Source organism: Lethenteron reissneri, chromosome 21 (assembly GCF_015708825.2).
Source record: "Lethenteron reissneri isolate LAM-NWPU_2019-01 chromosome 21, ASM1570882v1, whole genome shotgun sequence".
Lineage (NCBI taxonomy): Eukaryota > Metazoa > Chordata > Hyperoartia > Petromyzontiformes > Petromyzontidae > Lethenteron > Lethenteron reissneri.
Window position 1 is genome coordinate 21,617,832 of NC_083799.1, and position 72,089 is coordinate 21,689,920.

The 72,089-nt window shown below is 42.0% G+C and overlaps 1 protein-coding gene across 1 annotated transcript; it reads left to right on the forward strand.

Moving 5' to 3' along the window:
- Positions 1-5,132: 5,132 nt before the first annotated feature.
- Positions 5,133-48,592, forward strand: LOC133345395 (tumor necrosis factor receptor superfamily member 16-like). Its single transcript, XM_061556104.1, has 7 exons — positions 5,133-5,391; positions 13,472-13,610; positions 20,010-20,360; positions 28,108-28,116; positions 36,899-37,268; positions 40,282-40,427; positions 42,888-48,592. The coding sequence occupies exons 1-7, from the start codon at positions 5,356-5,358 to the stop codon at positions 43,211-43,213; spliced, it is 1,377 nt and encodes a 458-aa protein (XP_061412088.1). The 5' UTR covers positions 5,133-5,355; the 3' UTR covers positions 43,214-48,592.
- The last annotated feature ends 23,497 nt before the right edge of the window (positions 48,593-72,089 follow it).

Consider the following 72,089-nt stretch of genomic DNA (forward strand, 5'->3'; position numbering starts at 1 on the left):
CCAGCTTGTAGACGTGGAGCTTCCAGCTTGTAGACGTGGAGCTTCCAGCTTGTAGAATGCAGCGACCCCGGTCCCTCTCAGGGACCCACCTTATATCCTCCCGGTTCGGTCCGCTCCGCCCTAGGCCCCGCCCGCCTTCTCGAGCGTTCTAGCTTCCTCTCGATCCCCCTCGAGAGCTCTCCTTGGACACGTGATCATCCCCCTAGCCCCCCCCACCTGGGGCCTTCTCTGTGGACACTCCAGATCACGTGTCTACGGGGTCAACCAGAGTGCCATGGCCCGGGGCAGCCCTGCTCCTGGGCCGACACTCTCCCACTCCCCCTTGTGGGAGCCCGCACTGCACGCTATGTGTGGTGCTCGCGCTATCCCAGCGCTCGCCAAGCCCCGCTAGGGCTGGTACTACACCCGCCTACGGGGTGTACGCGGTGACGGTGCATCGCACGCCGTGCTGTGCTCGAGCCGGCCTCACACAGCAACCCAGTGCTGTCCACGACGTAGGAACATCACACTAGACATGTACAACACTGGAATTGAGTAAACTTTATTTGTGTATATTCCCTATCCCTGTTGGAGATATAGAGCCACCAGGATTTGTGTAACTTTCAGAAAAATATGAATGGTGAAAATTCCTAAACATGGCATGTTGGGGAAGTTCTGTGCTTGCCACCGAAATATGACATGCCCTGCAGACAAAAATGCATATACATTACATCCCCACAAATGCTTATAATATTAATGTATCAACTGCCATCTTTGTGTAATTTAATATGCTTCATTCAATTAAGTGTCCCATATTTAACCTGGTGAAACCCTAACAAGATTATGCATCCATATCGCCATGGAGTGCTCCAACATAAAAACAATCGGGATGCAGTCTCATTTTAAGTAGAAAATTATAAGTCTGGTTGATGCTCATAATTTATCATCAATAATGTTTGATTTAATTATTAAGAGTTTAGAAATGTTTTATCAACTTATGCGTTTTGTTAATATTTGCTTCTCAGTGGCATTTAATTGTAAACGATGCAAGCATGGACTGTAAACTACCAGTTTGAGTATGCACAAGCAGATCACAGTAATCATTTGGCTAATTATGCTACAATTGCTTGGGCAGTGAGCAACTACAGTAAATATGGTGCATATGCTCATGCGGTACACTTCCATGCACATGTTGTATACACAGCTGCAGCAGTGGAAAATCAAGATGATAGCCTTAACCCTTTCAGCAAGAATACAGGTGTTCAGATGTTCAAACACCAAATATATACCTATCACAAGGATTCAAATTTGTATTAACCACACATGCTTATGATAAAACATGCAAACAAGAATGCTTTGATAACACTGGTCAACAAAAAAAAAATTCTGGCCTGGACTTTTGCAGCTGGTTTAGAATAATTTCAGGGTGCTGATTCCAAATCTGATCTCAGATTTGCTCTATCACATCTCATTTTATGCTATCGGCATACCCCATTTTCATTGATTTTACCCGAAATTAACTGTCACTTATGATTGAAAGTTGTTGCGAATCAGTGACTGCTTTAGTGTTAAATATGGTGCTGTATTTTTAGGATAGTGTGTTTATAATATCATTTTATGTAGATATCCACATTTATTTAATATTTTTCTTCTGCAGTTTTTATTGAAAATGCAATATTTGATATCTCAAAAACCTGATGTGATAGACAAAAACTGATTCCAGATTTGGAATCAGCACCCCAAAATTACCTTAAAACCGTTGGAATACCTTATGCCAGAAAAAGTGTGTTGACCAGTGTAATATAATGTATGCATTGTCCTTCAAACTGAGTGGCCTACACCAGACAGAGCTCGACCTGAGCTCTTAATGCTTGATTTTTCCATTGTTTTTGTGCTCTTCAATTTTTGGTATTCTTTGTTCTAACACTTGTGAGACAAGGCCTAAAGGAGGCTCTCTCTGGTATAGGACACTCAGTTTCCAGGACAATGCATACATAATTATTCAAGCATGTTTGATTGCATGTTTTACCACCATATTGAATGCCTTGTGATAGGTGTCTAAAGGGTCCCACTGAAAATTAAAGTTCGTGTCAAAGTGTCTATCTGCACAAGCGAGCAATTAGATGGTGTTCATCGCCGTTGATGGCATTGAGCCAATGGTGAAAATGTCACTCATCTCAAGGTGGGTGCCAATCACCCCGAGGGAAACCCCAAATATTGCAACCTATTTCATCAAACCCAATGGAATAATGGGCTGAGTCATACCCAGTATGGCATTTTAATTCAAAGTCTCCCAATTGAACGGAACATCAACCACAATGCAGGCTGAATCTTTATGTATTCTTAGGCCTTGTGGACGTGTTGCACGTCTGCCCATTGTGTTCTGGCCTCAGTGTTAAAGTGGGTGCATTATATCCTTTAAGACTATTTTGTGTGTGTGTTCACGCAATCAATCAGCCTTTAGTGATGAAGCGATAAATGTCACCCACCAGCTCCCCAATGATGGATTTCCCTGTCGATCCTGCTGAGTGGGGCTAGTCAAGACTGCGCCGTCTGTGGACGTCTTCACCTGCAGAGTGCCATGATGGATCAGTGCGATCCTTAGAACCCCCACTGAAGCAGCCTGCTCAAGGCACCTCCTCCCAGGCCCTGTGTCAGCTCTAGAATCACGTAATGCGTGGACAATACTTGAGTAGCGTGCCCTGTCTGTAAGGCAGAGACGGGTGGGTGGGTCAAGGGGGGCTGGTGGCAGCAGATGCCACCCACCCTCGTAAAACACTGCCCGGGTCAGTACGTGGACAAAGAAATCTCACGGGGGGGGGAAAGGCAGAGTAGTGCGTTCCTCTTATGTGCAGCGGTGCAATGTCACACTGCATTACGTGGCTTGCCTGTGCCGATGGGTTTCGCCAAGAGATGGACCAAAACGCCGTATAATTAAGCACGACACAAACAAAATGTCTCGGATGTTTTGTTAAAATGCGACATTTTTGCGGTTTTCTAAAGTGAAGATGCGTGCCTCTACAAAAGGGAATGAATGGGTGGTGTGGTTGTGTCGTGCATTGTTGTATTGGTTAGCTCACTGCGCTATAAATCCAGCGACCTGCGTAAAATTCCCAGTGACGGCTAAATTGAGTGGTGAGTGGCGTCTGATCTCTGGTGCTGAGCTTCCCCCCCCCGTTGCCATCCCACTCTGACCAGCGTGGTGAAGTTTGTCAAAAAGGCCCTGGTGACTGACATAGCATGCTGAGGCCTTGATCTAGTTGGAGATTAACAAAGGGCCGTGAATGATTAAATTAGATGAAAGAGAAAATGTTGTGCTTTAATTTGGTGCGAAAATACTTTGAGGGTAGAAATCACAGATTAATATTTTTTTTTTCTGAGAAAATGTGGTTTATGTTTTCAAAAAGTTAACAATTAAAGCATGCATTATTTCTACCCAAATAACTAATATGCTTGGAAACTATGACTGTTGTTTAGGCAAGTTTATGTTTCATGAGCCACATGGCATCATGACTTAAAACTTTCGTGACTGCAGGAATTAATATTCTTTGGGTCTTTCGGTAAAGACCCAAAGAATATTTGGCTTTACCGAAAGACCCAAAGCATATATATGGCATCATATTTAGATAAAAGCTACAATTTTGCTGTTTTGTTGCCAGAAAAAAGGGGAAAACCTATTCTCATGGAAATATCAGTTTAGCTTAAGATGTGACACTTTTATTGCTTTTGTAATCAATGGAAAATGTAAGTACTATAACCATTCACTAACAATTATTTGAATGTTGTGGAAATTTTAAAACGCCCTGCAAAAAAGTGACTTAAAAAAGTGCACGGATTTTCACGAAGTAAGATTTGCATTACACATTTCCACTTAACGTACATGAACAAGAAAATTAATATTTATTTTGAATTTAGAACAAAAAATTGTAGAGAGCCCCCAAGATAAGACTAATCTTGTCTGTGTGATGCAACCTACACAGACACAATACGCACACTAAATAAGTGCACTTCATTTCCAAGGGAAAAATGAGAGAAATATGTACGGTATTGACCACTACGTACATTGTTAAAAAAGTAACCCGTAAAAACAAAGTTTTTCAATATAAATCCTTTATATGCGTGGCATCGGTTTTATTTTATTATTCATTTCTGTTTTTCTTGAGTAAGAGTTTCATTTTTATCACATTGATATTTTAAATTAAATATGAATTAAAAAAATTTCTAAAAAGTGGAAAATTTTGGAAAAAAATTTTCACGAAAATAAATTGTCACGCACAACGAGTCTGTGTGCAAAATGTCAGCTCGATTGGATCACGGGAAGTGGGTTAAAAAACGACCGAAAGATTTGCACGGTCGTAAGCGCGCAAGCAAGCAAGCAAGTGAACTTAATATAAAGGATTTAAAAATACGATCTTGGATATTTCTATATGTGATAGGATGTATTATTAAAGCCCAGGATAATACCACGTGTGACACGGATTTATACCATGCATAAGGCGTGTGCAAAGTCCACTTCATTCAACACATGTCCACACACCCATAAAGCCAATGGACATTTATTACAATCTTACACACCTACAAATTGGTTCCATACACACATTACAGGCTGTGGCAAATAACGAATTTCATGAAATGCGCTGAGACAAGAAAAATGCGAAGCCCCCATCTAGCCAAATTTGTAAACATTAAACAACATTCTTGTGTACCGCTTCAAAGAGACTCTTTTTTTATGATTTCAATAAATAGTTTTCTGGTTTGTTGAAATAAGTTGATCTCATTTGGCTCGACTTTCTCCATGCAGAGATGGCTAAAAAACGAAATGATTTGCAACTCGCAAAACCCGTGCTGTTTGATGTTGCTGAACTGGGCCGCTGTGAAACACAGGCGAGCCAATGCATGTCCCGCTCTGCACTGCGCCCTGAGTGTTCGGAGTAAAAATCCCGCATCATTGTAAGACGGCTTTTGTCTCTGTGCTCTCGTTTAAAGTAAGAAAAATCAACGCACAAGAGCATCCAATCGCTGCGGGAAACTCGGAATGAACCAATGGGCGCACCGCCAGTTTGATATCAGGGAGGAGAGACGAGGAGGGGAGGGAGCCCAAGTGGGCTTTAATGCCATTACACACATCTGCTCTCACGCATAGCCAGCCACCAGCGGCGGGGCTTGCGCCAGAGGCGGGCTTGACCAAAGTGCATCTCCTCACCACTGCACGGCAGCAGTTGTCACCGCGGCGCAGTCTGCATAGCAGCGTGCATTCCACGGCCCTTGCGCGGTGCATTTGGCCCCAGGAGCTGTCGTCCTCCCGCTACCTTCTCCTCCCCGTGCGCTACAGTTTTCTCCTCGTCTCTCTCTCTCCGCCTGTCCACCTCTCTCGACATGTGGCCCAGAGTCGGGCTGCTCGTCGCCTCGCTGGTGAGTCTCTGGGAGAGGAGTGTGTGTGTGTGTGGGGGGTGTGCTGCTGAGCCGTTTTTGTGCCCTACAGGAGGGATCGCTCGCTCGGGTTCGCGTCCTGGCCACGCACGCGCTTGTGCGGCACGTTGTGTGACTTTGATGAACGGCCGCGCTCGTTTAACGCGCACTTTTGAGACGGAGCGGTAGCACTGGTTTAGTAGGGCTGGACGATTTTGGGAAAATATCCAATTGCGATTTTTCTGACAGATATTGCGATTTGTTTAGCGATTTTTTAAAGTCAAGCTTCAGTTAAATTTTCGCTGTGTAATAGATTTAAAACAGGTGATAGAGCATTAACACATGATACCATCAAAATCTGAACTGCTTTATATTTCTTGATTTGATGCAAGGATGAGAACTTAAAAGATATGAATTGCTTCCAACATGTAGTTATTAAAATGTTTTAATTGAAATAGAACAATCAAACATAGAACAATTGTTAAGTGAAATAAATAAAGTAATAATAATAATAAAAATAAACAATTCCAATAAGAAAGTACTGTAATCGGACTTTTCAAATCACAAAAATTCGCAGCCTTTGTGATTTGCCAATCGCATTGTTTCAAATTGCGATTTCGATTTGAAATCGATTAATCGTTCAGCCCGAGTTTAGGGTACCTTATACTCTTTATTTAACCAGTGTGAGTACAGAAGATGTGAGTTGTGATCTGCATGTACTTGTAGTAGTAGTTAGTGCGTTGCTATAGCACGTGCTTCAATTTACGTATGTTGAACTTTTTTTCGCACCGTACAAAGTCAACCGTGCTAATCGGAGGTGCGGAGAAGGACAACAAACTAAACACAGAGACCAGTGCTCTATTAATGTATACCTGAACTGTAGTTGTAATAATTCTAAACTCTGTACTACTTGATGGCACACTTGATGTGTATATATGCACGAACTACGGTCGTTGATATTTTAGATGCAATGTTTTAACCTACACGTGAAATTATTAAAAAGGGTGGACTTGCGGTAGGGGCTGTAGCGTGGATGCTTGTCATCCCCCAAAACATGCCAACGTTGGGTGTGATTGGAGCCAATATTGTGGCAATAATGTGAGCGCAATTTGGGCCCCATGTTCCATATTTACGGGGATTTAGTACGTGAATTGTGACATGTATATGGGCGTGCGCATATCACAATGACTTAGGCGCAAAATATCGTCAGCAACCTCAAAAGTGAGAGCGCATCTGCGCATGCCATGGCATGTGCGCTGATGAATTATTTCTAGGCCGAATAATAAGTGCTGTTGGGATGATTCTAACGCGAATCTTGCATAAATAACTGCTGGTGTAATGACTTCCGACAACATTTAATTCCAGGAGTTCTTAGGAGATGTCTGATTTTAAGGTCCGCCTGGTGTATGCCACGCATCTTTCTGATGGCCCATTCATTGATCTGCGACGAATATAGTTGTGCCTGCAGATGTGTTGTTCACAGCAACTCACGACTCTTCGCATGTGTTGCGCTGCCAGGTTTGATTTAGGGAATATAATAATCGACGACACATGGAGCAGCCGCCGCAAGGCGGAGAGGTTTTATTTGTCGTTGAACGGTGCTCCGTAGCCTGCTCTGGGAGGCGATTTTATTCACGTTGGGTATCGTCCCGTTTTAGGCGACTCAACGTTTCAAATGCAAGTAAATGCATTGTTTAAAACTTTAAATCACACGAGCCACGACACCGAATACCCCACGCAATTTATAAGTATTATAGTTGTGTACGTGCCGCGATTGTAATGATTACGATATTCATTTTCCATGAAATTCGCGTGAAATTTATTTTACGAATGAAGACTCACATTTCACAAAAGTGGCCTTGGTGAGACGATTTTGTAGTAACGCACTAAGACGGTCACTGCATCGCGCACTTTGAGATGCGCTTCTGCGGCCGTCTGGAACGCTCTTCTTTCCGATATTAGGAAGCCGCTGGAGCTATGCACTTTTAAATCTAGATTAGAAACTAATTTCTTTAGAACTGCTTTTTCTGTTTAGTTTGTTGTCCTTCCCCGCGCCTCCGATTAGCACGGTTGGCTACGTACGGTGCAAAATAAGTTCAACATATGCGCACATCGCGTGCGCGAGTGCATGACAGCACGACACTGAGCCAAGCGTCGATTTAGATTTTGGCATTACAGTCGAAATATTTTTGAAACAAATTTGTATTCTATTTTCGCGAAGAAAAAACACACCTGCGTCGTTTATGCATACTTCACATTGACTCGTAAAGGCTATACATGCGATAGATTAAGTAGTTGCACGTATCAATTTGACCAAATTCGCGAGAATGTTTACAATGGACGGGAATACATTGAGTGCAAGAACAGAGACCCGACTGACACGTGTGAGCAGGAATTGCAAACAATAATACAAAAGTAACACACACGCACAAGATCATAAAGGCAAGAAAAAATAACCGCACTGGCACCTACTCTTTTTTTTTGCCTCGAATTCTCTTGTTTTGTTTTCGTTGCGATGTGAGCGCTGATAGGAGGTGATTACACGTGGCCACATGGGCACAATGAGGCTACGGCGTGACCAATTATGCCGGTCACGGCCTCATTGCGCTGCTGTTGTTGCTCCATCGTTGCTCGGCACGCTGTTTTGATAAGCTCTCTGTGAGCCTCTTAAACGCTCTCGAGTGAGACAGACTGAGGGATGTATAAAATGCCTTATTGTCCAGCACATCAAAGGGTGGTGAGCTTCGGAAAGGGACACAGATAAGCGTGGCTTTTCCGTGCCAATGCACCCGGCCTGGGTGCTGCCCTCCCCTAACGGTTGTGCCCAAGACGATGGGCTGCGAATGGCATTTTGCAGCACGGATTCTGAGCTAACTACCACATTGACTGGCGTTCCTCTGCTCGTAGCTTTGTTTAGTTCCACATTTTAATCGTTTTTACAATAATGTACTGACCTCTCATTTTCACGATGGATACTGAACTTGTTTTTTGCTTCGGTGCACCTGTTGACTTTATTTGTTGTGCGTCGTATAAATATATGTGAATGTGTATTTTTTTATTGAAGAAAAATGTAGCCATCAATATAATTATCCATTGCTACTACTACTTAGGCCTCGAGACCATGTCTTCCAGCTCTCCTTTCGGTTGTAATTTCTTGGGCTCAATTTTGATGCCATTCAAGCACGATATATAGACTCGTGTTCATCAGGTGCAGTTTCAACATAACTTCCTGAATATTTTATTTATTTTTGTCTTTAGTGTATTGTCCTTTTACCGCACCTCCGATTAGCATGGTTGGCTACGTACGGTGCGAAACAAGAACAATGATTTGATTTCATTGGCGAGTGATGACAAAGAACAGGCCTTGATGTGTACACATTGGATACGTGGTTTTCAGTTGGTCCTCTTTCTTGTCACTATTTCACTGAATAATTTCGAGTGGCCCTTTCACTTGACCCTTCTCCCACAGCAGCCCCCACCCCCAGCCGCTTTTCTTATTCCCACACAACCCTTTTCTTTCCTCTATCCCCTTCTACTAACTTGACATTATAAGGTCGCACCCATTACACACAAAGTGCTTGCCACAAATGAACCACAATACCTTGTTGCTCTCGTCAAGGAGCATAGAGCATCGTGCAGACTCCAGTCATCCTCTCAGCGGCTTTTGGCTAGCCATCGACCAAAGAAGGTCACTGCATCACACACTTTCTTCGACCTCCTGGAACGCGCTTACTTCCGATATTAGGAAGCCACTGGAGTTGTGCCAATTTTAAATCTAGACTGAAAACTAATTTGTTTAGAACTGATTTTTTTATGTTTAGTTTGTTGTCCTTCACCCGCAGTTCCAGTTAACTGTTGGTTACGTACGGTGCAAAAGAAGTTCAACATACATACCTTCACACCCCCTTTCACTGTCTGTCCATCTCCTCCTCACTCGCTCGGCTCCTCACTGACTCTTCCCTAATCTCCTGCAGTCTACCTATTCTCTAACCTTCCCCAATAGCTCCCCCATAGAAGGCAGGAAAAGTTATACTGGTAGAAACCACCTGGTTCCACCAGCCCACGGGATTATTGTGTCCGTCCGTCGTGCATCCAAAAATGGGAGGGGTGGGGCTGGGTGTAGAGGGGAGGGTGGGGAGGGGATGGGTGGGGAGGGTGGGGCTGCGTGGGGGGTGGGAGGGGTGGGGCTGGGTGGGGAGGGGCTGGTCACCCCGTGGTGCCCTTATAAAACTCAACGTTTAACCTACTCACGCCGGCTTGTGCCCGGCCTCACAGTCGGCCATATTTGCGGAATACACCACGCCGCCGTTGACCCTGGCCATTGACCGAGCAACCCAACGTTCCTACCAGCTCCCTCCGCAGGAATGTGTTTGTGCAGTGCATTTTTATGCAGACATTATCTTCCAGATTATATTCTTAAAAACTTTGTGGAATGTTAATATAAAGTTTGAGGAGTCTATTATATATACATATGTGTACACAATTGTAATAAAGACTTTGTAAAAACAGCTAATAATAAGCCAGATGGCAATGTTTTTTTTGCAGATTTGTCTTGATGTAATATTTTTCAAGGTACCAGGCACGAAGGTCTTTTAACAAAAAAAATATGCCTCTTCGGAGGGATGAGGGGAGACACACACTCATAGCACTTTGCAGCAGATGAACTGTATAGCTTTGTGCAACTCTACGCGTGGCACGCAGTCCCGCAAAGAGACTTTGGCAAGAAAAAAACCGAGCAGCCCAGCTCTGTGCGTGTTTCTTTTTCACTGGTGCGGGCGAGACACGGGGCGCGGTGAACAGAGACACAGGCGAAGAAGGGGAATCGTACAACGTGGAGGCACGCTGCAGTGTTTTGTTGTAAGTGCTCTGCACGTCGCTTGGTGATGCTGTGTGGGACAACAGAACGCCGGCTAATGCCCCGACACGTTGTTATTTGGGCTCGAGGCGACTGCGGTAGCATTGGCGGGTCAAGTGCAATGTGTTCATTTTCACTTGTTAAGCAAAGAAGTGTTGATTTTGTTCAACTGAAACCAACAAAGTTTGTACAGTACCGTAAGGTCAACTGCATGAAAAGTTGTTGTAGTTTATGCTTTTGCTCTGTAATTGAAGAAACCTTTGAGACTATTTTTTTAAAACCTTGTTTTCTGTTCAAGCAACTGCGGTGGCATTGGCGGTGGTCACACGAGGGCCTGACTCACAACTCGCTATTTGTTTCACAACCCACGTTATTGTACGAGGGCTATTTTAAAATACATTGCTATTTTATATTAACAAGCATCTTTTTGTCAAATATTATAGGGTGTTCTAAAATATCCATATGTGCATTACTAAAAGGCCGCTCTACTTGTATGAACTGCTAGCGAATGATTCAACATTTTGATGAGGTGCAGTACTAAAACGTACATTCAGCACTTAATACTTATTCTGATGTATCACCTTGTAGCAAAAAAACATCCCGATCAATTTAACACGTTGGCCTTCGCCACTAATATTATTCATTATCAAGGTGTTTTGGGTTAGATCGCTTAAATATAAATGTGTCAAATCTTGACTTAAAGTACTCTTTGGGTCTTTCGGTAAAAGTCACGTAGATAGAATAATAATAACAATCACGGCGTTTCGATCGCAACACCTGCAATCGTCATCAGATGAAAAATACAGCGAGAGAGCTGCTGAGAATATAGGAGAATATATATGTGAGAATATATTCTCAGCAGCTCTCCCGCTATATTTTTCACCTGATGACGATTGCTTGTGTTGCAATCGAAATGCCGTGATATTGTTATTATATTTATTATTTGTTCTATCTACTTTTTTTTTCCTGAAAGACCCAAAGAATATTCGTTAACCCACCTCCCAACAAAGCCAATTAGTTACTACTGCAGCACACCAGTGTGTTGGAGAGGAAACCCACAACATTTACAATGTACATGTATTCGATCTAACCCAAAACAAACCTTGATTATGAATCAGAACCCTGATGGTGAAGACCTAAAGCTGTCTGCAAGAACATGCACACCTAGCGTATGATTGTATCCCATTTGTATTGGAGAATATGGCGCCCCTAGTGGATTAAACTAAACTGGAGATGAGCACAAAAACAAGGAGCCCCAAACTCCCGAGGCTAAAATACCGCGCAGTGCAGTGGAGGCGTGATATAGCAAACTTTAAGTAAGCACATGCCAATGAATGATTTTTGTATTATGTATTTTTGTATATAATTCTGTATCGAACTAGGACCCACATTCTAGATTTGAAGCTTTCGTGACTGCAAGGATTCATACTCTTAGGTTTTTTCGGTAAAGTCACGTAGGTAAAAAAATAAAATAATATAAATTTACTGTCATTTAGCTGTGACGGTCCCACCTGATGACGGAGACTTGTGTTGCCTCCGAAACGTCGTGATTTATTATTTTAATTCTATTATTATTTCTATTTTTATTTATTTATTTATTACCTATGTGACTTTACCGAAAAAACCTAAGAGTAGGACCCATATCTTAAAGAGAGGTTCCGCACCTATAACATCTGGCCTTTCATCAGCATTTATTCCAGCAAGCCTGACTGCCGATATGACACCGTATATTGAAACTGATAAGAGTTTGCTCGTATTGAATCAATGCTGCTGAAATTACACGCTCTCACAAGGCACAGGGGCCGATTGGTTGCGTAAATAAACACTTTCACGTGGAAAGATCGAAGTATGAAAGATACCTTATCTGCTTACTATTTGAGTTAAATCGGCAACAGCTCAGTGATAAGCAACACTTTGCTTACATTGCACTGGTGGGGGGAGGCAAAGGGCAACTTCTCATAGAAGCACACGCGGCCTTCCAAGGGCTAAGCTTATATCCAGCTTTTCCTGTCAAAACATTTGAGCAATTCTTGTACATTCAATCGTGTTCAAACTAGCAGCGATGTATTCATGCGCCCCTTTGTGAGCGGAATTGTCGTGCGCATTTGCCCAAAGCCAATGTGAAGTAAACAACGTTTGGTATTGACTACATTACTCACATGATTGATTGCTGTCCGCTCAAATTCTGGAGGGTATATGCCTGCAGATAATACACACAGGGCACTCTATACGCGATGTTATTGTAGCTCGCAAAGCCCAGAGGACTGTTCTCCTAATCAAATTACAGCCTGCTTTACCGTTGTTTACACGTTGCTCCAGTTTGCCTTCCATGGTCTTCGTATTTATCCACGTTGCCTGCACTTACCATAATGAAGGTCTGACCAACTTGTATTGGTATTAAACTGTGTTTCTCTAGTAAGAAAGAAGGTGCTGTTTTTTTCCCCACAGCTCATATAGAAAGGGACTTATTCCCGGTCAATATTCTACATTGCCCTCTCATTGTCAATACTCTACATCATCCTCTCATTGTAAATGTCCCCTCAAGGTTCTGGGCTTGCTGCTTTCAAAGAGAACGTGGGCTCATTTTTTCATTGGCCAGACAGGTTTGGAAGATGTGATAGCCACATCTTCTCACGCGTTAGTCATCTGTAAATTAGGCCACTTCTCGTTTGATTTTGGGTAGGCCGATGCAGAGTTTATTCTACCTTGCTGCATAATACCATAGAGGCAATTGTACAAACTAATGTTGTACAAAGCATCATATTTAGCTCCCACTAAATATTTCATTGACTCTGCTCTCTTTAAATTTAGGCAATCTGAACCAATTGAGAATTCATTTTTGTGGCCAATCCCATCAAATTTGTCAAGGTTTCTGCCACAGGCCACAACTTTAGAGTGTTGGCTTGGCTACCACTGCCTGCTCTGGTAGGCAGTGGTAGCACTATGAATAACATCGCTGATAATGTTTCTACTCAATAAGTCACTTTGTCCGAGCACAACATATTAGCATAACGTGATTGCTGCAGTTTAATGGTGGAGCTGTTCTGGCGAGCAGCAAGAGTTGGCATTGTGTTTACAAATATTTAATTGCTGAAAATTTGTCGTGACGCGCACTGAAGTTGAACATTGGTTGATTTGGGTACAAGTCAAATTCTAAACCCGACACACCCTAAATGTCTCAAGGAGAGACACGACTAACGGTTTTCTGCGCTGCATCATGTTTTACAGGCATGTGGGGCATTCAGTTCATGTCCCAGCAAGACCTTCACAGATGATGGCACATGCTGCTTGGAGTGTCCGCCCGGCATGGGAGTGGCGGAGCCGTGTCAGGGACACAACAACACACAGTGCCAGCCCTGCCTTGACAGTAAAGCCAAACCGCGGACGCACACACAACACACTCTCTCCACCGATGTGGCAAGCGTGCACATTTTTTCCCCTTGGTTTTGTTTGACTGCAGGCTTTATCAGAATGCTGTGGAATACTTATGACACACCTATTTTATTAGCAAATTAGCTATGGTATTCACAAGCCCAATTTCACCTATTTGTTGCTACATGCAGTATTCGAATTTTACTGCTAGAAAAAGGAACACGTGGATCGCGGAACAAACACGAATCAGAAACATATTGAAAATTTAGAGAGTACAATCGGACTGGGCAGAAAACATGACGAGACAGGATGATGGCACATGGATAAGAATGGTGATTGCGTGCCAGCCAACGAAAGGAATGCGTCACGAGGGAGTTGACCATCATAGAGATGGATCGGATGAGATCAGTTTATGTGCAGCAGATGGAATCTAGCAACACTGAACCTTGAGAGATGGCGACGGCATGGGTAGACCTTTATCCAGCAGTAGATAGACAATTTATAATTATGATTAGTGGATGTAATTTGTTTTTAGCATTATAACAATATAACATATAAAATAACGGGAGACAGTGGATTGTTCTCTCCAGGTGAGGAGGGAACAGCTACCCTTAGTGGAGGAGATGAAGTACCTCGGGGTCTCTTTCACGAGTGATGGTATAAGTAGGAGTGGGAAATCGGTTCGGCAGATCGGTGCAGCGTCCGCAGTCTTGCGGGCGATGTGCCGTTCCGTGGTAGTGAGACAGGAGCTGAGTTCTCAAACAAAGCTCTCGATTTACAGGTCGATCTACGTTCCCACCCTCACCTATGGTCATGAGCTTTGGGTAATGACCGTAAGGATGAGATGGCGGGTACAAGGGGCCGAAATGAGGTTTCTTTGCAAGGGTTGTCGGGCTCGCTCTCCGTGATCGGGTGAGGAGCTCGCTAATCCGTGAGAGCCTCAGAGTCGAGCCGCTGCTCTTCCGGATCGAGAGGAGACGGTTCGGCCACCTGGTGAGGATGACCCCCCAGTAGACTCCCCCTGGAACTCTACTGGGCAGTACGTCCCACAGGGCGAACACCCCGAGGCCAGCCAAGGACATGCTGGCGGGACTATGTCGGCCTGAGAACACCTGGGAATTCCTCAAGAAGAGCTAGAGTCTGTGTATTGTAGTGTATAGTAGTGTATAGTGTCGTGTATAGTAGTGTATAGTGTATACTAATGTAAAGCTTGAGTCTGTGTATAGTAGTGTATAGTGTATAGTAGTGTATAGTGTCGTGTATAGTAGTATATAGTAGTGTATAGAGTCTGTGTATAATAGTGTATAGTAGTGTATAGAGTCTGTGTATAGTAGCGTATAGTGTATACTAATGTAGAGCTAGAGTCTGTGTATTGTAGTGTATAGTATATAGTAGTGTATAGTGTCGTGTATAGTAGTATATAGTGTATACTAATGTAAAGCTTGAGTCTGTGTATAGTAGTGTATAGTGTATAGTAGTGTATAGTGTCGTGTATAGTAGTATATAGTGTATACTAATGGGGGGCTAGAGTCTGTGCATAGTAGTGTATAGTGTATAGTAGTGTATAATGTATAGTAGTGTATAGAGTCTGTGTATAATAGTGTATAGTAGTGTATAGTGTATAGTAGTGTATAGTGTATAGCAATGTAGTGCTGGAGTCCGTCGCCAGGGAAAGGGAGGTCTGCACCGCCCGACTCAACATGCTGCCGACGCGACTCTCGCTAGGGCGAGCGGACTGAGAAACGAACGAATGGGAGTTGTGTACAGTATATAGAATTTAAATAAATAACATTATTTGTTAGTATGATATTCTTGGTTCTTTCGGTAAAGTCACGTAGAAGCAAAATAATAAAATAATAAAAATAAAACATAATATAACGTTTTCTTTTTATTATTTTATTATTAAAATAAAACGTAATATTACGTTTTATTTTTATTATATTTTATTTTTATTATTTTTATTATTTCCCTTCTACGTGACTTTACCGAAAGAACCAAGAAGATGAATCCCTGCAGTCACGAAAGCTTTAAATGTTAGTATGATGTTTATCTCTTATACCGTTGCTGTGTCTGTATGTCTGTGTGCATGCAAATCGGCTTTGGAACGTTATACCCCTAACCTTTTACTGTTCTCAAAAATGGGGTCAGCTTTCTGATATTCAAAAGCCCCCTTGGTATTTGTGCTCATACATTTGGCGTTGTCTTTTTGTCACATCTGTTAGGGTGTTTTTCTTTTGCATATACAACACATATGACATAGAATTGGCAAGGGGACACGTGTATTATATGTGTCCACATGAATGCAATCTTAAGAAGACTAAAAATGTTGCTATTATTCGATGCAACTTTTCTTCATCTGCAGTCTATTGCTTGGATGTTTCGCTGAATTTGTTAATTTCATGGCTTCACCCATGCCGATTAAGCCAAGGCCCTGTTGCTAAGAGAGAGCCTTAAATTGACTGTAGCCAGAATAGTGATTTGGCCTCTCTATGACCTCACCAGAACCAAATTCCCTCAAGTGGCTGGTGTGTCAGCCCGAAGGAATTAATCTTTTGAATGTGTTACATTTACGTCATTTTGTAAGAATTGTGTACGTTCATCAGACATGCGTTGACATTGCATACATATTCATAAACTACTGTACATCGAATTCATTCTCACACTGGATAGTTACACATGCTCTGTCTGGGTTATTAAGCCTTTGTTTAATTACTTACACCCACAATCTGTAAATGTATGCGTGTAGTGTGGCATACGATTAAATAAATGAGCAAGTCAGACGAATGCCCCTTTAGGAACAAAGACGAATTGAAGCAATAGTGCACCTCACAATAAAAATGCCGATCAGCTGAAATGATTTTTTTCCATCACAAAGAGTCTGCAGTGTGCATTTTGATAAGCGGATATGCTGTAATTATAAGTTTAGGATGAACAAAAAGTGACTGATTTGACAGATGTGCACAATTGAATTATTGGACTGGTAGTAACAAGACAAAAATAGTACAATGGGTCATGATCAAATTATCCACATGTCCTGCCATGGCCTGACATGACTGCCGAGCAAAGGCAGTAGCTCGCAAAGATGGAATGATTCACATCCCGCTCACACCCACCACCCCCCCCCCCCCCCAATTGGTTGTGACGATTTAGAGAACAGTATTGTAGCTACTCGATTATTCAATGTTTTAACGTAATATTTTTTTTACATCTTTTTGAATCTCATTGCAATCGTTCTGGTTTCATTCATTAGCCTAAATATTGCATAACATGAATATATTATTTGCACATCAATTTTATAGTCAAAATATCCCATTCCCATACGAATGATTCAGTGCATGTATATCGAATGTGGGAATGTATGTTACACACACATAGTAGCCGCTTATAGAGGACATATGAGGGAAATGGTTTGTTGTAGAAATGCACGCTCAAAGTTTACACATCACAACACTCTCCGAACGGTCAGAGGTTTTACCCGCTATTTTACAATAATTGCAATCTTGCTTCATAGCGTAGCTACCATTTACTGTACGTACAAACATGATTGAATTCCCTTTGGATTACATAGAAAATGCAATACCCTCATCAGAATCTAAAGTTAAAATAATATTACAATCTATTGGTATTGACACGTATGTTCATATTCTTAGGCTTTTTCGGTAAAGTCACGTAGGTAAAAACATGAAAAAGTAAAATAAAATAAAAATCACGACGTTTCGGAGGCAATACAAGCTTCCGTCTTCAGGTGGTACCGTCACAGCCACGACAGCTGTATCAAGTAAATGAGAGATTGCAGGAGCTACCACTCCGTTTATTTACTTGATACAGCTGTCGTGGCTGTGACGGTTCCACCTGAAGACGGAAGCTTGTGTTGCCTCCGAAACGTCATGATTTTTTTATTTTATTTTACTTTTTAATGTTTTTACCTACGTGACTTTACCGAAAAAGCCTAAGAATATGAATCATTGCAGTCACGAAAGCTTCAAATCTAGAATTGACACGTATGTTGCTAATCGTGTATGTTGTTATTTAAAGTGCAGATGTCCCTTCATCTGGTCCGGCAGCATCAGGAAACTGACAGTCTTGTAATTTGAAACTCTCTTTGGTCACGCTATTTTAGGTAGATTTAAATAATCTGACCAAAAAAACCGCAATGCAAAATGAAGTATGCGTACACTTACGTGTACCATACATATTAAGTTATAATCACACGTGTGAGCTTAATGGTCCTGATATTATTAGACCCAATGAGAATGGAGGACATTTTCTAAATGAGCGAGGGGCCATAGTGTTGACCTTTGCGCGTGCCATATTAGAGGGTAATGGAGTATTGATTGAGTTGTAGTTTTCCTCGGAGCTGCTGTTTACAGTCAATGCGCTGATCAGTGTCATTCGAACATTCCATAGGCATAACTCCATTTGAGTATATCAATATATAATGCCCTACAGAAAGGATTTGACATTAACACTGATTTATTGCATGTAATGTTACGTGAGAGTGGTGAAGGGGTACTAAACCTGCGTTGTTAGAATATGCCTACATGCGTAACGGTATCTCATTGCCATCATACTTTTCAGTAATTTCTTTAAACAGTCTCACAAGTGTCGTGAAAAAAATACTCTTATGATTGCCATTTATTGCATTTTGATGTCCAGTGCTACACTTTGCGACGCAACAATTGACCTCAGAATTTAGATTTTTCTATGAGTAAGGTAAATGGGTTTGCATCATTTTCCCTAGCAGTGGCAATTGGTCAATCATATTTTTTTCTGACTGTTTTAATTTCCTTCAAAGCAATCCCTTTTGGCGATGAAATAGTTTTGCGTTGTAAGCCGTGACACGGAGATTGTTTCACTCGGCACCCAATGGAATGCATTTCCTTTGTGATTGGAATCCTCTTAGATTTAAATATATATATCGCTGAACACAGATGGGCTGAAAGTACTTGCAAATAATATAAGGCACAATGCGGATGAGAAAAATAGAGACTGAGATTAAAAAGCCCACCATTACATAACAGCTGTGACATTATATTCTTGGTTCTTTCGGTAAAGTCACGTAGAAGGGAAATAATAAAATAATAAAAATAAAACATAATACAATTCTCACGACGTTTTGGCCACAACGCAAGCAGTCGTCCTCAGGTGAAGAACAGAGCTGTCGGAAAGACAGCGTCCTCATGAACACTGCTAAGCTTGGCAGCGTATTTTAAGCTGGGTGGGAGGAGGAGAGCGCCTTGACAAAGGAGTTTACATATCAACAGGGGAATTGTTTTTCTGACTGTTTTAAGCTGTGACATTACCACAGCACTTCTGTCAGGTGAGGTGCACTTTGAGGCTACTTTGGCTGGCTCGCTTGCAGGGCAGGGGACAGAATCAGATATTCGGGGTGAACTTCACTCGGGTGATTGACCTGCACTCCCCACCGTGCTAGCTTGTGTTATAGCCGCCCAATGCTCTGCCCACCAACTCATCGTTGCAAGCGCATGCACTTGCAATGGTCCCTGCCAACACCACACACACGCATCACTCACTGCCAGTTTTACGCAGCCTATTCAATCCATAAACCACGAAAGTTAAACTGTGCCTCTGCTCAAGTTTAATGAGCAGCGTGCACTTAAAACACAGTGCCGCTTTACAAAAGCGCCCGTGTAATGAGGAATCTTCATTGCAACCGCGTCTTTGTTTACAAGGGAAGGTGGAGGCATGGAAAACGCCCGAGTGAGGGGCATGACACCATCTTACACAACACTTTTAACACAATTTACACGTGACACAGAATGAGTAACAATGCCATCTGCTTTTCTACATCACGCATTTTGCTCTCGCCTTCAACTGTGTATATGAGGACGGGGCTGCAGCTCCCATAATTTTCATTTTCCATTTCATCCAGCCCCTTCAAGCATTTAAAAAAAATTGTTGACTTAAATAACAATTTTGCAGGAGTGTTGAGTCCTCAAGCCCTCGACCCGCCAACACAATAGGACTGCTTAATCTTATGTATATATTTCACCGTACATAGCTAACTTTGCAAAATGGAGATGCAGGGGAAGGACAACAAACTAAACACAAAATTCAGTTTTAAAGAAATTAGTTTTCGATTTAGATTTAAAAGTCTATAACTCGAGTGGCTTCCCAATATCGGAAGGAAGAGCGTTCCAGACGACCGCAGAAGCGCATCTGAAGCAGCGCGATGCTTTGACCATCTTTGTTCGATGGCTAGCCAACAGCCACTGCCGCGAAGAGGACCGGCGTTCACTTGATGGCTTTACGCTCCTTGACGAGATCAGCAAGGTATTGTGGTTCATTTGTGGCTCGCACTTTGTGTGTAATGAATGCGAACAATTCATTGCCTCCCCCCCCGTTCTGCCATCTATTCCCCACGCCCGTGCAGGCGTGACGTTCTCTGCCACAGAGAGCCACGTGGAGGAGTGCGTGCCCTGCTCGCTGTGTCCCGCACGGATGCGCGTGCATGCGCCCTGCACCAGCACGGAGGACACGGTGTGCGAGTGCAGCAGCGGGCTGTTCGCGAACCCGCAGGATGGGGCGTGCATCGAGTGCCACGTGTGCCCGCCGGGCTTCGGCGTCGTCGTGCAGTGCTCCCCCGACGAGGACTCATCGTGCGCGCCCTGCATGTCCGGCTTCTACTCGGAGGAGAGCAGCGATGTGGAGCCCTGCATGCCGTGTTCATCCTGCTCCGAGGACCAGGAGGTGCAGCAGGAGTGCACGAGTAGCGCAGACACCAGTCTGCATAGGTGAGGCCATGGGTGCACTAAGCGCTAATTGAATTCCTACTCCATGCAAAAAGCTTTTGATTCAAATAATACATTTATTTTTTCATTGTAATTCCTCTGCTGGCTTCGTTGTTTCATATGCACATATGTACGTTGAACTTCTTTTGCACCGTACATAGCCAACCGTGCTAATCGGAGGTGCAGAGTTGTGAGATAACGAAGCCTACATAGCTTGTCCAGCACGTCACGTTTGCAGTCACGTGGCACACCTAAACATGATCTCTGTCACCCCAAATGGGCTTTGTCCCCCACTGGGGGAGTCCCAGGCTTGTGTGTTCTCTGTCCTCTGCACGTCAATGCCTCACTTAGAGGGAGAAGCACATGCCACACATACAGCATACAATTTAGTAAATGGAGGATAATCCATAATTATAATGCGCAATATACTTTTCACACAAAACAAGACATTTTACATGTGTGGTTCATTTTCAATGTTGTCGGGCTATGTTTTTTCTTGCTCACATGATCAACAGAGTGCTTATTTCCACTGGTCATCTTGAGCCGATGGTGACATTTCCACATTCCTGTAACAGGATCCATTCTTTCGCCAGGACAATACAGTGCAATAATCTTTTCACTAAGGGTCTTTTATTTATCAATTACCAATGGCTGAGTCAAGCGACATTTGAACCTACAACCTTCCATTGGTGACTTGGGCACTCGACCCACAGCAACCACCCAGCCATAATGAAATTAAAGGAAAATGGAGTTAGCCTTAGCTGATTCAATGCTACCTTGCTTATATATGGCAAGACAAAAAAAAACCATTTAAATAATGTAGAATTATTTTCATATTTTGTTAATACTGTGTTCATCTCTATCAATGCCTCTTTTCAATAACTGTGTGTGATTAACGCGTGAATAAAGGCGTTAAAGTTAATCTAAACTGGAAATGTTACATTTCAGATGTTTGCCCTCAGCACTTTTTATAGCTCATCAGAGACATGTATTGTATATGCATGTGGTCAGACATTGCATCATCGTGCTAGAAACACGGTATTTCTATCTTGGCTAAACACAAGTCTATCTATGTGCAATACTGGGGGAGAAGGAACAGCTGTATTTTTTAGGTCACTTTCAGGCATGACCTTCAACATAAAACAGCTCATCTGTAATACATTCAATACAGCTTGCAAACAGCGGTGTTGATGGCAAAATGTCTAATGCATTTGTCATTCACTGCAGAGAAACTAAAGTGGCACTTCCATTAATGTCAAGATACGAAACAGGCACGGACAGTGGAATCTCAGGCAGTTTTCACGCACCGGCTCTTATTTAAAAGTGGGCAGCTTGGACAGGGTGGATTTTTTTTCCCTCTTTGCCATGTGGATCAATTCCAGGACGCCAACGTATATGTCATTGATCATCATTAGATAGCTCACATCATCGCACAGCACATGTGGTCAGCTCGGAATGCACGTGTGGTTCGTGGATCTATTGCTAATGCATTGCATCTGTTTTCATCAACCTTTCTACGACTTATAGTAGCATGCAAAAAAATATCACGATTAAAGAGAAGCTATTTCTTCAAATAGAAATCATCATATTTTCAGAGGTCAATTGCACCTGTGTGTGTGATGCTTCTTGCCTGAGCAATGGCCACCGTTCGTGGAAGAGAAGCGTGCTGAAGCTTGAGTGATGTTTGGGAAATTGTGACATCTCCCCTAGGTCTTCTGTATTCTCCGTGGCAGATGTAGAAAATAGGTTCAGTGCAGTTAAGCTATAAATCATTGCATTCAGTTTCAATTCGTTGAGTGAACACGTTGGTAAACCTGATGATATCACCGTGCCTGCTTAAAACGCAATCTTGTCTCAAAAGTAGAATGACATATTACGAAGAACATTGCGCTCGTAATTAGCATTTGCTTCGGATTGAGTGATAGGGAAGTGTAGTATGATGGGTGGGATGGGGCTTTCGCACAGAAAAGAGGGGGCTAGCCAAAGAAAATATTCTAGCTTCCTTCGATATTGCTCAATATTGCTTAATTGTGGCTGGTTGGCTCATTTCAATAAGTGGATCCTCAAAGGAATGAGCTGCAGGATTGAACCCTCTCTCACATGCAACACAGATTTAAAAAAAAAATCATTTTTGGTCACAGTTCAATGAAAACAACTGATGTCTCTGTTATAGATTTATATTTACGTTATGGTGTGAAACTGTAGCAAATACACACACAATTGTTGACTAATATTGGTTAATAAATAGACCCAGAAGTTATCAGTGACGACATAACATGAAATGACATCAGAGTGTAACAAACATTAATATGCCTTTGTAGCTTCATGCCAGATTCATTTGTCTGCGGAACATGGGAGCATGGGAGCATATGACAAGTCGTTTTTGATCATTACTTACAAGACAATTTTCCAAATTATAAGCCTTGTGTGTTATTAAATAGTGATCTTAACAGTTCCACTTCCCATGCGGTTACTGAAAATTCAGTACAGTATATGTACAAATTCATTCCACATTCAATCACACAAGTTGATAAAAACACAACTATTGCAGTCAACGATCTGCATATACATTCCGATGCTGAACGAAGCCTCTGAACAACCTTTATTCATAGTTGCTGTGTTACTGCAAACATGTTTTATGAATGAACAGTTAAAGGCTGCGAATAATACCCAGTGTGTGGCCAGTAGTTCAAAAAACGATTCATGATGATTTATTTCACATTTGAGGAAACTCTTTCAGTAACGTACCATATGAAGGTTCCTTTTTACAGACTCAAACCAAACGTTAACAACAGTAATAAGCAAGAGACAAATGTGGTCGTTTTTTTAATGGAAGAGCGTATTTAAAGTGTCCATACATTTCATGTTTTTTTATTTAAATGAAACTAGTTTTTTTTGTTTAGACCAATATAAATCACAAAGTTGATTACACTGATATTTGGAATGATTTTATCAGTCAATCTCCATCGCTCATCTCAGTGTTTCCACACCCACAAGTGTGTGTTTACAAGTGCGGAATTTATCTTGGCTTTACAGAAAACATAACCATCGTAAATGCATGATATATATAAACAAAGCACAGACTCGTGACACAAGGAAGTCTCCATCGTGTCTATGTCGACCAGCACAGATGGACACCAGGACAGATGCTGTCCGTTATGTTCCATCACCTCTGTGCACGCTGGCTTGACTCTCCGACCCGAGCTGGAGTGAGGTCGATGGTTGTGCGTCGTTGCCTTCTGTTAGTATTGCTTCTCAGATTACGTACAACGCTGCTTTTGATCAGGCTAATGAGCGACTAACAGCGTTGCCGTTAAATGCATACGGACAGGACCTTGAAGCCTGATTCTCTGTGCTTGCAGGGATGAGACTTCAAGCCCATTCATTGTTTAGAGTGACGTGCCCCCTGGGCAATGGTCTCTGACTCACAGATGTGCCCTTATAACTTGAGCCTCCTTGCTTGGGATGACCAGAGCTGACTGAAGAAGAGAAAGCCCTTTCACAGGATTTGCTTATAGGAGCTATCTTATAATGATCTGAGAAACTCAATGCTGAGCCAGATCCTTTGAAAAATATGCTTTCCATTGCCTAATAATATGCACATTTAGTATTTTGTGGTATGGGAAAAAACAAGCCACTTTTATATGCCCAGAAAATAGATTTTTAAATGGAATTAAATAGGTTTGTTCATTTAAGATTTCATATAGTGAACGCATGCCTTAAGAAAATCACGTGATACGAGCTGTTTTTTTATTGTCTTACCCCAAATGTTTTTCCCAATAGCTAAGACCACTCAGCTATTAAGTTTTATTTCAACATGGTCAGTTCCATCCCTCACTGTAGCCAATGAGCCCAGACCGGATAACTCGCTTGCCAGTCACACCTGAGGTGTCAAAACTATCGTGGTTCCAATTTCTTTATCTGGTCAATAACGCCGGGATTACGTCATAACTATTTGAAATGAGTGTGTTAAAAATAAGTCACTCTTATGAGCCATACAAATAAATCGGTAATATTAAAGTGTTACAACCTTGCTCATTACCAACTTCTACTCTGGCCCATTGGGCTGTATTAAAATTCCATTGCAACTGGCCATATTTACCACAAAATGTAGACAATCACCAGAGGCACTCTTTTGGAATGGATGATGGAAAGTGTTTAATTTTAATCTGGGAGAAGGAAGAAGGGAGGAGGTAGAAATTGAGATCTTTATTTGACAGGTATGGGCGGAACACTGAGAAAACAAGTTTTTTTCATTCGGGTATTTGATTTTTGTGGGGAGCCTCAGGGTTTGAGTTGATGACCTCACCGAGACGTCCAGCCAGCCCTGTAAGAGGTTTTATTTCATATTACGGTAATTAAGAAATTATATATGGCTAATGTGCTAGTTCTGATGCTCTGTCAAATCAGTTCGATACAGCGTGAGTCTAAAATTACGGTCGTCAGCTCTAAGACTTCGGATGCGTTCACATCGCACCAAGATGGAAATTGAACGTCATAAATCAATACTCTTCTGAGTATTGAATTCACATTCCGATTGTTTCCATCAAATTAATACATACACCAAACGCCGATTGCCATTAAGTGACGGTGGCATCACTACAGTGCTTGTGCCAGGCTAAGTGCACCTTCAAGCCACGTGACGAGCATCTACTTGTGTATCTGGTTAGACTTTGGATAGTGACTGGATGTAAATACTGGTATGATAAGTGAGGTGCTAGGAGGGCCCGCACCATGCCATGCTACATTTCTCTCACCAGGGTTGATGTAGACAGACTGCATCACGCACTCATTCTGCCCTGGGCCAACCTAGATTAGGTCTGGGCCAGTTTCAGACGTGACTTGCCACTTACATCTATGGCCAAATATCAAACAAAGACAAAGATCCCTCGTATAGCCTTAACAGACTGTTGGGGCAAGTGCTGTTAGCGAACACCAATGAAGGCAGGCACGGCACATGAGGGTGTGGGTGGCCAGCATTATGCCCGGCCGCCTTTGTCTCCCTAGTGGTGATGTTTACACACCACACTAGGTACTAATTTGAGGCTGAATCGACCTAGAGGAGGCCCATGACCGGTTCAGATAATTGTCGCTAGTGTTGGCCATGAGCGGAAGTCGAACTCGGGTATCTGCGTTCGCAGCACAACACGCTTGCCGCTGCTCCACCGCTCCCCACAAATGTACATATTTAAACTTTACACAAATAAACATACACATTAAAAAACGTATTTAATATCGAGAGGTACTGTTTTTAATGGATTACCCTCTTATGCGAATAGTGGCTTTGAGCCTACGAATGTAGGATTGATATGAAAATATACACAATGGTATAATTTACTGCGCATTTATACCACAACCCTCACAATTCTACACGGGTAACCGTCCACAAAATGTGGGTGATATTTTAAAACTTTTAAGTGTTAAATGTCCGGCATTAGTTTAAATAAAAATGTTATTGTCATACACTGCACACTTATAGATAAATAAAACGTCAATAATATGTAGAGAGACTATTTAGGGTTAAAGAGAGATAACATGGGACCTTTTTTGCCAGTGTCAAAGTATGAAAAAACAAGAATTTGTTTTACCCTTTCTGGAAATCAAACATGCGTTAAGATGTTCAAACACCAAATGGATACCTTTGGCAAGGAATCGTGTCTGCATATTTGGTGTTTGAACATATTAACACCTGTTTTATTGCCAGAAAGGGTAAAACCAATTCTTATCTTTTCATATTTTGATACTGGAAAAAAGGTCCCATTTGTAGATGCTCACCCCGAGATATAAATTCCCTGGTAGTGCATTGTCTTTGTGCTGTTCGCCTTTTGGCGTTCTCTGGTTTGACACTGGTGAGACTAGGCCCTAAAGAAAGCTGTCTCTGGTGTAGACCAATCAGTTTCAAGGACAATGCAGAGCATGTTTTGTTTGCATGTTCACCACAAGTATTGTGTGGTTAATGCAGACATGATTCCTTGAAAAAGGTTTCTATTTGGTGTTTGAACATATTTTAAACACCTGTTTAATTGCCAGAAAGGGTAAAACCTATTCTTATTTTTTCATTCAAGGTGAGATAGGTGTTAAGTGGGCCACAGCAGCTGAAGAATCCTGTGCAGTGATTCACAGCATGGGTTCAGGGCTGGGAGGGTGGCATTAGCGCTACCTCAGTGAAATCAAGCTGATATGATACTCCCACATGACTTTTGTCATTGTATTTTAGGTGCTGTATCCGGCAATGACAGCACATGTTCCACAATGTCCTCTTCTTCTGCTTCCCCCCCCCCCACCAACCCCGCATCTAGGCCCCTACAGAGACGCTTATATGGCTTTGGATAAGCGATGTACATTCCTGATGTGATTTCTTGCCAAAAGACCCGCCTCCTTCCATTGGCAGATGTTTTGCAAATCTTCCAAAGTGGATGTGACAGCTTGATACAGGGTGATGTGTGGTGCACAAGTAGAATCCAACACACAGCCAAGGGTTAGGCGTGTGTGGAAAATAAACTGCACTCCAATTATCTCTCAAAGGGGGTCCTGGTCTAAGGAGTTAATAGACACTGTCGCAGGATGTGCCAGTTGCTATTTTGTATCAGGATAGAGTGGGCTTTAGAGCAGCATGCCTGTATCTAAGTCTTGGCACTCGATGAGATTTGATCTGCCAACACGTGTGCCCACTCGGTCACCTGCCAGATTGCATGTGAATACTGTGATATACTAGCCCCATAAGAGTTGTGTGCCTTTAGCTCCAATAGTGCACGTGCGTTTATGTTCGCATTAGTGGAAACAAGAGTTGATTGACAGTGGCAAGTTTTGGAATGATTTATATTGGTAAAAGTTAAGATTGATTTATACTAAACGAATTGAAATTGTGGTTCTTCACAAGTATATATTTTTGTGTAAGGTCTTACACTACAAGCCTTTAACATTATCTTACAGAATTATTAGGCTTAACAGGTTGACCCTCGAAATACATATCAAATAGGCGAGTTAATTTTTATAAACAAATGTCAACATTGACTTATATTGTGGGAAATATCCTGAAGGAATGTTTAATATCGCAATTTTCTCTTGCATTTGCATGGGTCTAAAGTGTCAGGTAATGAACAGGATATATCACAAGCCAGAGGGTTGGACTCTTGAATGCAAGCCATAAGTTCAATTCCTGGTCAGGGTGAGCGCAGCACACCTTGCATCTGGACTTGGTAAACAGATAATGAACACCAGTTGTTAGAATGCCAACAGCAGTTTTCCTATGGAGGCATTGATCTCTGCCATAAGAAAATGGAATCACTGGCTCTGGACAGGTTCCCTCCGTTATCAGCAGTGTACAGCACTGCTGGACTCTGTACGATCGTGTAAATATGGACGAATTGCACTGCCTTGTATGTAGGTGCCATGTCCATACAGGAAATTAGCCATGGCACGAGCCGTACTACTGCCAAACTCCCTGATGCAAGCCGGCTCACTTAAGCACGCAGTTCTTCTCAATGCTGTGCTCCCACATGTCAGGCTGTGAGCCCCCTCCTGCATCCTCCCGTAACCTTCAATGCGTGAGCTGACATGTGATCAGGTAGTCGCTAATAAGTGCAGGTGGACAAGTTGTCATTCTAGTTTCCTAAAGCTTCGCAGAGATTTTTCTGAGACTAAAGTGGGTCCCTAAAGGGTTCCAACACGAGCGTCTTTTTTTCCATTTTAAAAGCAAATGCGCATCGATTTGTGTTGCTGTTGGTAATATAGGTTTAGATTGTGTTGGTGATCAATTGTCCTACAAGACCACAATATGAGAACAATCATCGAAAACGGCTGTTCTTTAAGCAAACTTTTATTGAGGCTCCTCATAAATATGTATAAGATCAACGATGTTTATAGATAAGAGTTTGGTGCTCAAAAGTTATATGATGTGCTTGGAAAAAAGTGGGAAAATATGAAAATGCAGAGCACATGGTGAGAATTTTTCGAAAATATGCATTGTGTTTTTCAGAAAACGCACAATATAAGTGTTTATTCCATTCACTCCAGACGAAATGGAATTTAAACATACGATCTTAATTATCCTATTTGCAAATGTAATAGATTCTTACCGTAACAATGGCAGCATTCTTCATTATTGCTGATTGAAGTATGGTACAAAATGTGCATATATTTCATAACCTGGATTTATTATCCAATAAATAATGGCCATAAGTAAACGTTTAAATTAAAAACTAAATATGGCACGCCTACTCACAGTAGTTATTTTCATTATTTTATTGCTGCAATATGAAGAATGCGCCAATTTGTATAAATCTTACAAAAACAAGTTCACCCTGAATTTATAACATAAAGTTCATGGCATAACAACATTGTATTGAACAGTTAAGCTTTGCTGGCCCATTTCCACTCACTGCTGGACGTTAACCAATGCGATATTTTCATGACTTCTTGATATGATTTTTAAGGTTCAGGAATTTGATTGTGTTGTATCACTCATACAGCTCATCTATACAATGGTACAATTACAGCGTGATCATCTTTGTGAAGCCCTGGCGGTTAATTTGATGGCCAGACTGGATAACTGCAGGAATTAAAATTACTGGGCTCACAAGTCTCAACAAAACTGTGGATGTGTTTTGGCATATGGTGACAATGAGACGAAAAATATGGGTCCTTGCGGTGGAAGCATTTGAGCGGTCTCCTTTGCCCGCAAAGTATAAAAAAAACCCAACAGTCTAATAACTGTACAGCATGCCATTACAAACAGTTGTGACATTATTATTAAAACTTTAAAATAAATTACAACATTTTTTGTAATTTACCAGGTAAGGCCCACTGAGCTCTGTAGCTATTTTTTTAGAAGCCACCTGACTATCACAAATCATAGCCCTACAAAGTGGCTTGTCACGTGGCAATTTATAAGCAGTCAAATACTTTATGAACGAATGTTGATTCTAAACGTGGAGGGTGGTTTACCCAGAGAAAAATCCACGCGACCACGGGAAGAACATGCAATCTCAAAATATACAGGCGTCAGGGTCGGGATCGAACCAATGACCTCTTGTTTACCCGGTGAGGGAGTTAACATACCATCACGACGGCGTGGTTTAAGGGCGTGTTCGTGTGAATGCATTTGCGTGCGTATGTGCGGCTGTGTATTTACGTGGTAGATCGTAGTAGAGTCCAAGTAAGTTAAACTGTTGTATCATCACAGCAAACCTGGTTCAATCCCATACCCTGCAAAATGACTGTGGAAATTGTAATCGAAATCTGATGTAAATACCTAGTTAGGTGCATCAGACATCAACACCAGGAAGAACAGGTGGGAGAGTGTGGTGGTTCGCGGTCACATGTTATCATCGTGTGACATTCCAACCACAATAGGTGCCTTTTAAAAACAGTATCAAGCGGTGATTTGTGTACATAGGTCTCCGTGTAAATATAGAAAGTGCTCAAAGTAGAGATGGAACTGTGTCATATACTCTATTTAGTTTTACATTGAAAACTAATTTCTTTAGAACTGCTCTTTGTGTTTAGTTTGTTGTCTGTCCCACTGATTAGCACAATTAGCTACATACAGTGCGAAAGAAGTTCAATATACAAACAGACAATCCTACACTGTGTGAACGTCATGTTAAAAATAAAACGTATTAATGTAGTGATATAGTGCCAAGTCATGCCTTTATTTTTTATGATTCTAACATGAAGAGATGAGCGATCTCAATTTAACTAAACTATGAACTTAACACCACATTACTGTATTGTACAATACAGTAATGTGTTACTTCGAAGCAATCCAGTCACAATGTAGATTGTCACAATAAAGGCAGTGCCAGACATTTCCAAGTGTTCAATACATTCAACGTGTGGCACCCTATTACAAAGTCAAATAATACTGCATCCACATTTCTCATATCTGGATCTTATTGTACTCTTGAAGCTAAAAATGTCCCAGGAAAGACCAAATATAATTTTCGATTTAAAGCTTTCGTGACTGCAGGGATTCATCTTCTTGGTTCTTTCGGTAAAGTCACGTAGAAGGGAAGTAATAAAATAATAAAAATAAAACATTTAATTTTATTATGTTTTATTTTTATTATTTTATTACTTCCCTTCTACGTGACTTTACCGAAAGAACCAAGAAGACCAAATATAATTGTTGACAGTTTATACAGCTATTTTGTGAAAGATAATAACAATAATACTGAAAACAGGTTACATTAGTCATTTAGAGATATGTATTAGAGGTATATTCTTAGGTTTTTTCGTTAAAGTCACGTAGGTAAAAATTTAAATTTAAATTAATAAAAGTAAAATAAAAAAAATCACGACGTTTCGGAAGCAACACAAGCTTCCGTCTTCAGGTGGAACCGTCACAGCACGCTTGCTGTATCAAGTAAATGAGAGATTCCAAGAGATACTACCCCGTATATATACTGGTTGAGGGGGGGGGGGCAGGACAGGCCCCCTTTTATTATAATGGTAATATTATATTATTTTTTATTTTATTTTTATTTTATTTTACTTTTATTAATTTTAATTTAAATTTTTTACCTACGTGACTTTACCGAAAAAACCTAAGAATATGAATCCTTGCAGTCACGAAAGCTTCAAATCTAGAAGTATTAGAGGTAATTTAATTGCATTAATGTCCATTAGTAAAGTCATGATAGTTTTGCAAATAGTAGCGCTGAAAACTAAAGATAATCGCAGGCAGTTAAATATAGTGCCATGAGCCTAATCTCCATCTTGTATTAACAAGCTTTTGGCACTGCTAGTGGCACTTGCAAAAAATGAGTGTGGCGCACTTTACATTTTTGTCTATAATTCACTGACAGACTCAACAACAAAAAACCCATGTAAGCCAAGCCCCCCTTGTTAGTCTGCTCTGTGGCAATGTCGTAAAAGTACTTCCAGACTCTGAAGGTAAAGTGTATATTATCTGTGTAAGGGGCCAATGCTGGTACAGCGTAAGTGCGTATCATGTTTATAAGACACGATGTTTGACCTACAATAGCAGCTTGTTTTGGAGGAGCATTTGTTAGATGTGAGCTTAGATTGTTGGCCCCTCTTGTGGATCGCTTGCCCAGTGGTGCCCCTTTCATCCCAGCCTTCGAATGCTTTGGTTCCCAGTGTCACATTTCGCCACGCGAGGGTTGGCACAGCCTCACCCTGGGGCACAGACGGGACGAGAGTGGCCCATTGTGGGTGGTGCATCAGCCCAACAAGTGTCCCTGGAATGGCACATACATCTTCAGTGTGGGTGTCTGTCTGGCATGCAAATAGCGCAAGGCATTGCGACGTTGGCGGGAACAGACTAAGGGGAGGGCAGCGTGACAGATGCAAGTGCATGCCTCTTAGGATAGCTGACCAGTGGCAAAGGGTTTTTGTTGCAAACGGAAACTAGTGGTGTATGTATGTTGAACCTCTTTCGCACTGTATGTAGCCAACCATGCTAATTGGAGGGACGGGGGAAAGGACAACAAACTAAACACAAAAAACAATGTTCTTTTGTTTGTATTATGACTGCAGGTATTGCGGTCTATGCAAACATGACTCCTTGCAAAAAGGTGTCAGTTTTGTTGCCAGATAGAAGGGTAAAGAACCAATTATCATATTTTTACTGGCAAATGAGGTCCCCATAGTGTAGATGCTTGCCCCGAGCTCTCATACTCTGATGGTGCATTGTCCTTGAGTTGTGCGCCTTTTGGCGTCATCTGGTCCAACCCATATGAGACTAGGCTCTAAGGAAAGCTGTCTCGGGTGTGGACCAATCAACTTCAAGGACAGTGCACATTATCAGAGTTATGTTCTTTTGTTTGTATTATGACTGCATGGTATTGCGGTCTATGCAAACATGACTCCTTGCAAAAAGGTGTCAGTTTTGTTGCCAGATAGAAGGGTAAAGAACCAATTATCACAAAAAACAGGTCGAAAGAAATGAGTTTTCAATCTAGATTTAAAAGTGCATAGCTCCAGTGGCTTTCTAATATTGGAAGGAAAAGCGTTCCAGACGGCCGCAGAAGTGCACCTGAAAGCGCTCGATGTAGTGACCGTCCTTGTTCGATGGCTAGCCAAAAACCGCTGTGTGGATGACCGGAGTTTGCGTGATGGTTTATGCTCCTTGACAAGGTATTGTGGTAATTGGTTTTTTACCCTTCTATCTGGCAACAAAACTGACACCTTTTTACAAGGAGTCATGTTTGCATAGACCGCAATACCTGCAGTCATAAATACAAACAAAAGACATAACTCTGATAATGTGCACTGTCCTTGAAGTTGATTGGTCCACACCCGAGACAGCTTTCCTTAGAGCCTAGTCTCACATGGGTTGGACCAGATGACGCCAAAAGGCGCACAACTCAAAGACAATGCACCATCAGAGTATGAGAGCTCGGGGCAAGCATCTACACTATGGGAACCTCATTTGCCAGTAAAAATATGATAATTGGTTTTTTACCCTTCTATCTGGCAACAAAACTGACACCTTTTTACAAGGAGTCATGTTTGCGTCATCTGGTCCAACCCATGTGAGACTAGGCTCTAAGGAAAGCTGTCTCGGGTGTGGACCAATCAACTTCAAGGACAGTGCACATTATCAGAGTTATGTCTTTTGTTTGTATTTATGACTGCAGGTATTGCGGTCTATGCAAACATGACTCCTTGTAAAAAGGTGTCAGTTTTGTTGCCAGATAGAAGGGTAAAAAACCAATGATCATATTTTTACTGGCAAATGAGGTTCCCATAGTGAAGGTATTGTGGTTCATTTGTGGCAAATATTTGGTGTGGAATGAGTGCGATCTTATAATAGCTTGTTTTGGAGGATTATGTGATGGTTGTGCTTGTTGAGGGTATGTACCTTTTGACCTGTAGACTTCGCTGCTGGATTTGTGTTTGGTGGTCAAATATTTTCCGTTTGATTCGAATATGATAAACAATTTACCAGAATTTCAGTCTGTTAGTAAGCGCTACATGTCTGCTGTGTGCATTGTAAGCAGATGTTTCTCGGATATCACCATCACAATGACATCACACAATGCTGCCAAGTCTCAAATCCATTAATTCCATTCGCAGCACTTGACATTTATTTTACAACCTGATTTTCTTGGATGAGACATGTGCCTGCCAGTGTATTTGGCATTTTACATGTTTATATTTATGAGGTCATTCACTGTACATTGCTGTACAAATGCTTCATGGTTTGTCTTTTTATGGACATTACTGATGTAAAACGTAGCATTACAACATTCATCCTAAGCATATTTTACAGACTATGTTAGGATTATTAAATACATATCTACTACATTATAATAAAATTGTATCATACACATGTACAGTAAATGTTATACCAGACCATCTCAGAATCAGAATCTTTATTTATCCTGGAGAAATCCGATGAGCTCTGCAGCTTTTTTACAGATGTCCAGTAGATGCATTTTTACAGATGCATGATGATCTGTATTATGCAAATTATATTGACTGTCTTGAAAATGTTTAATTTTGTATCTGTCCCATATTTCCCTTCGTCGTTACAATTTTGACAATATTCTAATCAGCGGATCTCCACCTCTTGTTACATTGTATTTTATAGCTTTATTTTGGTGATTTCGAAAACATATGATTAAGCCATGTTTCTTGCGGAAGTGCGGAGTTGGCCTGATGGCTTAAATCTAAGTTGTCTTATGGTTGTTGTTGTTGTTTGACTTGCATCACACTGGAATTGTTGCACACAGCGTTGTAATACGGTGTTTTTTTCTGGAAGATTTGCTTTAAGATGTTCTCTGTTCATATTTTGTTTGTTGCGGTTGCATCCGGCTCAAGAGCCGCATGGCTCACAGGGCTATACCAAATAAATGAAACATGAAACTTATCCAATAATTGGCTTTTCATAAGATTATTTACACATTTCACTTTAACTTTACGTCTAGTAAACAGGGTGACTAGGATACATGACATTTCATAGGGATGTGCCCAACGCCAAGGGAACACATTCATTCATTTCCAAATCAGCCAATGCAGTTGATTTTTAAATATCAGACGTAATATCAGTCACACAATGACCTTACACTTCCAATGGCATCATTGTGCCTTTGACAGTGTTCCTTAATATTGTCAGCCAGCATGATTGAGTGGAGATTGAAGCCAATTCGACAAATGCTTGCAATTTGCCTCCTCAGTAGAAAGTGCATCACCCCACTGGGTTATACAACTGCCCAACAGGGTTAAGTTAAATTTTGCCGCTGGCGCCAGGCCATGAATCATGAGTTGTGGAGTCCTGAAGAGACGAGGTTAGAGGTGAGTGTTTAATTTAGGCTCAAGTTGAAGTTCTTCCTGCCAAGATGGAGAGTCTGCTTTACAGTGGGGCCTTTGCACACTCTTTGACATCGAACTCCCCGTGGATGACCTTCGCACCCAAACGACGAACATAGAACACGTGTGTTCGTTCTATTGTGAATCTGGTCCAGTGTAAAGATGAATTAAAGTTGTATGTGTGGCCATGCTACAGTCAAGTTTCAAGCGAGTATAAGCGTACGGTGATGGCAATTTCATTATTTTCGTGATATTATTTGGGTCTTTTGGTAAAGCCACGTAGATAAAAAAAAATCACGACGTTTCGATCGCAACACAAGCAATTGTCTCTTTTTCACCTGAAGATGATTGCTTGTGTTGCGATCGAAACGTCGTGATTTAGATTTTATTATTTTTGATATCTACGTGGCTTTACCGAAAGACCCAAAGAATATGCATGCCTGAAGTCACGAAAGCTTTAAGTCAAGATTTTCGTGATGTTTATATTATGGCAAAAACGTTTCTCTTGAGCATGTATGTTACATGTTTATATTGTGAATGCATCAGTCCGTGGGTGATTGTGAATTTGCCTTGTATATTCTACAGATTTTAAATTACATGCGTTAAATAATTAATACGAGTGTAAGGCAGTTAATTTTTAAGAAACTGTACCAATGAGGTTTTATAAGTCATGATGTAACATCAGTATTTGTTCCAATTTAACATTTTGATCCAAGAAGTAATCTATATTTTGCCAAATTATCCTCCTATAAATTATATGAATGCGAAAACTAATAGCGTGAAACCATATTTTAATACAGCACTGAGAATGTTGAAAATTACGAAACTGAAATAAAAAAAGCACAATATAATATAATTATTCAAGTCATATTAACTAAATCTCCCATCAGTATGTATTTCATGATGTGTGACCAATAATATTACAAAAGATACTAAGATATATGGGATGATGCTGTGGGGGTAATGGTTAGCACACTGGACTTGCCATCCAGAGGTCACCAGTTCGATCTGCTGGCGAAGTAGTAGAAACAATGGGTGAAAACTTTCTAAAATCTCTTGTCCGCCCAGCAGTATAAAAGGGCACGCCACAGTTTGTCGAGCGGTAGGTCGTACGTGGTTGGGGTAAAGTGTGGGTACTCGCAACGCTTCCAAGATGTCTGGCCAGTGTGGTCGAGGTGGAAAAACACCCTCCTCGAGGGGCTATACAGCTCCGTCTCGTGGAGGCCCTTCTGCCAGCCGTGGTGCATGTATGTAGAACTTCTTTCGCACCGTACATAGCCAACAGTGCCCGTCGGAGGTGCGGTGAGCAAGCAGTTGCAAGACTGCACCTTTGCCTTTTTACTTATATCTACAGAGTATATATATTTTATATAAAACAATGAGCATATCCTGTGAGGCAAACCTGTTCATTTTACAATGTAAAATCTTCTCCAGCAATACTTTACCACGGTAACATTGAAATAGCGCGTAAGCCATCGCGGCAGGTTGCAGCATTCTTGTGACAGCACGAAGTCTTGCGTGAATGCAATCTGACAGCTTGTTATGTACAGCGGTGGGTTTTTGTCATGAGCTGTGAAAACGGGAAGCTGCAGCCGAGCGAGCTGTCACTCTGGAGCTGCGCACGATTTATTGCCGCGTCCTCTGTCACCGAGCCCTCGGCTGATCCCAGAGCCCATCAGCGGAGGAATTCCAGAGAGCTACACAGACTCCTCTCAGTGTCGTCCCGTTGTCGCACGCAACGGTTCAACCACAGACTTCCTGCGGTGCAAAATGTGCCAGTCTGTTTTTCTTTTGCTTATTGACTGCCGAGTGTTGTTGTTGTTTTTCTTTATTTACGTGGAACCGAAGTCAAATGTGTTCCTTCCCATGATTAATTTCATTATCTTGGGTACTTTGATCTGTTTGTACCAAAAGGGAAAACGTGTTTCTCCATGTAAGTGGTTTGGACCTGCAATTTGCACAACTGTGATTATATTTTTAAATAACTTAAATGTGGAAATTTTACAATTTACATTTCATTACCTATAGGCATGCTCACGGTAATGTTACCTCAATAGTTAGCATCAGACAACTTTTCTCCAAGTAACATATCCTGAATGGAAAAACCAAGGCCTGCCTTAAGAGCTTATGCTACTTATCTGTTTATATGAATTTTCAAACAAAGCTGAATTAACAAGCAAGCTTACAACTTATACGCATGTAATTTAATAATACAAAAATAACCCCCACAGCCGTGCTGTGTATTCTTCAGACAAAGATCCAGAGCAAGGCGATTCACTGCCGAGCAACCAAGATATTTTTCCAAGTGACCACGACTACATCCCGCAAGATCCCTTCCCACAAGACCCCTTTCCTGAAGACCCCATTTCAGAAAATCCATTCCCAGATGAGAACCCTCCTGACAAAACCAATGATGACGAGGAGGACGACGACGACGAGGAGGAGGAGAAGGAAGAGGAGGAAGGCTCCGAGGAGAGTGGTCACGCAGTCAATGGGACAAACGGAACGCCGTCAAACAGCCAAGAGCCGCTGGGTGACCATTCCCGCGACATCATCCCCGTCTACTGCTCCATCATGGCGGCTGTTGTGGTGGGACTGGTGGCGTACGTCGTCTTTAAGCGGTGAGGCTCGGGCCTTCTTCTCCGTGTCTCGGTGGAAGACACTGACAATGGTGACGGGCGTGATGGCTCACGCCCACAGCCCAGTGAAATGGAGGCAGGATTAGTGGATCGTGTGCTGAGGTCATGAACACGATACACCCACACTTGCATGTACAGTGAAGTGGTAGCTGTGGAATAAGTTATCTGTGAGCGTGGGGTATCCTCTGGTTACTACAGACACATGTTCATCTTTATATTGTGCACGGTGCTTGCACGCATGTGTACGTACATATGTGCATGCAGTTAGATAATTGCGTGAGATCACTCGCACGCAATTTGATTTCATGTTTTCATAAGTGTGCATTTGGCAATGGCCAGCAGTTTATTGCAAATGTGTTGCACTTGAGCAACTATTGCTGTGGGTGGCATCACGTGTTTGTGCTTTACACACTGCCTATTATTATTTACGAAAAAAATCATTCATGAAAGATCTTTTGTTGAATTTTCATGCCAGCCATTCTGCCAAAGCAAACATAATGCAGATGTTCTAAGAAAATAGAATTGCAGCATGCTGAAGTGCATTCTGCAATTCCTTTTTAAATCCTTTATATTAAGTTCGCATGCTTGCTTGCTTGCGTGCTTGCTTGCTTAGGACCGTGCAAATCTTTCGGTCGTTTTTTAACCCACTTCCCGTGATCCAATCGAGCTGACATTTTCCACACAGACTCGTTGTGCCAGACAATTATTGTTCGTGAAAAAAAATTCCCAAAATGTTACACTTCTTAGGCAAAAAAAATTTTATTTTACATATATTCAAATATAACTCATTCATCGCTTTGGCTGAACGTCACAGTATAAGAGCCCAGAACGTAACCCCTCCACAGGCCGTGGCGAAGTAGCGCAGTTGGTAGCGCCCTCGCTTCCCATGCCAAAGGTCGCGGGATCGATCCCCGCGTCCTCCACAGGCGAATATATTTTAAATCCTTTATATTAAGTTCGCTGCCACGCATATAAAGGATTTATAGTGAAAAACTTTGTTTTTACGGGTTATACGTATTGGTTAGCCGACACTGGATTTTAATGAGAACAGAAAGACATAACTTGGGTGCAGTCATGTCCTTCGTGTTCCACAGTAGTAGCACTTTCCATGTTTCACCTTTCTGAGCCGAGTCACTTTGTTCCATACATCTCCCAACATATAAAACACACAGCAATTGTCAAAAGCCAAGCATCTACAGGAACACACGAATCCTAGGGTGACATGATTTTGCTGTTTTTTCCTGGATTTTTCTGTTTACGCATAGTCACTTTAAGATGTTTTCTTGTTCATGTTTTTTGTTTTTTGTTTGTTGCGGTTGCACGCGATTCAAGAGCCGAATGGCTCACAGGGCTACACCTAATAAATAAAACTGAAACATTATGGGTGGGGCAATTTTCAGTATAATGGTGTTTTTAGTTCACCGCCACATTAATTAAGCACCCATTTTTAGGGGCACTTTTGTAAGATTTTGCATAGATTTAATGTGATAACTTTACATTTTAAAAGTTGATCAAAGACATTATCAATCACCTAGGCTAGTGATTTCCCATATCTTATCATCTGTCTACTGGACGAAAGCCTCCCCACGCTGTCGCATGCCTGCAATGCCACAATCTATCTCGCTCCTACACATGAACTGATCTCATTAATCACGTGCAAAAGGTGCTGTGACCCGAGTGTGGATGAGAGGTGATTTGAAACATTTTCAGAGGTAGCTCAGCGATGTCCACTTCCATAGACCAGTCTCTAATCGTCATCCTCTAAGGTGTCCTCTCACCCTCATCTGCCATTCCATCACTGGGTTTGTTTATTGTCAATTGGCAATCATCCCTTCTAGCAATCTTTCCTGCCCAAGCCCACATTCCTTTCTTGACAATTTCCAATCCAGGTTGAAAGTGTTAATGCATTAGCTTTGTTCGTCCGTCTGCCTCTAATGACATCTACCACTGAGCCACATTGTCCCCTGGCCAATATACATCTCTTATAACGCAATTGCAATAACGTTGCATTGATGAGTTTGTTCCTTTAGTGACGTAGCTATTCAAATCATTAACCAGTGTTCACATCTGAGGTGCAATGTCAGTGACACATAATGTTGTGCTGGCTGATAATTAAATGACGGTTTATTTTAACAACATTAATTTCATTTTCATTGTCTTTCCTTTAGAAATATCACAGAATAGAAAATTGATGAATAAATACAAAAGCTCGAAATGTTCATGGGACCTTTGTAAATCAAATATGAAACTAAGTTTGATTGTCAACTATTTTGCTTTGGATAAAGAGAGAAAAACAAAACACACAACCCAGAAACACATGAGAAAACATCACGTGCGTTTGTTTCCTTATTGATGCACTCGCACACACTTGGTATCCGTACAGAGAAAACAATATTGTATGTCAGGAAAAAAAACAAATTGGAGTGGGTTTGCTGATCCTAAATTCCCACATGCTTTAAAAGGGCCCAATATAAATGCAGTTCACCTGGCTCAGTTGGGGTGCAAGGCTGGTACCAATCTGCAAACTCTAATGTCTGCCAGCTGTGCGGTCGCCCGTGCCAGGAATTTTGGATAGGGAAGGGTCGAGGGAGTAAGGATGAAGGGCTCTTTGAAGGAGCCAATGTAATGTAGTTCTTTTCCCGATATAGGCTTCCATTAGGAGGGGCTATGGGAGGACCACTGAGCAGATATATGAGTGGCTTAGGACCTGCCTGTGGTATAAACATGCCCTTCCCCGAGCTCCTGGTGGCATTCTCCAGTGGCGTTCAGCTACCCTGCATTTAGACTGGATGATGCAAATCCAGTCAGGATATCACTGCAGCATTCTCAGACCAATTTTAATTCCCTCTATAGCAACTGTATTTCGGACAAACGTTCACAAACATTGAGTTGAGATTAGAAAAAAAATCACTGGGTAACTTCGGCACACCATTAGGGCTCACGTTTGTCCCCTGGAACTGGCCCGGCGTTTGTTTGACCGGTGTTTGTTTGGCAGGTGGCACAGCTGCAAGAACGTCCAGGGCAGCAAGGCGCGTGGCGAGTACAGCCAGGCGGCCGACGGGGAGAAGCAGCACCAAGACAGCGGTGTGTTTGTGGACGTGCAGAACGCACAGGAGCAACAGCAGCCTCAATCTGCAGCAGGTGAAGCAGGAGTTCATCCGATTGCTAGACGCACTTCATCCCATCCACATTCAGTGCACGTATCCATCGGATATGAGCTGTTGTGATTAAGGACAGGTGTGTTTATTGTGCCTTAAAACAAATATTGTGTGCTATGTGTATTTAGCAGACATAAAAAAACCACAGCACTCCTTGAGTGGAACGTTACATGAACTCACTATCATGTTGTGGAGCATTATGGGCAAATTAGTAACTAAATTAATGGATCTCCGTTCTGTATCTCCAGATGTATTGATGATTTGTTGACCTGGGTCCAGTGGCTCAGACTGAGTGATTTTGCTCATACCATTTGGCAACCATGCCAGCATTTGTTTCAAAAGCCTGCTTCTTCTGATGAAACCCAAAAGTTTGAAATCGGCCAAGAATGTTTTAATTCAAACGGATGCTGCTCGATAATAATGCACCGTAAAGTCTATGCAACCAATAGAAAATAGACACACGTTATATTTATGTGCAGGTATGGAATAGCGGTTTATTGATATATGCGATTAGAGTAGTTTTCTCCATTGATCTGCTTAAATAGGGTGATGCAATTATCCCATTTTAATACTGCATGTGAATAATACATTCAGATCACCGAATTTAACACTGCACCACATTTCATGTTGCTCGGGCAGTGTGTGACACCACGTCTCCACACTTTGTGTGCGTTGCGTTCAGCATGTTCCACAGGATTGTGCTGGACAAACAGACCGATGCCTTGCCTTCATGCAGTTTATCAATGTAATCAGTTCAGGCGACATTTCCATCTGTTGTGATACTACATCAATGTTATGCTTGTTATCGCACAACGTTACGCGATGGGTATTTGTGTTGTACAACATTCCCCGTGGCTATTTGGCATATAATGTGTGGCATACGCTCTGCATGAGAGCTTGCTTAAGCGAGTGTGAATTGTTTAACCACGTGTCCGCGGTGCACTCGAAGCGATCGGACATCAGGATGCAATCAGTTGCACCTGGAAATGATTGAGTCAACAGGAAATTGCGTGGAGTAAGCGTTTGTCAAAGCAGACACTGCCGACAACAAACGTTAGTCGAAGATACGCACCTCATTAAAACATTACGCTAATTGGACTTTGCGCGTTGGCTAAAGGGGGCTTTTTGTTTGCAGGGTCACCGACCAACGAGGCATTCGTTGGTGTTTAGCAAGCATTTGTTAGCACTTACTAAACATATGCTTGTACTTAATAAGCATTTCCCATGCGCTACTAACGATTCAGTGTTGCTCTTTTGAACATTAGGGATGTTACTGTGGTGTGACGGTTCGCACACTGGACTTGCAATTTCAATGTCGTCGATTCAATATCCCGGCACAGCAATTGAAACAATGTCCACCTATCTCACATCCCCCTTCCTCTGCCCACCCAGCAATATAAATGGGTAGACCGCAGTTAGTCGATCTCCACTTCACATGCCATTGGGTACAGTGTGGGTACTACCAAGATGTATGTTGAACTTCGTTCGCACCATACGTAGCCAACCGTGCTAATCAGAGGTGCAGCGGGATGGACAACGAACTAAACACAAAAAGCAGTTCTTAAGAAATTCTTTGCAATCCAGATTTAAAAGCGCATAGCTCCAGTGGCTTCCCAATATCGGAAGAGCGTTCCAGATGGCCGCAGAAGTGCACACGAAAGCACGCGATGCGGTGACCATCGTTGTTTAATGGCTAGCCAAAAGCCACCACTGCAAGGATGAGCGGATTTCGCGTGATGGTTTATGCTCCTTGACGAGATGAGCGAGGTATTGTGGTTCATTTGTGGCAAGCACTTTGTGTGTAACGAGTGCGACCTTAGAATGTATTCCCTATGATGTAATGGTCTGGCAAGTGTGCAAGAGTAGGCCAACACACTCTATAGTGGGGCTCTCTAAAGCTCCCTTTGGTGGAAGCCCTTCTGTCAGCAGCGACGTGATGAAGCTATCACAAGGCGGCACCTTCACCATTTTTAGGGGCCGTCCATAAATGACGTCACGCACCGGTGGGGGGGGGGGGGTCAGACATTTGTGACGATGTGTGATGAGGGGGGGGGGTGGGGGGTGTTGGAGAAATGTGACGTCACATCAAAATGCGCAACTTTAAATAAATATAGGCAACACATTCTACTTAATTAAATATACTTTTTAATAAATGCTTTCTCCTACAACATCAGAGTGCAGCGCCACATTAAATACGCACTACAATGACAATAGTTTAAAGCGATTTGAAGCATGTTTTATTTTGGGGGGGGGGGGGCAGAGCTTTGTGACGTCATATTTGAGGGGGGGGGGGGGTCTGACTTTTTGTGACACCGTGTGACGACGGGGGGGGGGGGGTCAAAATTCGTCCAAAATCGCGTGACGTCATTTATGGACGGCCCCTTACACAGTGGCACGCGGCGCCTCGCTGACCTCTACCATGTCTCCCATTCGGCTTTGCCAGGCAACGCGGCGGCAGGCACGAAGTGGCTATACGACGCGCTGCCCCCCCACAAGCAGGAGGAGGTGGAGAGGCTGCTCCTGGGGGCGTCCGGCACCGGCGCCGACGATGCCACCGACTGGAAGGGCCTTGCGGCCGCGCTGGGCTACGCCGAGGCCGAGATCGCGGAGTTGTCCGAGGGCGAGCGACCAGCGCACGCGCTCCTCGCCGGGTGGTCGTCCCGCGAGGGAGCCAGCGAGGATCTGCTGCTGGACGCGCTGGGGCGCCTGCAGCGCAGCGACGTCGTGGCCACGCTCCGCGCAGAGACCAGCGCCGTGTCCGTCGTGTGAGGATGGGGTTGGGGGGGGGGGCATTCGTTGCGGTCACGACGCCCATGTCCCCAAGGAGGGAGGTGGGGTGGAGGCTGAGCGACGCCGTACGGCTTCGGGGGGAAATCATCAGCAAGATATGTCGACCCAAGACGAGAGCCCTCTGGGGCGTGGTGTGGCCACGGCTGGTCTCATGTCCCCCAATTTGGTGGTTGCTCCCAGGACCGGCCCTAGACCTTTGGGGGCCCTAAGCAAAATTTGGTTGGAGGCCCCTTTGATGTATGATTTTTTTCACCCACTAGCTAGCAGTGACTCTAGGGGGCCCTCTGCTGGCCACGGGGCCCTTTGCAATTGCAAGGGTCGCTTAGTGGCTGGGCCGGTTCTGGTTTCTCCCCTACACAGGCCCGCAGTGATCACGTCAAGCTTTGGCCCACCCCCCTCTCCGCCGCCACCAGGCAAACCACCAGAGATGCGTGCATTTAATGTCGCGTCTTTGTTTGAAGGAAACTTTTGTCTTCTGAGCGCGGTTGAAACCGATTTAGTTTGTTACATTCTCGAATCTCGGCCTGTTTCAAAGAAAGAAAAAAAAGTTACTAATACTTCACTGTTTTATCATCTACTGTAACCTTTCTCTTCTGCATTAAGATTATATCTTGTTCCGTATTTTTTTTGTTTCATGCTCCCAAATGTACGTATGTTGAACTTCTTTCGCACACTTTGTAGCCAACCGTGCTAATCGGAGGTGCAAAATGACACCTTTTAGATAAATAATGGCCAAAGTAGCTTCACGCAAATATTCGTTGTAAACCTGCGGGATGATTATGAGATAAATTAGGTGAAATGCAAGTGTTCCCTTAAGCTCCACACACCATATATCTCATTAAGTAGTGTTAATTTACATTGCATATAAGGAATAACAGTGCTATGCATTGTAAATACAATTCCCACAAATTTAGGGATACAAACTTTCAATTTTAGACAGTTGCCAGGTATGGGGTTAAAGTCTTAACTCCACGGCACGTGTCACTGTCAAATAATTATAAAATAAACAAACAAATGTGACCCCCATGCTAACCCTCACCTGTTATTAACCCAGTAATTGCTTGTTAATACTCAGACCTAGCAAAGTTGCCCTTGATCTCCGAATGTTAATTGTTAACCAGAAAACGCCATACACATCTGTGTAAATATCTGCTCACTCTTAATGCAGCCAAATCCATCTGCCTCCTATTAAGTCAACTATTTTTTTTCTCTGTTTTTGTAGTCAGAATAATAATTAAAAAATCCTAAATTATCGTTTTGTATATTTACCCTTCTTAAACAATGCATGGAAAAATGGGATACGTTTCTTGCGATGTCAGTTTAAAGCTCTAAATAGAACTAAAAACTAAGTGATCAGGCAATCTTTTTTTAAAGCTAACAATTACATGACCAATCAATGAAAACTGCAGAAATTGTGCCGTTTGAGTGGTTCTCTGTGCATGTTAATGGAAAGGTATCCGCATGATGAGAGTTGAACATTTATCGGGTGGCCACGACCTGCGAGATCACTTGGACGCTCTAGAGCCCATGCATTACCGACATCCGCATCGCACGCTCGACACGCCGTCTTGTCCGCATTGGGTTGCAATCTGACCCAACGATGCTGCCTTAAATGTCGACGAACAAATGTCAATCGCTGCATTAATTTGCAACTTTTTTTTTATTCTTCTGGAAACCGCAAAAAAACAGAACATACATTTGTTGGACGTTGTATCCGTGCTTTCCCATGTGCGCGTTGTGTGTACATTTGTATGCAAATAACTTACACTATCAACGTTTATAAAGACATGTAAATTAAAAAATGCTGTTTACATTCAGCTATTTTTTTCTGAAATTGAATAATTCCAAATGGTGTGTTTGTATGAAGGTTTAAAGTGAATGTTGTATGAAGAAGCTCTGGGTTTTCTCCCTATTTCATGGCTGATGAGGATGATATGACACTTGAATGATGCATTATATATGGGGAAGCAGAATTATCAATAGGCGTTTATTTGTCACGATTCATGGATTTCAGAAAACAAATATGCTTCGCGTATTCTCCCGCTTAATTCCATAGGTGCAATTAAGGTGACAAGACATGAATTGTACACGGAGTAATTGTCTGTAGTATCGATGCAAACATTTATTAGATCGTACATTCAGGTGTAATTGGAGATAGTACAGTAATAGGGAAAACATACTGTACTGTCGTTGCAATGTTAACACGTGCAACATACAGCACACGTGCTTCAGTAAACATGTATTTCAACCAGCCAACAATTACCAAACTCAATCCGAGGCTCTCCTTTTATGCTATGGAAGGTAAACAGAATTTTTCCAGATTTTTTTTTTAACGTTAGTACAACCCACTGTGTTTTGCGAACCACACTTTGACAATTGTTCGACTATTTGTATATGCTTTAGCAGTCAGTTTTCAAACTCAGGATTCACCATTTACTTATACCGTTTCACGGCCATCGGCACTGCTTGCGAGCTTTGTGCCATTGCATTTAACGATTTTGTATCAGTACCCAAAACCAACCATACTACAGGGATGCAACCACACTCCTTATCGCTGTAATCACAGATTTAAAGGGGATCAAATTATAATGCTGCTTGTGTTATTTACTTCAGTGGCATGGCAAGGGAAGCATACACATGTCCATCACTGGGTTAGGATATTGGATATGAAAAATTTAACATCATGCATTATCACTGCATCCGGCTATGTCTCATTATAAGCCAGATGTTTCAGTGTAGCATGTATATCATTACGTATGTCTTGATTGCAGTATATAGCTTCTATGACTTGCGAAATAGGACGAAGGGCCATGGTCATCAGATATTCTGTGTTTTGGATAATCTTCACACAGTCAACCTTAATATTGTATCTAAATGTGTTTATACACCTTAGCCAGCTTCACGCTCTTAATACTCTCATGTATTTACGGCCGTATCTTTATTACAAGTAAAACAGTATATGACATGATACCACCAAATTTCTTCAACTTCAAAATGCACGATTCTAATTAAGCGGCGTCCACACGAAAGAAGTTAACCATTCCAGACAATGGCTTATCAAATGTGGCATCTGTGCTGCAGAACGTGGGACACGTTTTGTTGTCCAATGTACTTCAATGTTGATATTAGATATTGAGCTGAACCTTCACTAACATCCATCAGTGGTGGGAGCATGCGTCCAGCCCAGGCCCCTACTCACATGGCTCCCATCTGGTCACCCAATAATAATTCCCCCGGCACGAAAGTAACCGGAGAATGATCCAATTATAGATGCCCATCAAAACGATAGGAAGGCATTATAGATATATATTTTTTATTTTTTTTCAAAGCCACTTAGTTTCACATAAAAATGTTAATAATCTCCTCTGTAATACATGGAGCCCTCTCTTTCAAAATATCCAGTCACCTGCTGGGAATACAAATGGTAATGAGAAATCAGTGGGGTATCTATAAATGTACTATAAATATATTTAGTCAAGGTAGTCTGTCGACTTTGGAGGCTTACATTCTGCAGCACAATACCAACCTTTTGCCTCCCACTCTCGCTTCACGCCACTACTAGGCAATCTCACGTCAGGCACAGATACGACGCTGCCAAGGCAGCATCGATTAATTCTACACATTGCTCTCACTGATTTGTCTTTCTCCACTGCTGGCCACATCGTCACTAAGGGAACACCACCTGTACGTGCAGACGGCATACGCCATAATGCAACTCGGAGGCTCTCGGAATGCAAGATGTATGTAACCATGACTTTATTGAGAATTGAAAAGAAGCGTGAGAAGAAAGCAAGTCGAGCTGGAAAGCCAATCTGCCAAGCATACGTTGTTTTCTCTTCGTGGGCATGATTTGCAGTGTGTGACAATGTGCGATGGCACATTGTCGTTGATCACAACGGCTGTTTGGGTGTCGAATGTTACATTCAATAGCCCAGTTATGCCGTTCGTGGAAGATGGGGAGGTGGGGAGATGGCACAAGGCAACAAAGAAAGTCACGTGATCAGAGAGACTGGAACTGCGATTCCCATGGCAGGTGATGCATTCATCTAAAAGTGAAACAATAAAAGTTCAAGTTTTAATTTGTCATGGCAATTGCTTGCTATGTTTCATGCGAATTATTGCTGTGTTAATGTCAAGCACATTTGTTTTATAGCAATGCATGCTGGAGGAGAGCTTGGGTACTTCTGAAAAAAACAGAATAGTTGTAATGAAGTTGTGGGTACCAAATTTGGGGTGTGTGAAGTCTACATGCAGGAACCCAAATCAACAACAGCTAAATTTCGATTTAAAGCTTTCGTGACTGCAGGGATTCATCTTCTTGGTTCTTTCGGTAAAGTCATCACGTAGAAGGGAAGTAATAAAATAATAAAAATAACTTTACCGAAAGAACCAAGAAGATCAACAACAGCTGTTACAATGAACTTGTTTATACATAACATATATAATATAATGGAACTTTGGTTACGTTTGTGCGCATTGAGATGCCTTTGATATATCCTATTTTTGTTTTGACAAAGGTAAGCGAATATCATACCGCAAACTATACGTCGCCGCGGTTGTATAATTGCTGCATTAAATAAAGATTTGGCACGGTGGTTAAAACTAAACAATTTTGAAAGGATGTTATGATCAATTCAACGAGATTCTAATTGCGGGCGTATGTAGAAATAGCAAGAGATGCGTGGCTGCATTGAATTCTTTTTATAACGTTCGAGACCTTCATTGCACGTGTGAGAGGATCAAGATCAGTGGCCAAAGTGCAGCACGGCAAATATTTAACTCGGTTCATGTTGAAATGTAATTTGAGAGCAAATTAATTAATCTAATGATGATAATTAGGCACTTGAGGAATGCGGCTCGGGTTCCATATGACGGTGTGATGACGCCGTTAAACTCTTTGGAAATCTGATAGTAAAGTGATTAGCCAACAGCGTTACATTTCTATAAAATGTTTGGGAACATTGCACTCTGCGACACTTGTGAATATTGTTGAATCGATCCTTTGTAAAAAAAAAAAGTGTGACATACGTGTGCATGATCATATACGGTACTCGAAACGTTCTGCTTTCCTCGGCCTATGTTTGTGTCTATATTCGTAAAACGTTGGTCTGAATTTTATGTAATTCCCCAAACTATTGGAAATGTCTGAATTGATGGCATAGTAGTGATAAAGTGTTTGCCTCTTGGCATAGTCATGTGTTGTTTCCAAGATATTCCGGTGTCGAAATCGGTGTTTTCCTAAATCATCCATCATGCACAACGCTGCTAGTGAATGGCAACGGTGTTGTAATGTATTGCTCCAAACAGCTCACAGCTGTTTCATTTCACTGTCTTTATCATAATAAAAATTGTATTCAAGCACACGCTTGAAAAGTATGTTTTTTCACTTTTTTTTTTTACCTTTCAACTCACATTGCTCCAGAAACTTGAAACTCTCCCACAGGACAGAGACAGACGATTATATGAAGGTTGTCAATTCCAGGAATTATAGTTCAGAGAAAAGTAAGGCAGGGTTCAAAATTATCCCAAGTATCTCATTAAAAAAAAAACTTTGCATGCTGCTGGTAAACATGTTGCACAATGCTTTATTTTTATTGAATAGATAATACTTATAATTTAAAAAAATTGGCTGATACATAATAACTTACGAAGCACAGCTTTTCTCGTTTGCAATGTCTGGTCAATATTTTAGTACTTTTGTATCAGTAAAGTCATATCTGAGTGTATGAGAGCCACTGGAGCTATGCACTTTTTAATCTAAATTGAAAGTAATTTCTTCAGAACTGCCTTTTGTGTTTAGTTTGTTGTCCTCCCACACCTAGCACGGTTGGCTACATACAATGCAAAGAAGTCCAACATACATACATACGAGTGTTCTCATATATCAGTTATCCTTATGCAGTTTATACTCTTTGTTGGGGAATTAAATTTATATTCTGATTTAAAAGTGTTAATCCCAATTCTTATTCTGAACATTGTCAAGAAATTACATCCCACAATAAAAACACATTAAAAAAAAACTGAAATTCTTTACGCATGTGCAATCCACGTGCAATTATCAACACCATTTCTAAAGACCTTCTGATGTGGGAATTCTCATTGGCAGATATTCAAGGTGGCCTTGGAGGCTGCTAGCAAATTACACTAAGCACTCTAAATGAGATTCCTATAGGGAGTTGTGTTTCTGTGGCTTCACAACCCTTCCATTACACACGCACGCACACATGCTGTCACCGCAGTCTAGCTATAGGTGTCACATAAATATTATGTCCACGAGACCAAGGACCCTGCACGTTTCTGCAGGTGGGCAACACATGTTCTGGGATAGTGAGGTAATTTGCGTGTAAGGCACCCACGTGTCTCTCATTCATGGCTGTTGGCTCCAATGGCCAATGTGAAAAAGAGAGAGAGAGAAAACAACTCAAATAAAAACAGCTGGGCCCCAAGCGGAGAACAAAGGCTGCTATGGAAGCGCGGTTCAGCAGTGATCAGACAAGCGAAACGCCTCACAAGGCAGCGTGTCTCCGACGCAAGGCATGGCATTAATCATCCCTTGCGCGCCTCTTAACAAACGCCAACCCCAATTGTAGTGAATAGCCGGAGTCAAGCGATCGCGCTTGATCAGGCCTGCAAGTCTCACAGTTCGCCATGCAACGGTGTAATGGCTGTACGAAATAATAAAACGACGTCGTTGTGCAATTCGCATTTGGAGGGGTAATGAAAACATGTATTTACACCTCGAATTGTTTAATTGTATCGATTGATTTCGTGAGAGGAATAATAGTGCAGTGGTTGATCTCAAGTTACATCCTACAGGCCTTTTGGAGTAACTACTTAATAATGCAGTGCAGGTGGAGCGTTGGCACAGTGGTTAGCGCACCCCACGTTGAACCCGGTGACCTGGGTTTACTTCCTGGCCACAGTTCGCATCAATGGGGAGTGATATTTGAACTCGTCCTGGCATCCCACCCATCCACAAATCTGCACTGACCAGTGTGATGAAGTATGGTCAAAGAACCTCCCCCCCCCCCTGGCCAGCACAGCATATGGAAGTATTCATCCAGCATTTGATTGACAAACGGAAATAAATTAAATCCGTCATTATTGTGATATTTAGGGCAGGTGAATATTTAGTGATGAAATTAACATTATGGAAACACTTTCTACATAGATAGCATCAACAACACATTTAAGAAAGTAATGTATACTTTGCCTTACAACAGCGGCATTTATGATCTTAACTCAAAAAGTGCAAACATTTCGCAAAAAAGTGATTATCATCTACTGGACATCTGTGAAAAACTCCTGGACATCTGTGAAAAAGAGCTTTGTAGTTCATCGGATTCCTCCAGTATATAGATAAATATTCTGATTCTGCTTACAAGACATGGAAATGTGCCAAAATCGGCTTGCCTTCCCCCCCCTTTTTTTTGCAACCAACATGCCACCCACCATGAAGCAATTCACCGAAGGGAAAGTTCCCTTCCCATGGTGTCACATTCGGCGACTCCCCCGCTCACTCGCGGACATCACCCAGCGAACTTAATGAAGCGTGGAGGAAGCTTGAGTGGTCTTCCTGAGGGCCTTCCTCTCTCAACGTGCGGCCCTGGCCGGAGCTTTGTAAGTCACTGGTCACTTCCGACTGATTTCCCTAGGCTGTCATTTGTCTCCGCGAACTTCTGGATAATAATGCCCATAGCCTAATCTCTTTAGGAAAGACCCTTTCACGTCTGTGGGCTCGTGCAATTGACATTATTTAGAGTGGACGTGCAGCCACTTATTTTTCCTGTTAATTTGCGGTGTTGTTTAAATGTTTAATTGATTGAACACATTGCCTTGAAATGCGAAAAGGCCACTGTTCTCAAACGTACTGTGATTGTGTGTGATATAATGCATTCGCTGCGCCTCGTTATATGTGTATATCACAGTATTTCTCACTAAATCGATGAAGCACAAACCAGCGTATGTAAATCAAATGCTTAAGCCAGAAAGCATTGCTTCTGAATATGTTCACTGAGGCTGCTTAAGGATCCACAAATCTTTGGGTTTGATAGCTGATGCATTTATTTCAGGTCAGCCTGTGTTATGATAACGAAAATTGTGCCAAGGAGCCAGCGCATCTGCGCATGTACTTGTTGCATGAGCCTTTTTAATAACTGCCATGAATAAAAAAGTGAAAACTGTTCCGTATACATATGTGATGCTTGTTCAGCATTACTTTAAAACATTTTTGACGTAAAATAGAATCTTGATTTGAAGCTTTCGTGACTGCAGGAATCCATACTCTTTGGTTCGTTCCGTGAAGTCACGTAGATAGAAAAATAATCGATCACGAGGTTTCGATCGCAATACAAGCGACCGTCTTCAAGTGAGTAGACCGTCTTCCTCACCTGAAGACGGTCGCTTAGTGTTGCGATCGAAACGTCGTGATCTATTAATTTTCTATCTACGAGACTTCACCGAAAGAACCAAAGAGTATGAATTAGAATGTTGCGGAGGAACAGTGGAGCGGTCTTTAGCACACCAACCACTGCTCCACAACACCACTGCCACCTTTCACCAACCTACATTTGCCATCGTGGCGACGCATGGTCAAACAACCCACGGTTAACATCTTGCGGTGAGTGATGTCTGAAGCTGTTCTGGGTCCCACTCATCCACCCAATGCACAAGTATGCTAAAGTGTGGTCAAGCAATCTCCACGAATGTCACCAGTGGACTGACAAAGGAATGTTTATTTGTATTAATTTTGTATAACAGACTTGCTCATTGAGGATTTGTCTTTGTCAAAATATGCATCGTGAATAGTCTAAAGACTATGAATGCACTCTGTTAATGCCGTTGTACCCTATGTCACAGCAGACAATAGACCGCTCACATAAAGTGTCAAGGGATCTTTAGCATCTGCTAGGAAATGCGATAACTTTTTTTTATCACTTCTCTAATGATGGATTTCAAGATGCCTGTGCCTACTACACAGCACTGAGGCTAGGATTGAGTTTTCAAGCCATTGACCTATATAGGGCGAGGAAGTGAATATCCCCTTATATTGAGTCCAGCAGCCAGAACCCTTGTGATTATCATAATCAGAATATTGCTTTGTCCTGGAGGAATCCGATTAGCTATAAGCTCGTTTTCACAGATGCCCAGTAGGGGCGAGTTTAGAACGTTACAATAACAAACAGTACAAAATCACGATCGTAGTGCAATGTACAATAAGGTAAACAAATCATCCAAAAACATACAATTAAAACTAAACCATCCCCATCCTACCAGGCAAGGCCTACTGAGGTATTCGCCACAAGGGGCACGTGGGAGTCTGTTAAGGCAGTGGTGGCAGAAAAAGGTGAGATCGGGTGAACGATTGCATGATTTCTCCAGCCACTAATTTTCCTCCAGTATAAAACACAGAGTTCGGTAGGGGCACCGTGATCAGCGTATTTCACGATGAATCCAACGACGATCTCAGATCGATCCCGCCGAAGGCTAGCATTGGTGGCGAGCAATATCTGCACACATCTTGGGTGCTCCCTTCACCAAGCTGCACTGACCACAGTGGTGACGCGTGGTCAAACAAACCCACTGACCAACAAGGCATGGGGGGAGGCCTTCATCCACCAGTGGCATGAGCAAATAATTGCAGGGGAACACTTGAACTGTTTTAGATTTACACAGGCTTCCCATCACACTGCTTTCGTAGAGCTATGATTTGCTAAAGCAGCTGTGAAAACAAGCCTACTTGTGCACACACTCGGATGTAGAAAATATATAATTGCTGCCATATTGTAGCAAACTGTCCATTATAAGTCTCTTAATTATCCTAGTCTAGAAAGCTCCAAATATTAATTTAAAGTTGACTATTTTTACCTGCACCATTGTTTTGTGATATTTTCCAATTTTTTTATATGCTACGATAACATTAATACGAGTAAACACACTGTTAAAGGTGAACAGTGAACGGCAGACTGACAATGAAACGTCTTTGTTGCTTAAAATGCCCGATACATTAACAAAGGTAAATGCATCTTGGGCTGTCAATGGTCGCACCTTGATTATATTGGCATGCAGGCTACAAATGGGGTAAAGCCCAGACAAGCCGATCCATCTGTGCGTCTGCCTTTCTGAGATTTCTAAATACTCCGCCATGGCTCCCGATCCTGTCCGTGATGTAGCCTCTCTCTGGCTCACGGTCGATGGCCTTCATCAATATTTCATGCATCGTTTTAGTGAATATTTTTTTTTCTCTTACAAACATTTTTTTCCCCCTCAATATCCCAAGAGAGACGTGATGAGGCCCATTATCAATCAGTTTTGTACAGTTGAAGAGTGCCTTACGTAGAGAGAATACTGCTCGCACTAGAAGTTTAATTAACTGTGGCGGCTTTGCACAACAAAGAGAGTATTGTGCCCTAAGTATCAGGGGTCCCTTTTAAGTAAAGCAAATGGAACTGCAAGAACAATAACAACATCTGGGGGGGGGGAAGGGGGGAATAATAAATAAGTACGTAAATATATACATTTTTAAACTCGAGTGGCCTTGAAGGCTAATCTCCACCTGGTCCCAGGAGCTCCCATTATGACTCTAGTTAGAGTCCCTATTTTACAGAGGTTCAGAACTGGTCACTCTATGTCAATTGTCAGAGGAGATAGACGCACAAAGCTCTTGCTGACTTTGTGAAGGTTGGCCCCACTGTGCCGTGACTAATTAGGACGGGACCTCAGTGCCCTCATGGTTACGGCTATGGCCATGTCTCTTTGACCTCTGCCTGGCCATTTGCCTCATGCTCGCAAGGCAGCTTCTCTTGCTGGAGCCACACAAATGCTCTCCTGTGCTTGTCCCATTGCCCTGGTTGGCTCCTCCCATGCTCTGCCTGACGATAGTGCCTGCTGTTTCCTGATTGAATGCACTCTAATTGCCCGAATGCATTAAACGCTGCAGACAGCAAAAGCCCCTGGGTACAGACATGCCGTGTAATGGACTTACTTTATTGATACGACTTTTGATACAACTCAGAAACCCCAGATGTAATTTTCCTTTGCTGAATTTGATGAGAAAGATATGTGGCCATGAAATATTGATATTCTGTAGGACTCCTTTAAAGGGTTTGGTTGAAAAAGAATAACTTTGTCTGAAATTCATTTTCAAGAAATTCTAATATGTTAAATTATTTCCTCGAAAATGTGGCAAGTTGGTTCCATTGATCAGTTTATGTTGCTGTTGATTTGCTCATGTAAATTAGTTTTCACTTCTCATATCAAACATACACAAACACACGCTTGTTCACCAAAACAAATACGAAACGACCTCTCCATAGGGAATGAACGCCTGTAATAGGTTGGTACAAATTTCGATTTAAAGCTTTCGTGACTGCAGGGATTCATCTTCTTGGTTCTTTCGGTAAAGTCACGTAGAAGGGAAGTAATAAAATAATAAAAATAAAACATAATAAAATAAAATAATTCTCACGACGTTTCGGCTACAACGTCGTGAGAATTATTTTATTTTATTATGTTTTATTTTTATTATTTTATTACTTCCCTTCTACGTGACTTTATCGAAAGAACCAAGAAGGTTGGTACAAGTGGATTGAAAATGAGTGCAGGAAAGGCTGTGACCAGATTTCCAAATCCAACCATAATGTGGAATGTGTAACTTGGTGTTATGAGTTGCACAAACAGCAGTAGTCACCCTCAGCAAAGACTCAATCAGTACGTTCATGTGCGAGGTAAAGGAGGAGCCCTGCAATTGCTTTGACAGGCCACTGCTTGGGGAAGGGCCTCCACTCAGACCTCATACGTCTTATTCACGTCTGTGGATTTGACAAAAGCAACGCGTAATTTTCTGATGCACCACCATCACAGATTCCTTATTGTCATTGCATGGTAAAAAAACACAACAAAGGACGTTATATATTCATTGTATTTATTGGAAATGTACTTCATAGATACAGCCCTGGCAATTATCTTCCACAAAACATGGTCAAAGGTATTGAGAGAATGATAGAAAATAACAAATTGACTCATTTGTATTACATTTTAATAAAATGTTTTATTCACCGAACATTGAATGACGGATTGCAGAAGTGTTACATTATTTGTGCACAACAGAAATGGATATTGAGCACCATTGTTAATACAACTTTACAGCCCTGAATGAAAGCTTTTCCCCTTTCCTTTCGTTCAAGGGGGTTGTTTATCCATACTTCACCAAGTTGGTCGGCGTGGGTTAGTGAAGGCTTGGGGGTGGGGGGTTCGAGTCTCAAGACCGGTTGTGAACTGTTTTTTTTTTGTGATTCACCCTAACAAAAAAATTTGACTGCCAACCGGAACCAAAGCATTACAAAAATAATCAGAACCATTACGTTTTCTACACACTGTTTATAAGGCCAATTAAAATAATCTTTATCCACACATCCCATCGCCCCATTTGGCATTCCCAGTTTGAAAGCTTTTCGGAAATGAACTTAATTATGTGCATTCACTGTCAGGAGCCAATGAGCCGGACAAAACATCTGTGTGGCTGACAGGTGGTGCCTGTAGCCTGTAACCCGAGGCCATGTGGAGGCTGACCTCAAGGCTGCTAGGGTCAGCATTAAAACATACGAGGGCTCGAAGGACATGCACAGAGTTGTTCCAGTAGCACATGTGCGTGGGAAGCTACCTAGAAAATTATTGACTGAGCTAACACAAACGTATGTATGTTGAACTTCTTTCGCACCATACATAGCCAACTGTGCAAATCAGAGGTGCGGGGGAAGGACAACCAACTAAACACAACACACTGTGGTTTCATAATTTCGGAAGAAAGAGCATTTCACACTACTGCCGAAGGGCATCTGAAAGCGTGCGGTGCGGTGACCGTCTTTGTACGATGGCTAGCCAAAAAACACTGCAAGGATGACCGGAATTTGTATGATGGTTTATGTAGGTATAAAGAGATGCTGCCATGGTATAATGGTTATCACACTTGACTTGCAATCCCAAGGTTCGCCGGTTCAATGCGATCTCCAGGCATGGCAGTTGAAGCAATGGGCCTGTCTCTTAAATTATCCTGCTGATTCTGATACTCCTGCTGTTATGGAGTGACTCATGCAGCCAGCTATGGCTACAGGGTTTGGTGGTACGTGTTGTTTATGTCGTTTATTGTGAAATTCGGTCACAGTTCCTATGATCACTGTTACATTGCTTTTATGACTTTATTTTGGTGATTTCGAAAAGTGTTTTGGTTTGGCCATGTTTGTTTGTTGTAGTATGGAGTTAGACTGATGGCTTTAATCTAAGTTGTCTTGTGGTTGTTGTTGTTTGACTTGCATCCCACTGGGATTTTTGCACACAGTGTTGGTGTACGATGCTTTTTCAGGAAGATTTTTCTGTTTTTTCCTGCATTTTTTCTGTTTGCGCATAGTCACACAGTCACTTTAAGATGTTTTCTTGTTCATGTTTTTGTTTTTGGTTTGTTGCGGTAGCACCCGATTCAAGAGCCGAATGGCTCACAGGGCTATACCAAATGAATGAAACTGAAACTGTGTCAATGTGTACACCACAGTTATTCGATCAGCAGGTCCTATGTGGTGGGGTAAAGTGTGGGTACTCCCACCACTTTCAAGATGTCTGGCCAGCATGGAAGAGTAGGCCAAATACCCTCTAGAGGGGCTCTCAAAAGCTCTCCTTAGTGGAAGCCCTTCTGCCAGCAGTGGCATGAACAGGACATTACAGGGATGTGCCTTTACCTTGTACATATATATGGTAATTTTACGAAAGTTTTTCATCAGTTGTGAACGAAAAAAAAGTAGACAGATTTTGAAATAATTGTTTTTATTATGATCTCTGGAACTACATGAACATGATCGTCACTTTGAATTTCTGAAATGCTGCAATCACTCTTTCTTTTTTTTCTGCTTGTAACTGACATAACAGGTTTGTGGAATTACCCTCGAAGCAGAGGTTGAAAATTCCACGTGTTACCATGACATTTTTGTCCACGGACATTTGAGCAACGGCCCTTCTTTAATAAAACTACGGGACTTCGACTTCAAATAAGTAGCATTGTGAAATTCGTTCGCGTATATATATGTTCATGTCTCAGGCGGGATTTGCCATTGATGTTTTTGAGAGCTTGAGCTTTCCCATGATGACTGACAATTTAGTCGGTCGAATCTTGAACAAAAATTCTGAATACTGTACGCGCATGTGCGATAATATAATAGACATATACGCACGAATATTAAATTTCGATTCAAAGCTTTCGTGACTGCAGGGATTCATCTTCTTGGCTCTTTCGGTAAAGTCACGTAGAATTGAAATAATAAAATAATAATAAATTCACTCAGACCTGTTCTCCACCTGAGGACGGCTACTTGCGTTGTGGCCGAAACGTCGTGAGAATTATTTGATTATGTTTTATTATTTTATTATTTCAATTCTACGTGACTTTACCGAAAGAACCAAGAAGACGCACGAATATTGTTTACACAAATGCTTGTGCATTGTACCGTGTATCTATATAATATTACAAGCTCACAGTTTATTATCACATATTTATTTTGTCATTGATTTGTTTTGACTGGCAAAAAACTCACAGAGAAGAGAATATTCTGAGACGGTAATGATGATGTTGTTGTAAGCACAACAAAAATGTGAAACAGATGCTGCAGTCACGAGGCAAAAATATGAATATACACGGACATCTTAAACCCCACGTATTCATGGAGTAACAACAAAACAAAGGTTTTTTTGAATTCCAACCAGTAAACTTGTATCCAGTTTCATAAAGCGCTGTTCAAAGAGGCCATATCACTTTGAAGTCAACGTACGGAAACAAAAAGCCACGGTGAGGGAGGGCATCATTCTGCGAGCTCCGTTAACCTCCAGGCCAAAGTTTCACGTGTGGCAAGGAACGGTCACTTAGACAAGGAGACCCTGGCGCCAGTTCTAGCTCTACCCCCCCAACCAACCATCGTGTTTCAGCCGTCAATCTCAGGAACCACAAGTGTACGTACCGTACGTTGAACTTATTTCACACCGTACGTAAGCAACCGTGCTAACCGGAGGTGCGGGGAAAGGACAAATGCTGTGGACAAACCACCGCACCGCACTGATAGACTAGGAGCGGTGTCCTACTGCTACGACGATGACACAAGTCTCAAGTCACACCTTAAAGATTAACAACAAATGTTGTACTTGTCCGACACGATATCCGATGTTTTGCTTCGCATGCTGGGCGCTTCTGCAGGTTTTTTTTCAGAATTATATTCCTTGCTGGGAGTTTCTTCATAATTCACGCTCTGAAGAAGATCATCATGTGCATGGAGTGAAACACGCGGTATGACGCGAACTTGACATAGTTTAAATGTTTTAAATGTGCAAAACATGAGCATAAACGTTCTGCAATGTTTGTTGTTAAGTTTGGTGTGTGGGCTGTATTCAGGCAAGGTTGTTTTGTGTCAGCGTTCGTTAAATAATTTATGTGCAGTAACCACAACCACATGTTTTGCATTTATATTTGGTCAACAATTATTACTTAATTAATAGTCGGCCTTTTTAACACGTAGGCTTTCGCGACCAATATCATCCATAATAGAGGTTTTTTTGGGTTAGATCGCGTAAATATATCAGTGTGTCGTTAATACCGGCCACCACCCGACACAGCCAACTAGTAAGGGTTGTCATGTAAACAGAACGTGCCAATTCGTTATAAGTACAGCACTAGTGTGTTGGAGAGCCAAGCCACAACATTTACAATCTGAGTACGACGTTTCACCAGTAATTACAACTAGCTTCATCAGGCGACAGCCAGATTTGTGGAGAAGTCCACCTGTTTCGTTCCTTATATAGAAGCGTAGATGTGGTGACCACGCTTCTGCACTCTTGCGCCACGTGGGGGGGGGGGGGGCAGGATTACTGAGGCAACGCACATTCTGCATGTGCATTATGCGAGCCCTTTGGACTTGTCCTTCCTGTCTATTGTGGGTATTAAAATAGCCCTACAAACGGTAATCACTTTTGTAGGCGTGCATTTATAATGTATTATTTGATGATTCACTTCCACGCAGCACTAAGGCGGCAGCTATCGGAATGGTTAAAGTAATTTTATTTATTTCAATTTCGATAGATTCTCGAATTAGTTAATCATATACTGTAGGCGCCTTGTTGGAAAAGTTCGTGCAGAAAAGCATGAACAAAACAGTGATGAATAATTAAAAATGATTGTTCTCTTCCCATATGCCATAACTCTGCAGGACATCATACAGCTACCGCATCCACAAATTTATGATTCGAGTTTCCACCACATTCTTCTTCCATGCCTTCACATTCTGTATTTGACCACTGCAACTCTTTCCCCTATGACTCCCGGGACTCAACCAGGGATCCTGCCATGGGAGTTTCGTGCCCCGGAATGAGAGTTTCGTGCCACAGAATGACAGTCTCTTCTGATTCTGTTACAAATATAGCTGAACTACGCTTCGGCTATGCTTAGCCTAACCATTACTGATTCCAGGCATCCGGAATGGCATTTCAGGTCAATTCCAGGCAGCCAGAATATACTGTATTGCAATGCAGAGGTAATGCTTAGTGTAGATAATTGGCCCTATGCCACCTTGATTCTGGCATGGCAACCAGACAAGATATGAAGGGCCATGGGGCTTGCCAGTCCGAGTGGAATTGCCATTTAAAGGGATGGCCAAAGCATATGTAATATAATTCAATTGTGATACTTGATATCGAGGTCATCCACCGAGACTACCACTGAAACCTGTGTGACTGCAACTCGGATTACCAGGACTATCAGTGAGACCACTTGGAAAAGTATGTCTAGTATTAGTCCCACCAGAGCCACCCTCCCTGGAATCACGATGCCAAATTTACAAACCATCGTGTGTCTACTCAGTTTATTATTGTCTCTTGTTGAAAAGTTGGTTAATTTGTGTTTAATACATGTGGTTGTTGCAGCATATGTTAGGGTGTTCAAACACCAAATAGACACCTATCAAGTCTGCATTAACCACACATGCTTGTGGTAAAACATGCAAACAAAGATGCTTTTATAATGTGTGCGTCGTCCTTGAAACTGATTGGCCTACTCCAGAGACAGCCTCCTTAATGGCCGTGTCTCACCAGTGTTAAACTAAAAAACCCCAAAAGGCGAACAAGGCAAAGACAATGCAAATGTCAAAGTATTGATGGCTCGGGTCGAGCCTATTTATTGCAATCATCTTGATGCTGACAAATAGGGTCCAATAGATTGTTGCAGCATATATCTGAACTATCTAGAACATGTAGTGGTTTCAGAGCTTTAATATTGAAGCGGGACTTCATTAATTTGGAGCTCTCCATCCTGACCTCCAGAAAATATTCCCTACGACCCCGCTCCCCTCCTAGAGCAGATAGGGGGGTTTGTGAGAAAAAATAACTATTCCATAAAAATTGTGCCCTGATCTGACGTTCTCTTTAATACTAAAACACTATACTTTATTCCTGGAAAGACTAACAATCCCACCCTCCATAATCAGCCAGCTCAATCGGCTTGCAAAAGTTTCCACTATTTCAGTCTGCATTATTCTCTACTCTTATCCAGGGTTCATTCACCAGACAGAGTAATACGTAGCAAATGTTTAGAAGACATCCTGTTCCTTCCCAGTGATTTTTAAACACAGAATGCACATAGGGAAAAGTATTACACACCCGTACTTGAAACAAGTATATATCGGAGATGTTCAATTAAACACTGTGTGCAACAATGTGCTTCCTGCAAGGGGGTTGTTTTAAAGCAGCAGACTCCAACATTAAGTTCCTATTTAGGCCTCATGTGCTTGTGTAACCATATTGGTGCAAACGGGCGTTTGTAATTGTGAAACATGTATGGTCTCTGAGTGTTAACACTGCCTGACACTGGCAAGATGAATTAAGAATCGAGATTAAATGGTTCTGCTGTTACTCTTTCCATAATGATAGCCTGCCGGTAGACAAATTGAATTTACTGCAGGTTAGAGCAAGTTTTTTTTTCATCTAGGTGGCACTTTCATTTCCTTGCAATGGCATCATATCCCTAATTGCCTGGGATGATGTGAGTAATGCACGGAGCGTTTAACGACCCGACAAATCACAGTGGTGGAACAACACAAGAAGAAGAAGCAGGGCCGCATTGGCATTTGTGGCACGCCACTTGCACGGGCAAGTGAAACGTGCCCTGCTATAGAAGCCACGCTCGGGGCTAGGCACCATCCACAGCAAGAGTGAGCAAATGCGCATGCACACTAGGAGTGCTAAGGCAGTTGTGTAGTGCTCAAATGTGCATATCGGATACTTTACCGTTGCCGTTAAAAAATAATATCAGACTGTTTGTTGCAGTTGGACATTTCCGAAGAGTATAGCGTTTGGGAACACAATCTGTATTCATCTGCTTCTTTACCAAACCAAGCAATGAAACGTAAGACGTTAGTTGCAACATACATCACGTTACTTATACACATTTATTCACTTTTCCAAGCAGTGTAATAAATAAGGCCAATAAGTTTAATTTCAGTTTCATGTATTTGGTATAGCCCTATGAGCCATTCGGCTCTTGACTTGGGTGCAACCGCAACAAACAAAAAACAAAAACATGAACAAGAAAACATCTTAAAGTGACGATGCGCAAATATAAAAATCCAAGAAAAAACTGCAACGTCTTCCAGAAAAAAAGCACCGTACACCAACGTTGTGTGCAAACATCGACCAAATCCCCAAATCATCAAAAAGCGTCCCACACCGTGAAACCAGACTTACCTGACACGTACATTCTGCTTTTAAAATGTTGTTTTTAGATTAAGTGTAAAACTAACCATAGCACATACAACTATAATTGTGGTCAAAGTGCCTTTTGTAAAAGTGCTTCCCGTGCCTTCCTTACCTTCTATGTGCATAATTTACTCGAAGCACGGTGCCACGCAGTCGTTTTAAATGGCGACGCACCTATTTGCTTTACAACTTGACATTTATATTTCCTCACATTTGTTTCCCACAAGCAGGTCGCTACGTGTTTTCTGCCCAGATGGGGCCATCTCTACAACTGCAGCTCCACAGCCACGGCAAAGGGCAAACAGATCAGGTTCGCAGCGATTCCCCGGGGTTTGTGTTGCACTTTTACATGATTAGAAGACACACAAGGCCCCTGTCTCATCACTTTCCATGCTCCCTTGCCCACCTGCATCATATATTAATGACCTTATTTTGCATGCACATTTCAGACATGTGTTGAGATGCAGCACTGAGATAATGTATGGGGCCGTAATCATCACCGTCATCCTCAGCTATGGTCTATCCACTGCCTCCCCATGCTGTCGTCATCCATCACGGTCGTGCAATTCAACGACCTATCCAGTTTCTGCACATTTTATCGCTCCATCTCAATGGCAGGCGCTCTCGAGGGCACGCTCTCTCTTTTGGCTGCAATTCCGACATCAGTCTTGGCCATTGGCTATCATCCCTTTGACTGACGTGTCCTGCCAAAGCAATCTTTTCTAAATCATCAAATGTGTCTTTAACGTGCGTGTTCCCAAACGCATGCAATCCTCTTCTCTCTCTCTCTCTCGCTCGCTCGCTCACTCCATAATACGACGCATGCCACCTCTCGATATTTCTTTGCAAATTTTTCACATTTTCCATTTTATGGGTCACTGCCCATGTTTCTGATCCATCCGTCATGCCAGGTAATAAGCACTGATCAACGACGTTTTTTTTCTTTACGCACATTGGAACGTTGCTTTTCGTTATTAAGTCCAATTTTCCAAAAGAACTCCAAGCTGCTCATATCTGCTTGTTCAGTACTTTTATTGATATGTTTTCCAGCTGTCTACCCATCTTCAATTGAGTGAACTTGTTATACGCCACTTATGTTTTGAGTTGTAATAACAGTTGGCCTCAAGATGTTGATGAATACAAATACAATGACAATTTTGCTTTGTTTTAAAACGGGGCACTGTACAATAAACTTTTTTTGCGAGTGAACTTGTTCTACGTGACTTGTTTTGAGTTGTCATAATAGTTTACCTCAATATTTTTGGTGAATACAATACCAATTTAACTTTGTTTTGATTTAGAAACGGGGCACTGTATAATGGGATATGGAGACCGAACAGATTTATTTATTTAATTCATTTTCTCTGTGATGATACATTTTTTGTTATGTGTATTTTCTCTTGTTATTTATCTTTATTTTTAGTTTTACTAAGTAGTGGGGTTTTGTTTTCGTATCATCTGTGTGAGAGACTGGAGAATTGATGTGCAGCGTGGTGGGATGCAATTGCATGAATGACGCTATAGAACATTATTATTAGGGCAAAGCTGTTCATGAGGTGACTGTCTTGTGTGTTTAAACAACTATTGAGTCAATTTCTAATGGCTGACTTTTTTCACCTCCCAACATAAAACTTGGTGGCCTCATTGCTTTGTAAATTAACACAGTTTAAAAACACTAGGTCGTTTTAATATTAAAATTACATTATTATATTATAGGTGCCATAACGCATAATAGAGTATTTGTTAAATAACAAAATCAGGAAAATAGTTCACATTAGTGAAAGGCGCCTTGCAAATACATGTAAATTATTACATTCATTAAAATAACTTTCTGAAAGTAAATTCAACATGACAATGATCTTTATTAAGCCATAAAAACCTGTACAGACTTCCATTCGTCCTTTCGGTCAATTCCTTCATGATTATTGCAACTCTAGACTTATCAGTCATTCCAATCAAGTATATATTTTTTTATGCACGTCGTTTGCACGAGCGATGATCATAATCATAATACGTATTCATACTGCAGGAGGAATCTGATGAGCTATAAAGCTCTTTTTCACAGATGTCCAGTAGGGGCAGATCAGAACGGTACAACAACAAACAGTACAACAATTTAATGATCCCCCGTGTACCGCCCTGTTTACTCTCATAAGTCACATGCAGATATCTGTGAACTCATAGTTCAATGATGTTGATCTCTGTGCGTGCCCTTACAGACAAAAACACATTGTACTGATAGGAACCTCCTGGTTACACCAGCCCACAGGGGATTATTGTGTCTGTCCGTCCGTCGTGTTCCAAAAATGGGAGGGGTGGGGCTGGGTGGAGAGGGGAGGGTGGGGAGGGGCTGGGTGGGGAGGGGCTGGGTGGGGAGGGGAGGGTGGGGAGGGGCTGGGTGGGGAGGGGAGGGTGGGGAGGGGCTGGGTGGGGAGGGTGGGGAGGGCCGGGTGGTGAGCGGAGGGTGGGGAGGGGCTGGGTGGGGAGGGTGGGGCTGGGTGGGGGGTGGGAGGGGTGGGGCTGAGTGGGGAGGGGCTGGTCACCCCGTGGTGCCCTTATAAAACTCAACGTTTAACCTACTCACGCCGGCTTGTGCCCGCCCTCACAGTCGGGCATATTTGCGGAATACCCCACGAGCAACCCAACTTTCCTACCAGCTCCCTCTGCAGGAATGTGTTTCACGTCTATGCTGACATGTTCAATGTTTTAATACGCTACACGTGCTGACACACAATTGCGTGTGCACACACCAGACACGTGACTGTTTTCGACAACCAAGAAGTCAATGTAAAACATGTGTAAAGAAGAGCCGACACAAGGTTGCAGGGGGTTCGTCTTTTAATCCTTTTCTCCCATCCACACCTGTCAAAGCTTCCTCTCTTCCCGCCCGTTCTCCCCTAATATCTCCTCGCTTACTCCTCCCCCTGCTCCTGTCACCGTCCCACTAACCCTCCTATTGGTGGGAATCCTTCCCTTGACACCTCTACACATTCAGTTTAACACGTAGGCTTTCGCGACCAATGTTATTCATAATCAACGTTTTTGGGTTTAGATCGCGTTTATTTATAAATGTGTCGTAACCCTCCACCACCCGACACGGCCAATCAGTAAAATGTGTCACGTTGCAATTACCAGCGAAACGTCGTACTCAAATTGTAAATGTTGTGGCTTCAACACACCGGTGGGCTAAAGCAGTGAACTATTTGTCTTTGTCAACGTGACACATTTTTACTGATTGGCCGTGTCGGGTGGTGGAGGGTTACGACACATTTATAAATAAACGCGATCTAAACCCAAAAACGTTGATTATGAACCTCTACACATTATTAGACATACCAACGGCTCCCAAAATAAACGACCTCACTGGCTGGGTATTCATTGTTGTGTAATTTCAAGCTTTCTTGACAAGTGGCGCACATTCCTACAGCCAACCGTGTTGGAATTTTATTGCTTGGCCCTGGAAATGCCAATGTCAGGCAGCTGCGATGAATAATGTTATTTTCTTTGAACCTATCTACGTGACTTTACCGAAAGACCCAAAGAATATGAATAATATTCTGCACTCTTGTGCACGACTGTGACTTTTGCAGAACAATATTTGCAGAAATTGTAATATTTCTTTCAGATGTTAGTGCTCACGAGTGTTGCTCATATGTGACGTTGTTCCTGGCTGTCTGCTGTCTATACAAGTGAAAACGATCATGTGACAATGCTGTCAGTATACGGTACCCCATATGCATTTCACAAAAGCGAAAAGTCAACGTTTTTCAATTCTAAAACGGCGCTTTGCCAATGGAAAGTGGAAATTATACAGATGGCTCAGGGCGGCCAACAAAGACGAGCACTGCCCAATACTTTATATATATCAATGAAATGCCATCGAATTATTATCCAGTTAAGTCTTCCAGAGTCTAATAACTTGTATTTAAATTTTAGGGAGGATCTCGCATCTCGATGTTGGCCAATTAATTTTTGAGGAGTTATTTTGCGTGACGAATCCAAAGTGCGACAGTACCTGAAGAAGTTCAAATTGCTAATGGTACAGCCACCCTTGCTGCCAAAGCCCGAGATTTGAGTCGTGCACCACTAAGCAGGGATTATTTTGAGCTGGAGTAGTCGGCTTTATTTGAACAAAATGCTGCATTAAGTAATGTCACAATTAGCACCGTGTTATTATAATGTGTATTTAGAGCAGCTTTAATTCGATACAGCATATTAAGGAGACATTTGAATACTCGAGGAAAGCCGATTGAGATTCTAGGAAAACAAGTGAGTGTGACGGGAGGGGCGCGCTCGTAAGTATGCCAGGGCTGTCACTTGTTCCAATGGTAGACGAAACCCAGAGCTGTTACTCAGTCAGCCTGAGCCTATCAAAACCGTGTAGGATAATATTGTCATGAAGTTCAACACAACACTGGTACCAGATCCCAGTTCAAATCGGTGCAGGCCACCCGCACACAGATACCAACTCCTGGTCTGCCCTGGTCAAAGTTGGACAGGTGGCAACCAAGAAGAGGTTGCAATCCTAAGGTCACCCTTTGGCGAGTACTGTCCCCCGTCCAATGGGAATGTCCAATATTCATGACTGGATCATGGAAGTGTGCGCAAAGGCGCATGGACAGAATAATACCTGACATAACTTTTGAGAGACGGAAATAAGAACACATGGATGAGCGACCGTATGCAGGTTAAATTTTGATTTAAATTTTGATTTAAAGCTTTCGTGACTGCAGGGATTCATCTTCTTTATTATGTTTTATTTTTATTATTTTATTACTTCCCTTCTACGTGACTTTACCGAAAGAACCAAGAAGACGTATGCAGGTTAATTACAATTGAAACTCTGAAGACATTTAAGGGAGCTTGGGCAGGACACATCACTACAAGGGATGACCGCCGATAGTCAAGAATAACGATAGGGCAGCCGAGGAATGGAGCGGCTTCTGAGAGGCCGTCCACCAATGAGATAGACTGATGAATTCGGCTCGTGTGCAGGTGCTCGGTGGATCGTTACATTATCGGATCATGGGAAATGACAACGGCTTGCGACGGCCTTCATTCAGCAGTGGATTGACCATGACTGATGACGATGATGGATTTAGGGATGTAATTGGACATGCGTATTACCCCGTTGCTCATTTGAGTAATGCCTATTTTTAAAGTCATTATATATAAATACAATTATTGCTTAATAAAAAAAAAGTTTCTCAGAAATAACCTCCCCCCGATGCACAGCATTAAGTACAAGTCTGCCCAGCAGCACTTTATAAAGCACTAACATACTCAGGAGATGTCGAATGATTCTACATTTCCCCCCCTCCTAAACTCTGCTGTAGTGCAATAATAATCTGATGAACTGCAGCTTGCTCTCTAGTGCATGCGACTTGCAGACCGGTCTGGCTCCATCCCAGTGACTGACATCCCCAGCCTGGGTGGCTCATGCTGACTCACTGGCTGCCTTTGTTGCCCGCTCTTTCACTTGTCATGGCTGTAATGCTAGCCATGGCAGATTGTTTTGTTTGTTAAAATACATAGAATAGGTCACAACGGTGAATAAACGTTTGGCGTATTGATGCAGCCCATTATTCCGTGAAATTCTATCCTGGAAATGCATAATGGAATTTCTGACATATCTCAGCTCTTTTAAATTACAGTCGGAAATAAGAAAAATGCTACATTAATTGACTTGTCTGCCTTCTATCGTGAAGATTCCATTTGCTTGATATGTCATCCATATGTTCTATGCAGAGTTCGCTGGCTTGTTCTTATATAATATACCAAACAGTTGTTCTTGCAAAACAGAATATATTTTGTAGCCGTTTGACATTATTAATTTTCTCCACACATGATTACTTTTATACAAAAGCGTGAAAGAAAATTTCTTAGGACATAACATTGCAATACGCCTCTAACCATCGTCATGCCATCTCCATCCCTCGGGGTCCTGAGATGCCGCAATCCGTCTCATTCATACACATGTGCTGATCTCATCGCTCCATTTCCACAGTGATCAGCCCCTGAGGCATGTTCTCTACCTTTGGCTGCCATTCCATCACCAGCCTCATTCATCCGCCATCTTTCCATTCGAATGATATGTCTGACAAAAGCCCACTTACCTTTCTAAACAGTCAAAATCATTTGTGTTGTTCCATAATCCACGTGTTCTTCTTTCTGTCCGTCAGAGTAATTCGCAGCATCCTTCTCTCAATGCTTCGATGTGCACTTTTTAGCATTTGTTCCATGTCATGGCAGATGATATACACTCAATGAAAACTTTTTTCTTGAGGTATGTCGTTAGTTTTTTTCCACAAGATTGTGTATTTCTCCAACAATGATTACTTCCTTATTAAGTTTTCCTCTCGTAGAACTAATGAAATCCAGCAGCCTACCAGCGACTCGATGGCCCAAACGGGGACACTTTAGACCTAGCTGGTTAGTTGGCCATATGCTAGCATTCCTGTGTAAAGATTGCTTCAAGGGATCACGTGCTCGGAGCAAGAATATGTGGAGTGGCAGACTAAAAAAAATATCCCTGCATATTTACAGCATACACTGGACTTCCGTGTATATTGTATCTGCTCATTACTGGAGAAGTGGCTCTACCCAGTGCGGAAAATATATGAAGAAAAAAAACGTGTGCAGGATTAACCAGACTCTTCTGCCCTCTGCTGGTCATCAGCACAGAGCTTAGGACCAGCAGACGAAGAATATGGGCTAAACGTAAAATTCAGTCCTGTATATTTGATCAAATTCCAAATATGGTAATACATAATTTTATTAAACAGATGTTTGATTAGAAACCCTTATCAAAATTAAAACATTGTGTGAATTTTTACCATATTTAAATACGCAAGTGTTATGACAACCAAATGGCGTATGAACTAATTTTCATTCAATACAAAACTGTCTCTCCCATGGCCCTGGAAAGGTTCAAAGTATTGACAAAGGTGTTCACATATAACCTTCTGGCTTAACACGTAGGCTTTCGCGACCAATGTTATTCATAATCAACGTTTTTGGGTTTAGATCGCGTTTATTTATAAATGTGTCGTAACCCTCCACCACCCGACACGGCCAATCAGTAAAAAAGTGTCACGTTGACAAAGACAAATAGTTCACTGCTTTAGCCCACCGGTGTGTTGAAGCCACAACATTTACAATTTGAGTACGACGTTTCACCGGTGGGCTAAAGCAGTGAACTATTTGTCTTTGTCAACGTGACACTTTTTTACTGATTGGCCGTGTCGGGTGGTGGAGGGTTACGACACATTTATAAATAAACGCGATCTAAACCCAAAAACGTTGATTATGAACCTTCTGGCTAAATACTATCCACTATGGATAGATTCTCCAACATGAAATAAAATACGTGTTTCTTAGTGGGGAATAATGATTTACAACCCGTTGGCAATCCAATGTTAGATGAAGCCCCCCCCCCCTCCCCCGCCATGCTAGTCTGACAATGGAGGTTGTTTGGTCATACTTCACCATGCTGGTCAGTGCGGGTTGATGAAGCGGAATCCCAGAGCCAGTTCAGATTATTACTCATCACTGACGTTAGCCATGGCTGGAATGAAACTCACGTTTCAGTTTAATTTCAGTTTCAGTTATTTGGTATAGCCCTGTGAGCCATTCGGCTCTTGAATCGGGTGCAACCACAACAACAAAAAACAAAAACATGAACAAGAAAAAATCTTAAAGTGACTGTGCGCAAACAGAGAAATCCAGGAAAAAACAGCAAAACTCTTCCATAAAAATCACCGCACACCAACGCTGTGTGCAAAAATCCCATTGGGATGCAAATCAAACAACAACAACAACCACAAAACAACTTAGATTAAAGCCATCAGTTTAACTCCGTACTACAACAAACAAACATGGCCAAACCAAAAAACTTTTCGTGGCCCGGTTTACAGCACAGTGAAACAACGACTGGGTCGCTGTTCCACCCTGCGTACGTATTGTACTCATCGTCTTGTCATCAGATGTTCTCAATCCACTGCCATATGAAAGCCCCCACGAGAAGAGGACGTTGCTCAAAGTCCTATTCAGTTGCACTGCAACTCACACGCAAGCCTTGATGTCATTGATCACTCTTGTCATGGGCTCTGCCTATCAACTCTGCTGACTTTTCATCACCAGTTTTGTCATCAGTTGTCACATCTCCTGTGTTGCCCTTTACACATTTTTTTTCTCCTTTTAAGAGTATTATATTTGCACACAAAATGTATCGTGATTTGTGAAGCTGATTTTTTTAGTCTTGATAAGAGCCTGCACATGAATAGTATTTGTTAGAGAAAAGTATACAGTGGGTATTATTCAGGATACAAATGATAGAACCATGATACATTCAAGACATTGCGATAATTTTTGTTACTATTTTTGTTATTTGACCAGGTAAGGCCCACTGAGCTATATTAGTCATTTCAGAATCGTCCTGGCCACACATGATAGCTCATCATGTGTACATTTATAGCAGCCAAATATTCTAAACACATGCTTCTAAATGTAAAAGGAAAAACTGGAGGACCTGGAGAAAAATCCACACAACGGGGAGAATATGCAAACTCAAAAAAATTAACCCGTAAAAACAAAGTTTTTCACTATAAATCCTTTATATGCGTGGCGGCTAGAGTCCTCTCGTCCTCTGGCTTGAGATGGCTGCCACCTATGAGTCAGATGATTGCATGCAACCATTAAGCAATTGGTAATTAAATATAATATTTTTGCCCTAAAAAGTGTAAAATTTTGGAAAAAAAAATTCGCGAAAAGTAATTGTCACGCACAACGAGTCTGTGTGGAAAATGTCAGCTCGATTGGATCACGGGAAGTGGGTTAAAAAACGACCGAAGGATTTGCACGGTCGTAAGCAAGCAAGCGCGCAAGTGAACTTAATATAAAGGATTTAAAAATACAGCAGGCATCAGGGTCGAAATTGAACCCACGACCTCCAGTATACCTGGTGAGGCAGTTAACATCTCGCCACCATGTTGCAAAGAGGTGAGTGAAGGTGTGCTGAGTTAAATTATTGTTCCAAAATGTAAATAAAATGTATTCATCTTGTTAATTTGCTCAGAATAAGCCATATATATTGTATCATTTTTTTTCTCTGCAAGTTAAAGCAGCTCAGAAAAAAACCCGAGTTTTTTTTTATCATCAGATTGGAATCCGTAAATAGAATCGATTGAGTTAGGAACCTATGAGTCATAACTTAACTTGTTAAATAATTTATGGCTATATTTAGCTGTATGTCACGATGCTGCCATGCATAAAGAAATACTGACACCATACCTGGTAAAGCAGTCAGCTTTCCTCCACTGAAATCAATACATCCATCAATATTTTATACGAAGTATTATCACCCTGTACTGTTTTAAGCAGGTGAAAGTTTTTATCCCCCTGACAACCAAATGATAAATCACAACAATCATCTGTTAATACAGCAAAGTTGCTTTCTTAAAAGGCATGAGAGCTCTGCTCTTTGGGGGTTCTAACCACAGGTTTCATAATGGGGCTGCTGCAATGCATTACATGGGGTACTTTATCCCCAGCACCTTATTCGCTATGATTTCATCACCAGCATCACGTTAAGCGCTCAATAGATGCACAATGCCAGATATGGCAATAGCCGTGACCACAGTCAATAAACAGACTACGTGAAAGCATTATGCTCGTACAGGAGTAGACCTTCACCTGCCAAGGAGCAAGTTGTTACTCTAATAATTCAGCTATGTTCAATGGTATTAGTGCCTCCTTGTATCTACTTCTACTCTGAGGCTAAACGTTTGTGATAGACGCCTTCACATGATGTGTTCTCATCCTATTATCACTGAGTTTGTATTATATTTTCCCATACATTGCAGCTATATATTCAGTATATAACTATATCTACAATTATTCAAAAGTCAAAGGGTGCCTCAGTAATGGTGGTGGAGATATCAGCGTAATTTCATTTAACATCTTACAAATATGTTCTTTTTTTCGTTGGAAGGACTGTTTCCGAAACCATAATTTGATATGTTTATGTTACATTGCAGTATTTGAGGGCGTAATGGTCAAGTATTAGTGAGTTCCCCAC

Excerpts from the sequence above, each read along its gene's own strand:
- LOC133345395 (XM_061556104.1), top strand. The coding sequence starts at position 5,356 with ATGTGGCCCAGAGTCGGGCTGCTCGTCGCCTCGCTG. Across the intron at positions 5,392-13,471 it reads GGCTGCTCGTCGCCTCGCTG|GCATGTGGGGCATTCAGTTC; the intron begins GTGAGTCTCTGG and ends CATGTTTTACAG. Across the intron at positions 13,611-20,009 it reads GTGCCAGCCCTGCCTTGACA|GCGTGACGTTCTCTGCCACA; the intron begins GTAAAGCCAAAC and ends ACGCCCGTGCAG.